The following is a 60,948-nucleotide window of genomic DNA, read 5'->3' on the forward strand; positions in this document are numbered from 1 at the left end:
TCTCATCCTCAGTCGTCCCCTTCTCCTCCTGCCCCCAATCCCTCCCAGGATCAGAGTCTTTTCCGATGAGTCAACCCTTTGCATGAGGTGGCCAAAGTATTGGAGTTTCAGCTTCAGCATCAGTCCTTCCAAAGAACACCCAGGACTGATCTCCTTTAGGATGGACTGGTTGGATCTCCTTGCAGTCCAAGGGACTCTCAAGAGTCTTCTCCAACACCACAGCTCAAAAGCATCCATTCTTCGGAACTCAGCTTTCTTCACAGTCCAACTCTCACATCCATACATGACCACTGGAAAAACCATAGCCTTGGCTAGACAGACCTTTGTTGGCAAAGTAATCTCTCTGCTTTTGTCTGCTTTTGCAGGACCTTACTTCCCCTCAAACTCTCTCCCAGCGATTTCTAGGGGGCTTCAGGGGTACTTCTCTTGGCATTCTAGAAATTGTCCACTCACATTCTCCTGCTCTGAGCCCTGTGTGGACATCCCCAGCCACAGGCCATTTAATTTCCCAGGTACTTCCTCCACTCTCTCAGAGGTTACACATCGGCAGTCTGCACTTCCTTTGTGGTTCCCAAGACATATTTGGATGGATAGCATGATGTTTCAAAACAATTTGAGCCAACTTCTATAAGCCAGGAGATTTCCTCTAGAAACAAAACATATTTTCAGATATTTGATATTTTCAAAAACAAAAAGGAAACCCTAGCACATCGTCCAGAAACGGGTCTGCATTTCTGGTTGGCAGTGAAAGTGAGTAGCTGCCAACGTGTTTGGGGGATGGGGGGAGACAGAGTATCCATTTGTCTCCAGTCCCCAAGGCTGCCTCTACTAACACCAGCCCCACCAGTTCCTGTGACCAGCCTGGCCTCGGCAAGCATTCCTCTCCCCTGATCCATTCCTTTCTGGCCCTGCTGAATGGATCAGGGCTGAGCCCACTGCCCTCTCCCCATGAATTCACCGCCCTGGAGGTCAGCTCTGAAGACCTCATGCTCAGGCTTTCCTGGCAGTCCAGTGGCTAAGACGCTGAGCTTTCAATGCAGGGGGCACCAGTTGGATCTCTGGTCAGGAATCTGAGATCCTGAGTGCCGTGAGGCATGGCCAAAAAAAAAAAAAAAAAAGTGACTCCTGCTTTGGAGCCATAGCAATACAGGGAAAAAAAAAAGACCCCTTGTTCCAACTTCCACCCTATACCTCGCCCTTGGAATACCGACTGCAAAACAGGCACAATTGATTTGCCAAGGACAGGGGACTAATCAGAAACGAAGGCTCGCAGCAGGAGAGCCTCTGAGGCCGTTTTGATCTCCGAAGCCCCTTGAATTTCTCTTTGTTCTGGCCGCAGATGGGGGACTCCACAGGCAGTGAGGCGCTGCTGCTGTCCAGATGGTTTGGTCTTTATGACAACCGTCCACTCATCACCCCGTCTCCATCCGCTTCCCTTCTCTTTCTTCCTGGGATCTCCCTCACACTCCAGGGATGTGTGTGGGGTGGCGCTTGGAGGAGTTTTGCGGTCTGGGGGACCCAGATCCACACCTAACAGGTGGTGAGGGGGCACTTCGTTCCTTCTCTGCGGTTTGTTCTCACCTCCAGATGATGCTCAGGACTGTCCGTGGTGGAGAAATAGGGGGGAGAAGCTGAGGGCTGAGAGGTTCCCTTCAGAACCTTGGCCCCCACCTCTGTTCTCAGTCCTGCAGTGACACAAGGAGCGCTTTAGAAAGATAGGCTCTTGGGCCCCAGCCCAGACGTGCTGCATCGGAATCTGAGTTTTAATCAGATCCCCCAGGCAACTCGTGTGACCAGAGCACCTTTCATCGGTACCTGGGCTCTGTGCTTCCCTAGTGTTTCTTTATATATTCATATACTTGATCTTCCCGACCCAGGGATCAAACCCGCATCTTCCGTGGCTCCTATATTGCAGGCATATTGTTTACTGCTGAGTCACCGGGGAGCACTAGGGGTCAGCTCCAAAGACCTCTTGCTCAGGCTTTCCACTTGCTCAGTCTTGTCCACTCACACTCTCCCGCGCTGAGCCCCCTGTGGACATCCCCAGCTGCAGGACATTTAATTTCCCAGGTAGTTCCTCCAGCAGTAGAGAATATGCCTGCAATGCAGGAGCTGCAGGAGCTGCAGGTTTGATCCCTGGGTCGGGAAGAGCCCTTGGAGAAGGAAATGGCAACCCGCTCCAGTATTCTTGCCTGGAGAATCCCATGGACAGAGGAGCCTGGTGGGCTGCAGTCCATAGAGTTGCAAAGAGCTGAACGTGACTGAAGTGACTCGGCGCACACGCATGCATATATTTATTTATTTGTTTTTGGCTGGGCTGGGTCTTTGTTTTCTCTAGTTGCAGGGAGCGGGGGCCACTCTCCCTTGCAGTGCCTGAGCTTCTCACTGCAGTGACCTCTCTTGTTGCAGAGCACGGGCTCTAGGGCGCCCAGACTTTGGTAGTCGTGAAATGTGGGCTCAACAGCTGCTGTCCCTGGGCTCCTGAGCACAGGCTCAATAGTTGTGGAGCATGGGTTTAGTTGCTCCACAGCATGTGGGATCTTCCTGGACTGGGGATCGAACCTGTGTCTCCTGCATTGGTGTAAAAATTCTTTACCACTGAACCACAAGGGAAGCCCCGTTAGTGATTCTTAAATGATCTGATTCTCATCACCTTCCACCCTGCTCATTGCCTGGCCTGTAGTAGGTACTTAGTAAATTTTTCTCATCACCTTCCACCCTGCTCATTGCCTGGCCTGTAGTAGGTACTTAGTAAATTTTTCTAGGTTTGAATCCTCCATAGGACTGGGTTTCCTCAGTGGTTCTCCACCTTGGCCACATATTGGACTCCTCTGGGGAGCTTCCCAGGTAGCACAGTGGTGAAGAACCCACCTGCCAATGCAGGAGAAGTGAGAGATGCAGGTTCAATCCCTGGGTCAGGAAAATCCCCTGAAGGAGGAAATGGCAACTCGCTCCAGTATTTTTGCCTGGAAAATCCCATGGACAGAGGAGCCTGGTGGGCTACAGTCCAGAGGGTCCCAAAGAGTTGGACAGGATTGAGCATGCACGCATATACACGCAGGGGAGATTTAAATTTTACTGGGCACCAGACCCCCCACCCGCCCACCCCTACCCAGGGAGTCTAACTTAATGGACTGGGCATAACTTGATTGTGCCTGGGTGTCTCCTGGGCTTGCACATTTGAAAACTTCCCAGAGTTCCAAGAGCAGCCCTGACTGCGATCCACTATGTTGGTGCCTACAGTAAAAGTTCTCTGTGGTCAAAATCACTCTTTCAAATCCCACAGGGAGGCTGGCGTTGGAGACCCTCTCAGCATCTGTCCGTTTCTCCTCAATGTTGGGGTTGAATGGCTGTTTCCCCACTGAAGAACAGATGCCCTTGCTGGCTTGCATTTAGGCTTGAGACACGAAACACGTATCTCTGAATCCAAGGATCACACTTGGGCGGTGGCACTGGGGTGAGATACTCACTTTGGGAGGGGTATGTGGGCACGAAAGCTCATTCATGTACATGGACACAGCTGCCCTTTCACCCCTCTCTTCTCCCACCTCCTTTAATTTCTGTTCCATCTTTAGATTGCAATGTGATGGTCACTTCCTCCAGGAAACCTTCCTTGACCACTTACAGGATAGGCAAGTTCCTTCTGTTACTTGCTTTCAAAGGATGGTGCTCTCTTCTGAGCCCATTTGGCAATTACGCACTCCAGCAAGTGAGGCTGGGCTTCACGTCTGTCGCCCCCTCCTGGACTGGAGGCTCGCTGCAGTCCTCGGTATTTCCAGGGCATATCGCAGAGGCTGGGTAAACACTGCAAAAGATGGTTGAATAAATGAGGGAGTGAATGAATAAATGCAATTCCACATACCCAGACGGTTGAGGAGCCATAGTTGGGGGAAGGGTTCTTCCTTTCTACACAGCTTCTATGAATACAGGGCTTCTCCAATTACCATGAGGTATTCGGTCCAACCTGTGGTGTGCAGTGAGGCATAGCTGTGTTTCTTAGGTCTATAATTTTCCAATAATTAGACTTTCAGGCACATAGGTCTAGTGGTTTGAATATGATTCACTTATATCTCTGTTGCTACAGAAACTGCATACGTAAGCCCTCAAAAAACCTGCTTTAATCGTGTTGGGCTACTGTGAATGTGTGCTATTTAGGTAACTTGCAATATACTTTCAGGACAATATAATTACATGGCTGGGTTATTTTTAATTTCATGGGGCAGTGTTTCTCAAGCCTCAATCGTTTCAATGCCATCTTTTTTATTTTTGTCCTGGTTGTATACCACCTCTATGGTGTCATGAATTTAGTATTTTTCTTTAAATTTACTCGTTTAAAAGTGTGATTAAAGGTACTCATTTAAGAAAATCAGTAAATGTAGCTCAAAAGGAAAATTTATATGAGCACAGTAAACAGAAAACCAGTTATCACTTTCCTCAAATGGCAGGTAAGCATAAAATACCCCCAACCCCCCCATAAGCAATAAAACAGTTATTACATGTTAACTGGATACTGTTGCCTGCAGGCTCTGAGCCTGAAGCCTGCACTTTCTTTGTTATGGAAGGAAATTAGCAAGTTTGGGAGAAGATGTTAAAGACAGGTGGACAGCATCAGATGGACATTTTCTCCTGGGTGTAATTAGAAGGGTTGAAAGAGACTTGGAAAGAATAGTTTTCTCATGTTGTGATTCCACACATATTTAGCATCTCATTCAAATTATAGGGTATTGTTTTATCATGTAGATTCATTTGTACAAATTCATAGCTTGCTCTTATAAAGTCAATAGCTTCAGCATCAAGTTTGTTATAACTGATTTTCTCCAGGTTTCTCTTACAATCTTACCAAGGTTGAGACTGGGTGGATCTTAAGGTGTTTTGTTCTGCCTGAACAGTAAAGTTAAGAATCACTGACAGATATAGAGAGGAGACTTATGGTTGCCAAGTCTCGGGGGCAGGGTGGAGGAGGGATGAACTGGGATTAGCAGATGCAAGCTATTATGTATAGAATGGATAAATGACACGGTCCTACTATATAGCAGAAAGAGCTACATTCAACATCCTATGATAAACCATAATGGAAAGGAATATTAAAAAGGTATACATATGCATAACTAAATCACTTTGCTGTACAGCAGAATTGAACATAACATTGCAAACCAAATATACTTCAATTAAAAAAAAAAACACTGATAAATCACAAGTACCTTGGAGGTATAACTGACCAGGGTTGGAACCTTACCGCTTGTTTGCTCTTTTACCTTTGGCAAAACACTTCACTTCTCTGGGCTTCAGTTTTCTTAGCTGTGAAATGTAAATGATGGTATCAGCCTCTAAGTGTTGGTGTGAAAGCTTATAAAACAGTAGTGTGTGTGAACCCACCTCTGGAGCAGGAGAGGGGTCTGTCGCTGGTAGTTATGGTTGATCCCGTATGCCCGAGAGAGCAGGACAGTACCTGTTTTACTCACTGGCACAGCACCAACGCCTGGCACCTGGCTGATGATCAGGAAATAGCCTCATGCTTGACCGGATTCAGAGGTGCAGAGGGTGGAGATGCAATGCTCTGGAAAGCCTCTTCCATTAGACAAGTGTCACTCAACGTAGAGATTGCCTTGGGGGGGCAGAATGGCCCTTGAGATTCCTGGGGCAGGGGCTGTGCTGGGCAGTCAATAGGAAGAGCTCCCACCTGTTTGTTACAAGGACAGTGCAAAGAAAAGACTTCAGATGTGTGACCACAGAATCACAAATCATCCGGACTAGGACCCAGGGGCCTCATTTTACAGAGGGGGAAACTGAGGCCTGGAGCGAGATGGTCACTTGTTTGACTGAGGTCATCCAGACTGTTGGAAGCAGGGTGGGAGCCGCAGCTCACATCTGTCTCCTGAGGTCCACCCGGCTCAGAGCTCTGTCCCTGACATCCCGTCTTGTCCTTAAGCTGTCACCACGTAATGATGATCTTGCTTGTCTGCATTCCCGGAGCTTTGCAAAGCCTCTGGTCTCTTCGCTCCTTTGGGAGGAAACCCACATTCTCCACTGGCACCTGCAGAAAGCAAGGCATGCTGGGAGCCTCCACGAGTGCACATGTCATTCTGCTCGGCCCAGCTGTGGTCCAGGGGTGTCAGCGAGCTCCCACGAGAGGAATGGTCGGGCCAAGGTATCTCCAGAAAAACACTGCCTGTTGTCTTCCTGCCCGGGTCTCATTGTTGGACTTAAAAAATGTTTATTCTTTAATATTATGCAACATCTACTGTGAATATGGGAAAGGAAAAAAGATGTCAGGAAGCTAAAGAAGGTTGCAATTCCATGACCCAGAGATGAAGAAGTGAAGTGAAGTTGCTCAGTTGTGTTCGACTCTTTGCGACCCCATGGATTGTAGCCTACCAGGGTCCTCTGTCTATGGGATTTTCCAGGCAAGAATACTGGAGTGGGGTGCCATTTCCTTCTCCAGGAGATCTTCCCGACCCAGAGATAACCACTGCTAATATGTTGGCTTTGCTGGCAAAGGTCCATATAGTCAAAACTATGGTTTTTCCAGGAGTCATGTACGGATGTGAGAGTTGGACCAAAAGAAGGCTGAGCACTGAAGACGCTTTCGAATTGTGGTGCTGGAGAAGACTCTAAAGAGTCCCTTGGACTGCAAGGAGATCAAACCAGTCAATTCTAAAAGAAATCAACCCTGAATATTCATTGGAAGGACTGATTCTGAAGCTGAAGCTCTGATATTTGACCATCGGATGCAAAGAACTGACTCATTGGAAAAGACCCTGATACTGGGAAAGACTGAAGGCAGGAGGAGAAGGGGATGACAGAGGATGAGATGGTGGGATGGCATCACCGACTCAATGGACGTGAGTTTGAGCCAGCTCGGGGAGTTGGTGATAGACAAGGAGGCCTGGTGTGCTGCAGTCCATGGGGTCGCAAAGAGTTGGACTCGACTTAGTGACTGATCAACAATGCACAGAGCTTTATATCTGCTTTTTCTCACTTATCATTATGTTATCACCATTTTCATATGTTACTACATATTTTTCTTCCTTCCTAGAGCATCGATTTTATTCATGAATGTGGAGAAAATAATTTTTATATTAAAATTAACATGGGCATATTTTGAAGTGGAAGGCAAAATGTGCTGGAATTTTGTAACTAAGCCATGAGGCTTTGTGGCTTAACCTCTACCTTAGACCCTCAGAGCTATGCATTAACTCTTCTTTGCCGTTTGGTGGGTAGGTCTGAGAAGTAACAGTCTACCATTTTTATATAATATTCACCAAGCATCATTTACCTAATAAATATTTACATATTATATAAAATATATCCTTAATCTATACTTACATATATTTATATTATATATTTATATGCAATATACTCAAAATGCCCTGGTGGCTCAGACAGTAAAGAATCTTCCTGCAATGTAGGAGACCCAAGTTTGATCCCTGGGTTGGGAAGATCCCCTGGAAGAGGGATTGACTACCTACTATAGTATTCTCGCCTGGAGAATTCCAGTGGACAGAGGAGCCTGGCAGGCTACAGTCCACGGGGTCACAAAGAGTCAGACATGACTGAACGACTAACCCTTTCACTACTTTTTCAGTACATATAAAATAGTTTTGTTGAGATATAATTCATACACCACACAATTCACCCGAAGTGTTTATTTCCGTAATTTTTTCAATGTGTTCACAAAATTTTGCAACTATTACTAGAGTCAATTCTAGAACACATTCATTGCCTCCAAAAGACGTATCCTATGCATTTGCTTTCATTTTCCATCTCACCCCGGTTCCTGACAGCCAGTGATCTACTTCCTGTCTCTAGATTTGCCTTTTGGTTTCCTATCAGTGGAATCATTCATGACGCAGCGCTTTGTATACGGCTTTCACTCAGCATAATGCTCCCAAGGTTCATCCTCATTGTGGCAGGTGTTATCAGCACTTCATTTTCTCTTTATGACTGAACGATTGCTCACTGTATGGAGAGACCACATTTTGTTGATTCTCCTTTTTGGATGACAAGTGCTGCTGTGAACATTTGTGTCTAAATTTTTGTGTGGACATAACATTTTCATTTCTCTTGGATGCATACCTAGGAGTGGAATTGCTGGCTCCTCTGGTAACCCTGCTTTTCCTTTTTAGGACCTGAAGAATATTTTTCCAAAGCAGTTGCATCATTTTATGGTCCCATCAGCAGGGTGTGAAGGTTCCTTTTTCTCCACATCCTTTGCAACACCCTAGTGGGTGTGAAGTGGTATTTCACTGTGGTTTTGGTTTGTGTTTCCCGAATGACTAATGTTGATCATCTTCTTCTGTGCTTATTGGCCATTTCTATGCCTTCTTTGGAGACATGTCTATTTAAACCACTTGCCCATCTTTAAATTAGGTGATTTGTCCTTTTATATTGAGTTATAAAAGTTCTTTTAATATTCTAGATACAAGTCTCTTATCAGATACATGATTTGCAAATATTTTCTTCCATTCTGTAGGCTGTCTTCACTTTCTTGATGATATCCTTTGAAGAACGAAAGTGTTTAAATTTTTATGAAGCTTTGAGAAGATTTTCTAGACATGATTTTATTTGATTTACTGTTTTATATGAGTATGCTACAATTTGTTTAACTAACACTGACTGTTGAAGTCTCGCACTGCTGCTGTTCATGTCCATCAGGCTGGTGATGCCATCCAACCATCTCGTCCTCTCTTGTCCCTTCTCTTTGAAGGCAGGAGGAGAAGGGCACGACAGAGGATGAGATGGGTGGATGGCATCACCAACTCAATGGACATGAGTTTGAACAAGCTCTGGGAGTTGGTGATGGACTGGCAGGGGAGCCTTGCGTGCTGTAGTTCATGGGGTTATAGAGTCAGACACCACTGAGCGACTGAACTGAACTGAACACTGACTGCTGAAGTCTTGAATTGTTTTCCATTTCTTCGCCGTTCTTAATCATGTTTAGCTGTATGTGTCTGTATGTATCTTAGGACAAAGCCCCGGAAGGGCAACTACTCTGCCAGAGATTAAGAATGCTCTTACGCCTCTTACCAGCTTGCTTTCCAAAAAAGTCACGGAACCCATGTACCTTTCTCTGCTCGCCACTCATCCCTATGGTGCATGTAAGTGCCCAGTCAATGCATCCTCTGGTAATATTATTCACAAAGTAAACTTCGTTAGTGAATTCACTGAATTTTAAGATGTGTGTTTTTTTAGCTGGTCTGAGGAAAAAAATGTTGAGGTTGATCAGAGGCAAGTAAGAAATGGCTAATTAGATTCCCAGACTCTTTCAAGTGATGTAGCTTCATTACTTTTGTTGTCCGACCACACCTGTCTGGGATGAGAAAGCATCTTCTTTGTGAAGTTCTTTGGAAAGGCCGCTTCAGGGCTGGGAGCAAGAAATGGCAGCTCTGAGAAAACCGTGCTGGCCGGCAGTGGGCACCCTTCTTTGCCACTCATTGCACATTCTTCTTTGCGTCATTGTTAATGTACTTCTCCCTTCCTGGAGACAGAAAAAGAATCCGTTCAAGTTAGTCCCAAGTTCCAGTTCGGTGGGGTTTGACCATCCAGGAAATCTGATTATCCGGCAGTTTGGCAGCCTGTGGTTTTAAACAGTCTTTCAATGATTGATTCATCCAGCAAACATTTCTGGAGCTCCTGTCGTGCACAGCTATTGTACTAGACATTAGGGACAGAGCTATGCATCAGACTTGTGATCTCATGTTTATAACCACTCGAAGTTCTGGAACTCTTTCAAAAATCTGATGAAAATGTAGGACCCCGTCCCCCTCTAAATAAACCTGTGTACCCACGCATAGGATATTATGTGCTAACGGCCTCCTCAGAGACCATCAGTGGATTTCCTGGCAGGGGCGGGGGGTGCTGGGCATGGAGCCAAATTCAGATTCATAGTCATATTCCAGTAAATGAGAGAAAAAAAATGATGCCGTGTCATATCTGTGTCATTATCATTACGTAACACCTTGAAGCCTGAGTCCTGAGCAAGGCTCTCCTTCCTCATACAGCAGGATTTGGTAGTCTTGGCCATCTGAACACTGGTTCCTAGGTGCTATGCTGGGGCTGTTTGAGGTGCTGCAGTTTAGCAGAAAGTTAGACAGACATGATCCTGGGTTTCATGGAGCCTGCAGTCTGGGGAGGCACTTCTGTCCTCCCCTGACCTGGGTTACCCTGGGGATGTTTGCTGGATCTCAGCAGGGTGTTTGTCCTCCGGCTGTCACTGATAGTGTGTCAGGAAGAAACAAGAGCGACAGAGCTGAGGACAGGACACGCAGGTGGCGGTGGTGTCAGGATGTTTGACTATCATGACGCTTGATGACTTCCGGTCAAGGCAGGGACTGCCGATTGCTGAGTCCAGCCAGGTTCTTTTAGGTGATATCAGAGCCCATTTAGGGTTTTGGGAACCACCGTGCCTCAAATAGTGGAAATCGAAGCCTTTTATCTGTGGGCATGAAACAAAGCCAAGAAGCGTGGGCAGCAAGGTCCTCCAGATCGGAGAGGTCTGCGGGCTACTTGGCGTGCAGTCTTTGTACCACACCACCACACCACCCAAATCCTGTTAGACCGATGAGGAACGGCAGGTCCCGCTGCCTGCCTCCCAAAGGAGCGAAGGCAATCGGACATGGGAAGACATCTTTCTGGGCTGAATTAATCACAGGTTTCCCTTGTTGAATTCTAGATGAGCTCTTGGGCCCCCTTTCTTTCACCCCACCATCGCACAAAAGGAGCACAGAAGATCTCTGAAGCAGGAGGCAGGCAACTGCTTCAGAACAGGCAATAGAGCAACACAGAGAGAAATCCTAGCTACGAAGCCTTGATGTCCCGCTGTCCTAAGTGGGACTGTCTGAGAGACAGGTGAACCCGGGAAATTGAAGGAGGGTGTTGACTTAGACCTGGGCCAGTTCCTCAAATGCTCGTGATCCTGTGATTGTGTTCTTCTCCTGGGTCGCAGGCTTTGAGCAACCAATGAAAGCTATGGACCCTCTCCCATTCGTTATTACTGTGAATAACTTGATGAGGTTTTTGGACCATGGAAACCCAACCATGGGTTGCTAGGTGATTCCTGGAAAGCAAATCTTATGTACAGTCCACTGAGGGAGATGAAATGTACGTGTATGATAATTATTGCTATTAAAGAAGAGAAGAATGATACAAATCAGGCAAACTTTTTCTGAAAGGGTAAGATAGTAAATACTGTAGCCTTTGTGAGCCATTCAGTATCTTGCTGCAACTGCTCAGCCCTGTGGCTGTAGCATTAAACCAGCCAGGGATGATTTGTAAATGAATAGGCATGGGTGTGTTCCAATAAAACTTTATTTACAAAAATAGGCAGTGGCCATATTTGGCTATGGGTTATAGTTTTCTGACTTCTGATGATAGTGACAGCCAGTGTTTAGGAACACTCACCATAAGCCAAAATCTGAGTATGTTTTATTATATTATTATTGTTGATCAGTCGCTCAGGTGTGTCCGACTCAGCGACCCCACGGACTGCAGCACGCCAAGCTTCCCTGTCCTTCACCATCTCCCGAAGTTTGCTCAAAGTCATGTCCATTGAGTCAGTGATGCCATCCAACCATCTCTTCCTCTGCCACCCCCTTCTCCTCCTGCCCTCAATCTCTCCCATCATCAATAATAGAATAATTATGGGGCTATTATTATCCCTATTTTACAGATGAGAAATCCGTGTTGTAAGATGCCCAAGGTCACTTGGCTGATAATTGATGGAGCTAGACTCTGACTTTATTGCTTTGTTCCTAAGATATGGTCACAAAAATTTTTATGAAGGATAAGAAGTAGGAGATGATGCTAATAGTAGTAATAAGAATAATAATAATTTACTGAGAGTCTGCTAGGTGTCAGGTGCTATGCTAACTTTATTTGGGTTAAGGTAAGTCATCCCTACCACAACTCTCTGCCACTATCATTACCTCTGAGAGGAAACTGAGCCACAGAGAGGTCAAACCACTTGCTTTAGGTCACACAGCTCATAAATGGTAGGGCAGAAATCACATTCAGGCTATGCTCCCAATCTTCAGTTGCTGTCTCGAAGCCCTCAGTCTGCAGGAATACCCTCTTTCTCATCTGCGAGGATGTGGGCTCTGACCAATTAGGAAGCAGCCCTGAGTCAAGATTCTGGGTCCCACAGCCCGCCCCCTCCAGGCCCACCCACTAGTCTGTTGCTACCACGTTAGTTCTTGGATCAGAGGTGTTCCTTGGAGAGGGTCCAGGGTAGCTGGGTTTTCCCAACTGGCCAGGACGCATTTTGATATTTACAGATCCAGCTCTGTCGTCCAGCTGCGTTCCTACAAGGTGAGCTGTCTGAAGATGCGGGCCTCGGCCGGAGTATGCGGATGCGCACGGAGCAGGAGCCCGAGTGGTGAGCAGCAACGCCAGGGGCGTCTGGGTGCCCGGAGGCTGTGCCGGCTGAAGCGGACCTGCGGCCTGGGGCTCTGGGCATCCCCAGGACCCTCACCCCTCCCTTAGTGGCAGCGGACTGAGTTCTGGGCTTGTCTCTGAGTCAGAGGCCTCTGCAGGAAAATAAACTTTCTGTCCTAAGAGGAGGAGGGAACAGCTCACTTTTTAAAAATAGGAGAGGCAGCCCCGTTGCTATGACGAATTTCTCATGTTTCTCCGTGTTTTTAAAAAAATTTTATTTTTTTTTATGACCCACATAAAAAGGTACATACAGCCTTCCTGTAAAATTATATGAAAAAATCTTCATCTTATGCCCAGTTCGAGTAAGATTCAAGGGGCTATGGGTCAAGAGAGCTTGTGTTAAGGCCTTTGAAGGTTCTTGGATCTTTGACATTTTGGGGACCCACCTCACACCACTGCTAACCTCAACATGTCCCTACAGATGCCATTGTACATATGTGTTTTTAATTAAGAAAAAAATTCCCGAAAAGGTGTTAAAAAAGTAATTCATATATATGGGGCTTAGGAAAAATAAATTATTTTTTGTGTTCTTGTGATCTATGCTTTTCTATTTCTAAACACAAGTGTGGTTGGATAGCAGTTGACTCACTAATGTATTATAGACATTGAATCAGACACATTAATTTTGAGTTTGCAGTTGTCTTTTGATGTTCTGGGGTCAATCTGCTTGTGAGTTCAGGTTTCAGATATCTCTGTAGGCCCTCCCCAAGTTTGTAGATCTCAGGTTCTGGGCCTCTAGTGTGAGACCACGGAGGTAGGTGCCAGAAGCAACTCTGAGGCCTCAGTTTCCCCATAAGCAAAATGGGCGCGTTTCAGGAAAAGAAGTGCAGAGAGATAGAGGGAGAGAATGATAAAGCAAATTGGGCAAAATATAAATAATTGGAGACCCTGGGTGAAGGTTTTAGGGAGTTTCCACTTTCCTGCATTTTAAAATGATACCTTGAGCATATATTCAGAACAGACAAAAACTGTAGCCGCAAAACATACATGCACCCCAATGTTCCAAGGTTCACTGCAGTGCTACATACAGTAGCTAAGTCAAGGAAGCAACCTAAATGCCCATCGGCAGATGAGTGGATAAAGAAGATGTGGTGCACATACACAACGGAGTATTACCCAGCCATGAAAAGAAGGAAACAATGCCATTTGCAGCAACGTGGATGGACCCAGAGATTGTCATAGTAAGCGAAGGAAGTCAGGAAGAGATAGACAAGCCCCCTATGATAGCACTTACATATTGAATCTAAAACTTGACACAAATGAGCTTCTCTACGAAACAGAAACAGACTCACAGACGTAGGAAACAGACTTGTGGTCACCAAGGGTGGGAGGTGTGGGGGAGGGATGGACTGGGGGTTTGCGATTAGCAGGTACAAACTATTATACAGAGAATGAATAAGCAGCAAGGTCCTACTGTATAACACAGTTCCCCATGTTTAATATACTGCGATAAGCCATAGTGAAAAGGAATATATATATATATATATTACTGAATCACTGTTGTACTGAAAAAATTAATACAACTTACTTCAATAAAATAAAGGGCACTTCCCTAGTGGTCCAGGGGCTAGGACTCTGTTCTCCTAATGCAGGGGCCCTGGGTTTGATTCCTGGTCAGGGAACTAAATCCCACCTGTCTCAACTAAAGAGTTCACATTCGGCAACGAACACTATAGATCCTGAGTGCTGCAATTAATACGTGGGGCAGCCAAATAAATGAATACATAAATTCTTTAAATGAAATAAAAAAAGAGAGAGATGAAGCCTAATCTGCCACCTTGTAACAACAGTTTCTATGGGAATAAACAAAGTGTCTTTTCAGGCCATGAAGGGTATCAAGTCTCTCGGTACTAGTATTCCTGTATCAGGCCTTGGACTTCAGAATCCTATTTAAGAAAAAAAACAACAAAAGTTAAAAACCTCAACAAAAGCCTTTTCACTCCAAGGAAGGGGAAAAAACCTTTTCTGCCATGTTCAGAATGGTGGCCCAACACTAGAGCTTCTGACGGGGGCAGGGGCAGCTCGATTCTGCCTGTTTCTCACCGGAGGGGTGGGGGGCACCCCGACCTCCACCTCGAATCTGAGGCCTGGCCGGCTGGGAGCCCTGGTCCTCTCTCAGCCTCCCTGATGTGTCTCCCAGCTGATCACAGCGAAGCTCGTTAAAGCTTGGCTTTGGAGGCCTGGGGCCTGGGACAGCCCGTGCCTGTAGTGGTAGCACCTGAGGAAGGAGGAAGAGGCAATTTCCCCAAATCCGCCCAGAGGCCAGGTTCTCCCAGCTGCTCTTCCAGGCTCCCTCCACAGCCCCGCCCCAGTGTGCTTCGTCCCCCTGGAAAGCTGCTTCCTCATCCCCTCCTTCTCCCACCCTCCTCCACTTCCTCCCCTCTGCTCACCCCCTCCTCCCCCCTCCAGCCTCTGCAGATGAGCAGACTGAGGCTCAGAGAGGTGAAAGGACTTGCCCATCCAGCTCCCAGTGGTGGAGACAGGGATTTCATCATATCGGGCTAAGTCGCTTTAGCCGTGTCCAACTCTGTGCGACCCCGTGGACTGTCGCCCGCCAGGCTCCTCTGTCCGTGGGATTCTCCAGGCAAGACTACTGGAGTGGGTGGTCATTCCCTCCTCCAAGGGGATCTACCCCACCCAGGGATGGAACCCGCGTCTCTTACGTCTCCTGCATTGGCAAACAGGTTTTTTAACACTAGCGCCACCTGGAAACCCCATCATCAGATTGGGTCTGTCTAATCCCAAGGGCTCTGTTCTTAACCACAATTCTGTGGATGGAGAAGGTGACAAGTCCTGGGAGCCAGAATGTATTCTTAATTGAAATGTTTGAGTCAGTGGGGTTTTTATTATTATTATTTAGTTAGTTAGTTTAAATATAAATTTATTTATTTTAATTGGAGGTTAATTACTTTACAATATTGTATTGGTTTTGCCATACATCCACATGAATCTGCCACAGATATACACATGTTCCCCGTCCTGAACCCCCCTCCTTCCTCCTTTCCTGTACCATCCCTCTGGGTTGTCTCAGTGCACCAACCCCAAGCATCCTGTACCACGCATCGAACCTGGACTGAGTCAGTGGTTTTTAAATTTGAGCCAGCCTCAGCATCCCCTGGTGGCTTGTTAAGAGCCTGCATTTCAAACAAGTTCCCAGGTGAGGCTGCAGCTGCTGGTCCGGAATCCACGCTTTGAGAACCACTGGTCTCAGTGACAAAGCTTTAGATGGTGATGTACGGGGTCCCCCTCATGGGGTGGAAACATCCTCTCCTTTGGACCAGGAGCTGCTGCTCTACTGCTAACTGGTGGGTGACCTTGGACCAGTACCTTGCTATCTCTGGATCCAGTGTCCCCCATCTGTACAGTAAAGATTTGGATGAGCAACCCTAGTAGAGGGTGGAAGAGGGAGGTTTGGAGTCAGTCTGGGTCTGACTTCTGACTCTAAAAAGCTGTGTGACCTTGGGCAAGTGACTTAATCTCTCTGTGCTTCCAACTATTATCTGTGATGTAAAATCGTTAAACCAGATCGTTTCTAAGTGTAAATATCACTGATTTAAGGGCTGAGGATGGTGGGGAGAGAAGATAAGGTTCTCAGCCTGGTCAGATGGTGAATGGCATTCTTCCCTACCTGCACAAGCTTTTGGAGGCCTGAGAAGAGGCAGGTGTCCCTTCTTCCTGCCCTCTCCCTCCTTTGCTCGTTCCCCCTTCTTTCTTTTTTCTCTCCCATCTGTCTTTCTTTCCTATGCCTCCTCCTTCCCTTTTTCTCTGTTATCTTTTCCCTTCCCCTCCCCTCCCCACCCTCCCTTTCTCTTTACCTTTGTTCACAGGTTATTTCCAGCATCAGCTTCTAATTAGAGTCAGTCCTGTCTCTGTGGTGTGACCTAGGCGCCCTTGGCATATGGACTTTCCTTCTGTGGGCCTAGAATCCTCGCCTGTAAAATGGGCGTGCGTCACCCCCTGCAGTGTTGTCGGAGGTTCCTGGCTTAGCCCCGAGGCAGCACCCAGCACAAGCCCTTCAGTTAGTTCTTTAGCTTGGAGGCTAAGGGTGGGGTTCTGGAGCCAGGAGGCCTGGCTGGAAGCCCAGCTTTGCCACCTACTAGCTGTGTGGCCTTGGGCAAGTGACTTGACCTCTCTGTGTCCCAATATTCTCATCGGAAAATGGGGGCAGAAATAGTGCTCACTTCGGTCCTTCATGAGGTTTAAGTACCATGTGCCTAGCACACTGCTTGGCTGTCAGCTATTTTGATTATTCACAGCTGATGGTGATGTTGCAGGGCACTGTGCTAAGTGCTGGGAATAGAACAGGAGATGAAACAGACCCATCCCCAAGAAAATCCCAGTGTAAGTGAGAGACATACTCTCACAAACCAGAACAACACTGCATCAGTGCTGTCCTGGGGGGAGCCCAGAGCAGCCCCCCAAGGGGCAGGGAAGTCTTCCAGGAGGTGGCCCCAAGCTGAGACATGACGAGGGAGCGGGCGACTCAATAATAAACATGTTCATAGGAATTTTGTATAATAAAGTAATTGGACAAGTGTGCAACGATGTGTTAAAACAACCTAATCACCCAGTTCCAAATACTAATGGTTGAATAAACTATGGTACATTGAATGAATGGAATCATTAGCAACTGTTAAAATATGGTAAGGTATATAAACATAAGCACAAATATATATAATCATTAAATGCAAAAGCAGATTGCAATATGATACTTAGAGATTGACTGAGTCACTTTACATTTATATAAAAAATGCATGTGTGTTCAAATCAACGTTTTAAAGATACTTATCTCTGGGGAGCTGGGTTTAGGATGAAAATAGAATTTATGTTTAAACAACACGAGGTCTGAACGTAGTTAAAAGTTTGATGTCATTTGTTAGCTTTCTAGAAACGGTACATGAATCTACATTCAATGATCAGGTTTTTGCTTCCCAAATGAACAGAGTTCCAGAAAAACATCTATTTCTGCTTTATTGACTATGCCAAAGCCTTTGACTGTGTGGATCACAATAAACTGTGGAAAATTCTGAAAGAGATGGGAATACCAGATCACCTGACCTGCCTCTTGAGAAATCTCTATGCAGGTCAAGAAGCAACACTTAGAACCGGACATGGAACAACAGACTGGTTCCAAATAGGAAAAGGAGTACATCAAGGCTGTATATTGTCACCCTGCTTATTTAACTTACATGCAGAGTACATCATGAGAAACGCTGGGCTGGAAGAAACACAAGCTGGAATCAAGATTGCTGGGAGAAATATCAATAACCTCAGATATGCAAATGATACCACCCTTATGGTAGAAAGTGAGGAGGAGCTAAAAAGCCTCTTGATGAAAGTGAAAGAGGAGAGTGAAAAAGTTGGCTTAAAGCTCAACATTCAGAAAACTAAGATCATGGCATCTGGTCCCATCACTTCATGGGAAATGGATGGGGAAATAGTGGAAAGAGTGGCTGACTTTATTTTTTTGGGCTCCAAAATCACTGCAGATGGTGATTGCAGCCATGAAATTAAAAGAAGCTTACTCCTTGGAAGGAAAGTTATGACCAACCTAGATAGCATATTGAAAAGCAGAGACATTACTTTGCCAACAAAGGTCCATCTAGTCAAGGCTATGGTTTTTCCTGTGGTCATGTATGGATGTGAAAGTTGGACTGTGAAGAAAGCTGAGCGCCGAAGAATTGATGCTTTTGAACTGTGGTGTTGGAGAAGACTCTTGAGAGTCCCTTGGACTGCAAGGAGATCCAACCAGTCCATCCTAAAGAAGATCAGTCCTGGGATTTCTTTGGAAGGACTGATGCTAAAGCTGAAACTCCAATACTTTGGCCACCTCATGTGAAGAGTTGACTCATTGGAAAAGATTGATGCTGGGTGGGATTGGGGGCAGGAGGAGAAGGGGACGGCAGAGGATGAGATGGCTGGATGGCATCACCGACTCGATGGACATGAGTTTGAACTCCAGGAATTGGTGTTGGACAAGGAGGCCTGGTGTGCTGCAATTCATGGGGCCGCAAAGAGTCGGACACAACTGAGCAACTGAACTGAACTGAACATTTGCTAAAGGACTTCCCCTGGTGACTTAGTGGTAAAGAATCCGCCTGCTGAGGCAGGAGATGCTGGTTTGATCTCTGGGTCAGGAAGATCTGCTGGAGGAGGAAATGGCAACCCACTCCTGTATTCTCGCCTGGAAAATTCCAAGGACAGAGGAGCCTGGCGAGCTACAGTCCATGGGGTTGCAAACAGTCGGACCCAACTTAGCAAGTCAACCACTACAACAACATTTGCTAAAATCCAATATTATAGGACATTTAAATTTTTGTTCATTAGATACTGCAAAAAACCTCATTGCTATTTTAATTTACCAAAAAAAAAATAAAAAATAAAAAAGGAAACAGAAGGTCGTGAGGCCACGAATAGGGGCAGGAAGCAGGAAGGGCATCCAGGTGGAAGGAGTCGCATGCACAAAGGCCTGGGGTGGGGGTGACGGGCAGTGGGACGCCAGGCAGCTGCGCTCGTGCTCGTGCTCCTGCGTAGTCTGTCTGGAGCTCCGGAGGCTCTTGCTGGGAGCAGACGCGCTTCCCACAGCTGCCCTGGGGCCTGCATGTGCTCCTGGTTTGTGCTCAGACGGTGGGCACCGCTCCCAGCTCCCAGAAGGGCGGCTCGTCCCGGGCAGACCTCGCCACCAGCCGCCGCCCGCCTGCCCGCCACAGGCAGCCTCCCCAGAAGGCCCCCACTCCGTGCAGCTGGCCGCCCCCGCCCTCGGTCAGCCCCGTTTCCTGCCCCTCCCTCTCTCCTCCCTCCAGCTGTTTCTCTGGCAGAGTCCTGTCCCATTCAGCCCCCAGTGAGCAAAGAGGGCAGGACAGACCGGGGGTCTCCCTGGGAGCCTCCGGGGGATGAGGATGTTCGGGGGGTGCTGTGCTCTGGGGTCTCTGGGGGGCCCATGAATGAGGGGGTGAACTGGTTTCTTGGGCAAACGGCCCCAGGCAAAGAACAGTGTGACTTCGAGGAAGAAGTTGGGGATCACGCGTCTCCTGCACAACCTCGAGTGACCTGAAGTCAGAGAAGACCTGGGCAAGACCAGCCACAAAGGTATCAAGCTTGGCTCTGACATTGATTGCCCAGAGGAGTCGGGTTGCAGGGGTGGGGGGCGTGGGAAACAGTAATAGAGAAGCTCTTTGGCTCTTGGTAAAATGTAATTTTTGTCAAAATGGAAATGGCTCTATTATGATTTTCAGATTTCCAAAGTGATGCATGCCAATTGGAAAAAGCCAGCGAGGTCACCATAGTTATAAAAAGCAGCGAACTCTATGTTTCTTTTCTGTTAATGCTCCCGACAAGCCTACAAGGGAGGTACTTTCATTGTGCACGTCTTACAGGTGAAGAAACCGAGATTCAGATTGGGGAAGGCACCAGCTCAGCGCTGTGGAGTCGGGTAGTGGGGTGCGGAGCTCAAAGTCTGTATAACCCACCTTTTTAGCTGCTGGAATGCCCTACCTCTCAGCTACAGAGAAGAAAGAGGGGTTCTGAGCCCAGAGGTGAACCTTCAGGTGCCTCTCTGTGTCACTCACTGACTCACTGACCAACCTGTGATGTTTGTGGAGTGCCTACAATGTACCACCACGTAGGAGCATCTGAATGTGGATACATACACCCTTTTCTGACAGCTTGTGTGGTACCCTATGGTGACAGTGTTGGTCTCCCAGTCCCACTCTTTGTGATCCCATGGACCATAGCCCCCCAGTCTCCTCTGTCCAAGGAATTCTCCAGGCGAGAATACTGGAGTGGGTAGCCATTCCATTCTCCAGGGGGTCTTCCCAACCCAGGGATCAAACTTGGGTCTCCTGCATTACAGGCAGATTCTTTACGGTCTGTGCCATCAGGGAAGGCCATGTTTGGTACCCTACCTTGTCCTTAACCAGGGATCATGAACCTTCGTCTGTATTATCTGCGTCCCTCCAATATGCATTTTAAAGGCTGCATGGAGAAGATGGCTTGGGATTTATTAATCATCCCTCCATGTGGTTGCTTCCTTTTTTTTTCATTATTATAAACAGAGCTGCAGCGGCCACTCCTAGTACATCATCTTTGCCTGTGTGTCCTGTGGACAACTTTCCCAAGGTGAAATTGCTGGCTCAAAGGTTTGTGTGTTTTTAAGGCTTTCGAGGCTTTTAGCCACATTGCCCTAGAAGGTTGTGCTGGCTTGCACTCTCCTGGCCCAGTATTGGGGTGTGATATTCTCACAGCCTCATCTACACTGGTTGTCACCTGTCTCCTAAAATTTCCCTGATGGCAAAGGGGAGAATAGCATCTGGCTGCTTGAGTTTTCATTTGTTCCTTCATGCTGAATATCCTCTACAATCTTGTTATTCACTTTTGTGACTATCCTGTTCAAGTCCATCCCCATTTTTTTTTTTTTTCTTTTGCTGGCATGTTTGTCTTTTTTCTCATTGATGTTTAGGAGCTCTTTGTATATGAAGGATATGAATCCTTTGCCAGTGCTAGCTATTGAAAATCCCAGTCCCCCCTCTGCTTTCAGATGAGCATGTTTTAAGTAGGTGAGCCATTTGGACCAGCGTTTGGCAAAATTACAGGCAAATAGCACATCATTATACTCAAGTACCTGCTCCTTGCTGTCAGTCTGATCACTCAGACCTATGTAGTTCAGAGAGGCTAGAGAACAAGTGGATGAGTCTCGGGTCTGTCTTCTCTCTCTGTTCAAGTGCCCGGCTCCCAGCTTCCTTTTTGCCACCCCTGACCTCCTCTTCAAGATCAGCCTTCCCTGTGGTTCTTGCTGTTGATTTAGACTGAGTTGAATTAGACTCAGGACTTCTCAAAGGGCCATCCTGGGACCATGAGCATCAGTTTTTTTGAGTTAGAATCCCTGAGGATGGAGTGTGGGAGTCTGCATTTTGAACCAGCACCCCTGACAATCTTGAGAACCACCGAGCTGGAATCCTTGATCATCCCCTTTGCCCAGGTTTCTGGGTTCTTTGCTGCACGCACACTGAGCTTCTTTTTTTCATTCCTAAGCAAATATCTATGCACTTCTGCGAGTCTTTATCTCCTGTGTCAGCAGGAAAAGCCAGGAGGCAATGGTGGAGAAGAAACGAAACTCAGTCTCACACCACAGAAAGTCAGATCACATTAGCAGTCATCCAGCCTGCGGGCTTCGACATTATTTTAAGCCACAGAACGCTTTCCTCCGATGAAAATACATGGAGAAGTGCACTTTAAAGACAGATAAAAGTGATGTTATTCTAGTGGAGGACTCCAGACGGCAGCTCATTGAACCTCCCTGTCACTGCTGAAGGGCCTTTAGGAACGTTCATGGCTCCGGGGGGCAGATTGAAAACTAGAAAATGTACTCCAGATTGTTAAAACACCGTCGTTTTTAACCACTGTTGAATTTGCTACGTGACCTTAGGCAAGGTACGCCCATTCTCTGGCCCTAAGCATCTTATTTGAAAAAAAGGAGGTTGAATGTTGTATTAGTCAGGGTCACAGTTGCAGTAACAAATAGACCCAGTGTGTACAATGGCTCCAGGCAAACAGACATTTGTTAGAAGTCAGGCATTTGTGAGTGGAGCCTGGTCCTCTTCCACAGTGAGTCAGTGAGCCACCGCACCTGGCTACTATCCCTTAGACATCATCCCCGAGGAAGGAGTGCATGGGGGAGGGATGTTTGCTTCTTAACTGTTTCCTGCCACACGTGGGAACTGGTCGGGGAACCAGTCTAGGTGCAAAGGAGGCTGTGAAATATGGCTCATGGTTAAGGTGGTTCTTTCCCACCTAGGGCTGTGTACTGTGGAAGGGAGAACGAGTTTCTGTGGATGGCTCACTGTCTCCCCCACAAATACGGTGACCTCTTGGGTCCCTTCCAGTCTCTGGTTCTAAATTCTGAATTTTTGTCAGTTGATCTTAGAGTTAACGCAGTGATGTTGGGCCCAGAAATACTTTCCTATCCTCAAGATAATCCCCATCAAATAAACCAAGTAAATGTCTACATTCCAGGCCCCTAAACATGGACTTTCCTGGAACATGGGCAACTGCCATTCTCTTTCACTCCTGGAAAAAGGAAACAAAAATAACAATGTTATTGAGCTAAGCACTTTTACTGAACCAAAGGTTTTTGTATCCACTATCCCATTAAATCCCTCTACAACCCTCATGGAGAAGCTTCATGATTAGCATTCCCATTTATTTTATTCTTACTTATTTTTGTGTGTGTCACTTGTGTTTATGTTTTTTTATTTTTATTAAAAAATTTTTTTTGGCTGCGCTGCATGGCTTTGGGGGTCTTAGTTCCCTGACCAAGGATCGCGCTTATGCCCCCAACAGTAAAGTGCAGCGTTTCAACCACTGGACTGCCAGGGAAGTCACAGCAATGTTTTTTTTTTTTTTTTTCACATGAAGGAAGTGAGGCTCAGGAGGTAAAGGACTTGCCCAGGGTCACACAGCTCAGAAGCAAAAGAACTGAGATTTGAACTCAGAATATCTCACTCCTGTCCTAGGGTCCCACTGCACACTGGAGTGCATGTGTACAAGGCTGAGTGTGTGTGAGCGCATGTGTGCGATAAAGGTCAGAGTTTACCTCGGGCTGTATTTCCCCAGGGTGGGGTATAAGAAAGTGGAAGTGCAGGAATCATGGTCCAAATCCCCAGAATGGGCCAAGCTTGCTTATTAGAAGGCAGCTGGGTGGGTGTCTCGGGCCAAGGAAGCCCAGCACGACTAAGTACTATAGTCACCAGCCGGAGAAAAGAGAAGGGGGCGCGCGAGCACACAGCCTGAGGCCGTCTGTGGGTCCTAGATGTCACTGAGGCCTTGACCTGGCCAGGCACGGAGTAGGTGCTTGTGGATGATTTCCTGTGAATAAACTCCAGGAGTTGGTGATGGACAGGGAAGCCTGGTGTGCTGCAGTCCATGGTGTCGCATAGTCAGACACGACTGAACGGAACCGAACTGAAAACCCACTGGGAGTAAAAGCTGCACCTTTGCGAGAACTCAAGCTGGGTCAGGCTCAGTCCCTGTTCTGAAGGTCTTGGGGGAAAGAAGGCAAGCTGGTCACAAAGACTGTTCTTCAGTCACTCAGGCAAAATTTATGAGCCCCTGCTCTTTATCTGGCACTCCCCAAAGCACTTCCTGCTTTTGCGGAACTTTGGAGGGGCCGGGGGTCGTAGTTATGTTTGCCCCCGTATTAGATCTGAGGAAAGCGAGGTCCCAACTGGTTGAGTGACATCCCCAAGGTCCCTTGGTGATATTAGGGACCTGGTGTTGATCTGGCCCCCAGGCCAGAATTCCCTATGTGGCCCTGGCTGAGGTCTTGGGCCTGGGGTGCAGGTTGGCAGTCACTTTGTGCTGCTTCTGAGTCCCAGGACATGGCGTTTTTCAGGCAAAATTAGGAGACAGGTTAATTTACTCTTTTGGAATCTCTATATTTTTGCCACGTTGGCACAAGCATGATAGAGAGTAGCATTTCTTGCCCCGCTGGGTGGAAGCCAGAGGCCTTGCTAATCCTGTTGCTGCTGTCTGGCTGGCACAGACTCTGCAGCCTCAGACTCTAGAATTCACATCTGTCTCTGCCTTTCTACCTCTTGCCGCCTCTGTGCCCTTATCTCTAAGGGAGGGGATACTCTTAGGGCTGTTGGGGGTTAAACACACACGAATATACAGGAGCACTTCCTGGTGGCTCAGACGGTAAAGAATCTGCCTGCAATGCAGGAGACCCGGGTTCGATGCCTGGGTGGGGAAGATCCCCTGGAGAAGGAAATGGCTACCCATTCTAGTATCCTTGCCCGGAGAATCCCATACACAGGGGAGCTTGGTGGGCAACAATCTATGGGGTCCCGAAGAGTCGAACATGACTGAGCAGCTAACACACTTTCAGACAGGAGCACAGAGCACACGGCCAGCTTGATGGAGGCACTTCTATTTTTATTCTTGGGGAAGTGGGTATTGATATTCGCCTTTAAATGTCAGGGTTGATGTGGGCATCTTGTGCCTTGTGACCCCAGGTTGCCAGGGCAGGGAAGGTCATTTTGGCTAGGCTCCAGGCTTCGCGCCTTGCCCTATGGGCTCTGGTGGGTGGGAAGGGGAGCGCTTCACCCACCGTAGACACTCTGGCAACCGTGGAAGTGTCAGCAGCTGAGTCAGCGGGGGGTTGGGGGGGTGGTCAGCTGCTCTTCAGGCACACTGTCAGAATCGGTTCTGCTTTTCTTGGGGGACATGTCTCGGATCCTCTGATCTTAGCCCTGGGATCCCGCTGAGGGCAGCTCTTGTGCAAGGAGGTGGGGGCGTAGGGTGATTGGATGCTCAGTTTTCCCTGCTGGGGGTCATGGGTCAGAGAGACTGGAGGGCTGGTGGGGTGCAGCCAGGTAGACCCGGGCTCTGCTCCTGGGAACCAGTTACCTCCGGGAGCTGGGGCAAGTCACATGACCTCTCTGAGTCTCAGTTTCCTTTTGTCTCAGAATTTTTTTAAAAGATTTTTTTTGATGTGGACCATTTTTAAAGTCTGTATAGAATTTGTGACAATATTGCTTCTGCTTTATTAGCCACCAGGGAAGTCCTTTATGGCTCCAAGGCATGTGAGACCTTAGTTTCCCGGTCAGGGAGCGAACCGGCAACTCCCGCATTAGAAGGCACAGTCTTAACCACTGGACCACCAGAGGACGCCCCATCTGAGTTGTTGAGAGAACATCTGCCATGCTCAGTCAGTGATCTGGGGTGGTGTTTAGGGACAGGGGACATTCAAAACATCCCCATCCCTTGTTACTGGGATTTGTTCGATCATTTGTCAGAATCTATGATTTCCTGGGTGGGGAATGAATGAAGAGCTCAGATAGTCAGTGTGTGAGGCTGCTGCTGCTATACCAACCACTGCAGACTTTGTGGCTTCAAACAATATACATTTATGATCTCGGCTTTCTGGAGCTCAGAAGTCTCCAAAGAGTTTCACCCACACCTTTGCAACCTAGAGCTTATTGCTAAAGTCACTCCCATCAGTCATTCAGTGTGCAGACTCCCACAGGAGCAAAGAGGGCGTAGCTTTGATTGGGGAAATCAGGAAACAGTGTCTGGTGATGGGAGCATATATTTGATCTGGTTCCAAGGATGAGTTGGCCTTGAGTGCCTGGAGGAAAAATTGGCCAGAAATGAAAGATATTTCTGGCTGGGAGAGTGCCATGAGCAGAGGTTTGGAGGTTTGACGTGTGTGGGGTATCTGGTGTGGCGGGTGGAAGCAGGGAGCGACCGGAGGCAGTCTGGATGTTCTGGAGGGCCTCAAAGGTCCCATCCAACTTTCTGGGTGGTCCAGTATCCTCCATTTCACCGGAACAGCATCTTATTGTCCCCTGACCTTGCCCTCCCCAAACTCGGCGCTTAAACTCAAACATTTGGACCATCGAAGATTCCAGACGATCCCAAGATAATTGAGTTTGAAATTCCAACTTGGCAGAAGGGTATGTTGGTTTGTGGATTTATCTCCTGGATTGTCTGGCCCAGAAAGCAGTTCAAAGGGGAGAATATTTCTCTGCATTGGTGGCTTTCTGGACTGGATGTTGGGTCTCATCCCCTAGTCTGCCCAGGACTTGCTGATACCTGTGGGCATCGAGCTTGGGACAAACAAGGGCCTTCCTTCAGGGTTAAAGAGAGTGATTTAGGATGACAGCTGTGACTGGCACGGGATGTGTTTCCTGGGGGAGAGGGCCACTGCCCACTGGTGCCAGATGAACAGGCTGGGCATTGAAGGGTCTGCTGCGTCCCCGTTGCCAGGGGTAGAGCTGACTGACGTCAGAGCGGGTCTTCTGGGAGCATCGGCAATCCTCAGTTTCTGTTATAACAGATGTGGCTCACGGGGGCCTCTTCAGCCATCAGGGATTTGGGCCAGGAAGAAAAAGGACGTCCCTTGATTGAGAAAAGAGTGGCCACCCAGGGTAGAAGCAGGACTCTGCCAGCTCACGGACCTGTCCTGAAACCTGTTCCTGCCCTCGCTGGCTGTGAGACCTCAGAAAGGACATTTAACTTCTCTGAGCCTCAGTTTCCACCACGGTAAACTGGGGGTGATAAAAGGACTTTCCTCATGGTGGGGGTGGGCATTGGATGCTTTGTGTGAGATGCTGAGTGGTACAGAGTTGGGGCTGAAAACCAAATACGGCTCGAACATAAGGGGCCTGGCTCAGATGTCGGGGGGAGCTGTTGGGAACCAGAAGTCCTGAGCCAGGAGAGGCTAGAAATGCCAGGGATGGAGGGTGCCAGGGTCAGAGCCTCACCCCGGCTTCCCTTCCCCCACTTGCTGGTGTGGCCTGAAAACACGGCAGGGTCTGGGAGGAGACCTCAGATCACCATCCCCCCTTTCCTGGGGGGCGGTGGGGCCTGGCCGGCTTACATGGGCCTCTCTTTCTCTGTGTTTCCTCATCTCCTGTGAAAAATCCCAGACATGAAGGGAAGTCAGAAGCAGGGTTCTGGGGAAGGGCAGGGCGGCTTCCCAGAGCCTGACTGGGCGACGCCCTTTATCTGCCCATCACGGATTCCCGGTGGGCCTGGGATCCATCAGCCTGGGGCCTGGAGTCTCCTCCCTGTCTCTGGGCCGGCCTCTGCTCCATGCATCCTGTCTGCTCCATATTCTCGGCCTCTCCCCGTTCTGGCAGCTCACATTTTCCGGGGGGCTGGGAAGCCAGCAGCACCCCAAAGTTCCTCTTTCTAAGAGTTTTTTAAAACAAGTTTATTATCTTCGGCTATGCTGGGTCTTCATTGCTGCGGGCTTTCCTCTAGTTGCGGTGGGTGGGGGTTGCTCTCTAATTGAGGTGTGCAGGCTTCTCACTGAGGCGGCTTTAGGTGCTAGGGCTTCTGTAGTTACGGCACGTGGGCTCAGTAGTTGAGGGGCACAGGCCTAGTTGTTCCTCGGCATGTGAGATCTTCCTGGATCTGGGATCGAACCTGTGTCTCCTGCATTGGTAGTCAGATTCTTTACCACTGAGCCGCCAGGGAAGCCCTCCAAGAGCTTTACGTGTCGTTTCCACTGCCTGAAGGGATTGGTAGTTTTCACTCAACAAGGCTTGGCTGGACTTTTTCCCAGTCCTGCTTCCTGCTGCCAAGATCCTCTTTGGGGACCAGTCGTTCCTCTCTTGGTATCATGCACACTCATCACAAAAGTTGGAGACGGGGCAAAGGGCCCTATTTTACAGCCGAGGAAACAGAGGCCCAGAGGGCTATCGGTGCTCACCCCTCCCTTCCATTCCCCAATTCACAGCTTCCCTCTCTGCTTTGGGAACACCTCCCAACCCTCAGTGAAAGTGAAAGTTGCTCAGTTGTGTCCGACTCTTCATGACCCCATGGACTGTAGCCCAGCAGACTCCTCTGTCCGTGGGATTTTCCAGGCAAGAAGACTGAAGTGGGAAGCTGTTCCCTTCTCCAGGGGATCTTCCCAACCCAGGGATCGAACCCAGGTCTCCCGAATTGCAGGCGGATTCTTGAGTGCCACTGAGGCATGCACTGGTTGCGCAAAAAGCCAGTGCAAGCCTCAGCGGCCCTGGCCTTCTGTCCTTGAGTGGGGCTCACAGAGTATCGATTCAGTTTGGCGTTAGGCAGACCTGGGTTCGCATCCTGAGTCACTTGAGGACCAGCTGGGTGACCTCGGGTCGGCTCCTGTCTCTCACCTGTAAACAAGACTGACGGCAGGTCCTTCCCTGAGTCATGGGGGTGAGAATGAAAGGAGATGATCCATGTAGAGCGCTTAGCAGTGGGCCATGCACTTAGTGGGTCCCTGCAAAGACTTCTGGGCCCTAAAGATGAGGTGCCTGGCGGGTCCTCTGTAAATAATTTCTGAAATGAGATTGACTTATTTAATCACCCTCTTCTGCTCCAATCCCCAGTCTGTTAGCAGCTATTTTTTTTTTTCTTTTCTTCCTGTAAAGGATGAGGCTCAGTTAGAGACTGAGATCAGAGAGGTTAATTGGCTTCCTAAGGCCACACAGCTCATAACGAAGGGAGTCAGGCTGCCGATGCCTGTGTTGGACTGGACACCTCAAGAGCTGTTCCTATCTTCCTGGTCCTCTGTCCAGAGCCCACCCGCCCTCCTCCTCTGTGATTTCCAGTTCTTTCCACTGATGTCACACTCTCCCTACACCAATTAGGGTTAGCTCATGTATCTTCCCTGGTGGCTCAGCGGTAGAGAATCTGCCTTCAGTGCAGGAGCCGCAGGACACTTGGGTTTGATCCCTGGATCGGGAAGATCATGGCACCCCACTCCAGTATTCTTGCCTGGAGAATCCCCGTGTACAGAGGAGCCTGGTGGGCTACAGTCCATGGGGTTGCAAAGAGTCAGACACCACTGAAGCAACTTAGCAGGCACATGTCTTCCGTAGCTCGATCGAAACATGAATGAATCTCACGTGCCATTCCTCAGAAGCCTGTTCTCATCCAGACATTACACGGAAAACGAAAGGGATCTACTCTTTCACCTTGAGGCATCAGCAGCTGATGACAGCTGGCAGGAGAGGGGTTGGTGAGCCGGCTGCCTCCAGCCAGCACGGAGCATCCTCCAGGGTGGACCCCTAGGCTCTGCACACAGGTGAAGGGAAGGGGAGGCTCTGGGCAGGGATGCTGCAGGGGGTCAGTAAGGGGCAGCCTCCCCGGCTTCAAGGACGCGAGGACAGGCGGGGACTGAGTTAGCTCTGTGGACGTCTGTGTGACGACTTCCTCACTCCTCCACTGGGACCTCTCTGCTCCTTCCTTTTCTTGTAGAGTCGCAGTGACTTTTATTTTTTTAAATGTGACAAAGCTGCATATCAGCAGAGCTGAGAAACCGAGCGAGCCTGGGAGGCCATGGGGGTAAGTGTTGCAGTCTTGGCAACCCCTCGTCTACACTGCCTGCCTGCCTGCTGGCCTGCGGCTTTCTGTCAGAGCCTGCGGGCTGCTGTGGTTAAAGCGTGGTCAAGGCTGCGTCCTGTGACGTGAATGAGGAGCCTGGGGTCCCGTCCCCTTCTGCTGAACTGGTAAAACTGTCCTCTGACTCGGGGAGCCTTCCTTCCCTGCGTGTGTGTTGGAACCGGTGCCGGGAGACCAGGGGGAGAAGCCCGTCCTGTCCAGGTGTGTTTGGAGAGGCAGGATGGCATGGTGGTCGGGGCTTCTGGAATCCGACCGCTTGGCTTCAAGTTTCTTGTCTTCCTAGCTCTGCAGCCTCGGTTTCCTCACCTGTGAAGTGCGGGTGATGCTGCCTTGAAGGCCTTGTAGAGGGAGAGCTGGGGGAACATGGGCTTCCCAGGTGGTGCTGGGGATAAAGGATCTGCTTGCCAATACAGGAGATGCAAGCAACCCGGCTTCGATCCCTGGGTCAGGAAGATCCGTTGGAGGAGGGAATGGCAACCCACTCCAGTACTCTTGCCTGAAGAATCACCATGGACAGGGGAGCCTGGCGGGCCACAGTCCATGAGGTCGCGCAGAGTCGGACACAACTGAGCGCCTAACACTTTGCAGGAACACAGACCTAGGGAGGGAATATTTTAATTTTTATTATTTTGGTACTGCCTGCCACTGGTTGTTTAAAGGAAAGAACCTGTGGTTGGGGAAGTTGGACACGTGAGGGACACGCTTAGCTTGGGGCCCAGAGTTCGGTACACGCGTGGCATTTGCGACTTGGTCACGAGCTGTCTGTGGCCCCGGGGCAAATTTAGTGACAAGCTCAGCGCCTTTCTGCTTTCTTGCTGCGGGGCTTTGGCAGGTTGCTGCGCCTTGCTGAGAGCCGTGTTCTAGAAAACTGGGGCTCTGTCAGCTCCATCCCTGGTGGTTGCATGGATGTGGGGGTGACCTCGGAGGGGGTCCTGGCCTCAGGGCAGCAAGCAGTTCTGGAAGTACCTGAAAGGCCTCTCTGGGAATCATCCTTGCCCCTGGGGTGAAGGTGGAGGTGGTGGTGACCGGCTGGTTTCTCTCCTAGAATGTCACAGGCAAAGGTCGGGGGCACCCCCAGACACTCGGTTCCTTAGGCGGCTTGGAAGCGTATGGGGTGCAGAGCAAGGCCACTGTGGGGAGCCGAGCTGAAGGCGGGCTGCCTCGTCCCTGCCTTTTTCCTTCCTCCTTTCTTTAGCGGCCCGGGCTCTGAGCCAGCCGACATCTTCCAGAACTTGAGTGGATGGATCTTTGGGCAAAACCAAGCACTTTCCCGTCCCGGGCAAAAGGGTCCTCAAGGCCAGATGCTGGCTGCATGCTGGGTGGTTCTCTGCTCTGGGAGCTGGCTGTGGTCAGAGGAAGCGTGCCCCAGCTGACCAAGAAACATACCCTGGGCGCCCACCCTGCACCCAGCACACCATGGCCCCTTATTAACCGTCTGCAGGGAATGAACACAGGAGCCCAGTGAGCAGCGGGCCACTCCCGGATACTTTGGGGACCTTCACTTGAAGCCCCCTCTTTCCCTTAGGAAAAACCAATCCTCACTAGAGTTATTCTGAGGTTGTGTGCCTTGTTTTTAAAAGACACAAAATTATTTTGAGGCCATACACTGTGAAAGGGACTTCCTTAGTAGCTCAGATGGTAAAGAATCTGCTTGCAGTGTGGGAGACCCAGGTCCGATTCCTGGGTCAGGAAGATCCCCTGGAGAAGGAAATGGCAACCCACTCCTGTATTCTTGCCTGGGAAAATCCCATGGACAGAGGAGCCTGACAGGCTACAGTCCATGGGGTTGCAAAGAATCTGACATGACTAAGCAACTTCACTCACTTCACACTGTTTAAAAAAAAAGGCATGGGAATTTTGTGTTCAGCACCATAATATTCCTGGCCATTTAAAGACCAGAATTGTGTCCCTTGGAAATCTTTGGTCCAGCCCACAGAGAGGCCCCATCCAGATGAGCTATGGCTCATCCAGAGAAACCTGGGGTAGGGAATGCCTGGGTCGTCAGGTCGGAGGGGTGCTCTCATAGACTGTTCCCTTGCCTTTCCACTGTATAGAAGAAGGCACAGAGAGGTTAAGTGACTTGCCCAAGGTCACACAGCTGGTAAGGGCAGAGCCAGAGTTTGGACCCGGAGGGCTCTAACTGCAGCGCTTGCAATCCCAGAAGAGGAAACTGAGGCCCAAATGTGACGTCAGAGGAAGAGGCCTGGTGTCCAGCCCGTTTCTCCAGCCATGCTGGCTCCTGAGCTTGGCCCAGCAGTGTCTGGGCCCCGCATCCTCAATGCTGGACCAGAGGGCACCTTCCAGCTCAGGGTCCTTTGGAGGATTCGTGGGCTCGTGGCTCAGAGAGGGGAAGAGAATTGTGCAGATTCTCTGAATTTAGGAGCGGAGTTGAGCCTGGAACCCAGACCTCTTATTTCTTGGTTTCCCTCGGGGGCAAGATCAAAGGTTTGGGCCGAGAACACAGCTGTGATGCAGGTCTCAGCTTCCTTGGGTGTCAAATGATGGCGTTGACAACCCCAGCCTACTGGAACCTGTTATCTGGCCCTGTTTTTCAAACCAGCCTGCAGAGAAATGAAAAAACAGACAACAGAGTGAGTTTTTCTTGTAAAGTGTTTACATCTTATAAAGGTGAGGCCCCGTGCCATCGATTTTTATCGGTCTTAGGTACCATTTGTTTCCTGAAATGGTGAGGATGGTCAAGGACAGTTTTGTTTGCCATGTCCTTGCTGGGCCAACATGAAAAGCTGGCAACTCCGGGACAGTCCCAGAAGCGTTTGGGAAATGTGACTGGGTCGAGAGATGCCACAGTTTGGAGTTCGCTTGAGCTGAGATGGTCTCTTGGGCTCCTTCAAAGTGAGGCTGAGGGGGGGACGCCCAGAAGGGACGGAGAAACTGTGCGTGGAGGTGAAGGCTCCGGCTGCCAGCGGGGATTGCAGAGGGAAGGAGGAACCTGGCATGCCGTGAGTGCCTGATGAGGGCGACAGGATGCGACGGTTGCCATGTGAGGGCTCCGTTCATGACTCAGAGTCTGGGCAGCAGGCGAGGGGAGAGGGAACTAGGGAAGAGGAGATGACAGGGGGAGATGCTGGTCATGGACCAGAAGACGCAAGACGGGGAGGAGAAGCAGAACCCAGAGAAGGGGGCCAGGAGCCTGATCCGGCTGGGAGCGAGGGGGGCTGAGTGCGGAGGAGTTGAGGGGCTCTCCAGAGCCTCTTTTGAAGTAGAGGAAACCCAGGAGAGAACGAATGAAAGACAGAGACTTGTCTTGGCTTCTGAGCTACGCATCTTTCATTAAAAACAAAAAAACAAACTTTTTATTTTGTATTGGGGTGTAGCTGATTAACAAACGATGTCATGTTAGTTTCAGGTGGATAGCCAAGGGACTCAGCCACACTTATACATGTATCCCATTCTCACCCAAACTCCCCTCCCATCCAGGCTGCTATGGAACATTGAGCAAAGTTCCCTCTGCTCTCCAGTAGGTCCTTGTTGGTTTAGATGTCTGTCTTGGGTGGAGGAGCCCCAGAAGCAGAGCCCGAGGGTTCAGTGAATAGGAGGTGTCCAAGGCGTGTCTCAGGCAGGGCCGGGACCTGGGGGAGCAGAGGGAGGCAGGGCCAGCCCTGTTCCGGTTGGCGCTCATCGTGACTGCACATTCTGACATTTTGCTCATCAAGCAGGTTACGTATTAGTTTTGATTTTTAAATATTGCCACGAAAGTATTATTTATCCTGATGAGTGAGCTTGGCGAGGCATACCCTTGCATTTGTACTCAAAGATCTGTCAGGGGGAGAAGCTCAGCAAGAATCTGGTCTTGAGTGGAGACCAGCCTCAGCCTGATCCCAACAGGGGACCCTGGACCCTGAATCATACCTCACGGCAGCTCACTGCTTAGTTGGGGGCATTTCTCGGGAGAAGGGGACAGCTGTGAGTTGTGATATTTAGCACTCTGTGCAGCTGTGAGCTGGGCACCCCCCTCTAGCCCGTAAAGGTGATCTGGGCTTACACCATCAATACCTATTATAATATTCTTTGTGGTTCTTTGAGAGATGGCAGTAAAATTTTGAATTAATTATAAGTGCTTATGTCTATCAGCTTATTTTTTGAGTATGACTAAGATAGAGCTTCTGGGCCCCGCTTCTATTCCTGCTGTAGAAGGGTTGAATGAATGGATGCTTCGCAGCAAGGAGGGTGTCCTGGCTGGAGGGGAGGGAGCAGGATGGTCAGTGGAGCTAGTGTGTGTGGCCCCACCTGAGGGGTGGGCTCATTTCAAGTTGATTCATTTCCTTGGAAGGTGGGAGCTGGGGAGAGGACGGCCAAGTGGAGTAAGGAGCTGTGACTCTGGCCTTGGAAAGAGGAGCAGAGAGAGGAGGAATCTGGCTTTGGGTTTCTTAGGAGGGGGAGTTACTTCCTCGCTGCTTGCCTGGTACCTGGCAGATAGTATGTGCGCATTGAGGTTTCCTGAATGTATAAATGAGAAATATGTAATCTGTCATCAGTGTGAAAGAAGCTCCGAGAAGAGGTTTTGTAGAGTCACGCTCTCTGATGACTGGACCACATTCACGTCTGGGACAAGCCATACCACCGTAAGAACTGTAATCACACTTGACAACCGTAATAGTAGAAACAGTGGTGGGTAATTTACTGAGAACTTAACGTGGTCCAGGCCTTGTTCTGGGTGCTTTATATTCCTTCTCTTATTTCGTTTTAATACCAACTTTGAGGAGTATGTACTATTTCTGTTCCATTTTATAGATCTAGAAACTGAGGCATGGAGAATTTAAGTGACAAAGACGCCTCATAGGTCATAAGTGGCAGAACTGGGATTTGAACTGGAATGGTCTGGCTCTAGAACCCGCCCACTTCACTATCTCCTGTTGACCATGGCTTTGGGATCAAGTTCTGGCTCCTCTCTTTTCTAGCTGTGTGACCTTGGGCAAGTTTCTTGACCCCTCTGAGCTTCAGTTTCTGCAGTTGTGAGGTGAAGGTAGTATCAGGGCTCTTGGGAGTCTGGAGCAAAGTGAGGGATGGGAAGGATCCTGAGGGCTGATGGTGGTGGTTCCCATGACTCAGCATCACGGCAGTTTCAAGGGTCCCCACTTGTGGCTACAAACTGCGGAGGCCCTTGGAAACCTACGCCAGTAAGTCATCGCCAGGGTTCTTGGCAGGAGGGTGGGGAAAAGGGAGGGGGGAGACAAAGCCTCCTCTGTCAGCCCTTTGGGGCCCGCCCCAAGTTGGGAAGATGTGAATGCTACAAAGAGAGAGATGAGGAGTGCCTGGGCGTGGGGTGGGCACCCTGTTGCCCGCCAAGATTCGTTCTTCATGAGAAATAGGTGGAAAATTACTTTGGATCCTTTCCTGAGAGGCTGGGAAGGCAAGGGCCAATTCATGGAGGGGAGAGGGTTCTCCACACCCCAGGCATGTGATCCTGGCTTTATTTTGAAACAGAATGAAACCTGAAAACACCTTCAAGTTGGCAGCTGCTGAGGGCTGTCAAGGTTGCCAAACCAGCTCCAGAAAATGACTTCCCTTGGGTTTAGGAACCAGGCTCTGAGCTCCGGGTCAACACCAGGAATCTGGCTGGTCCGTCACGACCCTGTTGTCTGTGCAGCCTGGTTCCTCCAGCTTAAGTGCCTTCTTCTCTGAGAAACTGCAGGGTCTGGCTCTACCCTTCGGTGTTGTTGAGGGGCCCTCGGGGCTAAATCCGTCTCCCTCACTCTGCAGACAGTTTCATACACCACAGAATTCTTTTCTGATCCCAGCCTACATGGCTCTGAATCTTTTTTTTTTTTCCGGATAGATTAAAGCACAGAACAGCCAGTGAAAAGCAAGGGCTTAAAACTTGCTTGCTCATCATAAAAGGATTTCAGAGCCCCAGACACTATGAAGAACAAGCGAGGAATGACATGGGCACACACACAATGATTTCTTATAATTATTGTAACACATACATGATGGTGAGCTCTAACATTAAAAGACTGGAAACAAGCCAAGTGCTCATCCTTGGGAGACTGGTTAAGTAAATGATGGCAAATCCAATGATGAAATACGATGCAGCTATGAAGAAGGATGGCTACTTCTTACATACTGATAGAAAATCATCTCCAAGGTGCATTGCTGGGTGAAAAAGACAAGATGACAAATAGTGTGTGTAACAGACCAACCTGCGCAAAACAGGGAAGCACTTAGCATATATGTTTGTTTTTGTTTAAAGATACTCTGAATGGGCTCAGATGGTAAAGAATCTGCCTGCAATGCAGCAGAACGACGTTCAATCACTGGGTCGGGAAGACCCCCTGGAGAAGGGAATGGCAACCCATCTCAATATTCTTGCCTGGAGAATCCCGTGGACAGAGAAGCCTGGCAGCCTATAGTCTATGGGGTCTCAAAGAGTTGGACACGACTGTGCAACTAACGTGCACACAAACACACACACTCTGAAAGGAGACATAAGACACCAATAAAAGGATTTGGGTGCTGTGGGGACTGGGTGGATGGTGGCAGGTAAGGAATGAGGATTTGCATTCTTGTCTTTTTATAATTTTAGATAATTCTGAATGTCATCAATTAGAGGGAGTCATGCCTAGTCAAAAATTTCTATTAGAAAGGCCAAATTAGAATTGTGCATGGATGCCCATTAGGCTAATAGCAAGTGCATTATGAAGTAGGATTATAAACACTAATGTCTGTGGATTTCTCGTAATATTGTACATTAGGTCCTCTACCTGACTCCAGCTTCCTCGATGTTGCAAGGAGAAGGTTCCTTCTGGTCCACTTGAATGTAGCCTGAGAGGGTCCTGTTCAAGGCTGATGTAAGATCCACTCCTCCTTCTAGCACCACCGCATCCTAGGGGCTAAGACGTGCTCCTGGTGGTCCCTCGTGGCCTTGGGTGGTCCCGCCAATGTCTCACAGCGCACTGGCTGTCTCATTCCAAGAGACTCCTTGAATGCCTGACCCCTCGATGAAGTGTTTCCAGGAGGGATAGCCGATACTCAATGGGCCCAGAGTTCCTCTGCAGAAAGTAATGACTGAAAAGCTGTGCTATTAGGGGTTGCGGGTGTCCTTGCCAGAATCCTGTTTCTACACATCAGGGTAACAGACAGGCAAGCCCGGGGCAGTGCACGTCGTGACGTCCCAGGCCTATCCTGGCTGGTGAAGAGCATGGTTGGGTTTAGTCTTTGTCATAGAAAATAATGTCCCGCTGGGCTTCCCTGGTGGTTCAGATGGTAAAGAATCTGCCTGCAGTGAGGGAGACTGGGGTTCGATCCCTGGGTCGGGAAGATCCCCTGGAGAAGGGAATGGCAACCCACTCCAGTATTCTTGCCTGGAGAATCCCATGGACAGAGGAGCCTGGTGGGCTACAGTCCACGGGGTTGCAAAGAGTCAGACACAACTGAGCGACTAACACACTGCCGTGCCAAGAGTATCAAAACATCAGAGAAATGGCATCGGGGAGAATGCCTTCAGGGCCCCATAGTTCAGGCCCTTTCCCAGACATTCTAGAGATTGCTTCCCATGAGGCCGGCAGTGCATAACCCTGGGTGTCTAGACGAAAGCAAATAGTCACTGCTTTCCTGGCACGTCTGGGGAAAGCGGCTCCTGCTAATGGCCTTTGGGGACAGAGCTGCCAGGCTACAGGAAGGGCCGCAGAGTTCAGGCAGCTGGTTTGGAAGCTTCGGGCAGCCTGAACCTCAAGGCTGCATCCACCATCATCTCGTCACCGAGGATGCTGACCTGTGTGCATCCTGCCGTGCCCTCTGGACAAAGTTCCTTCTGCTCCTGGTCCCCGAAGGTTTCGCTTTCCCCCAGCATGCGTTTGTTTTAAAGCAAGGGGCACGTGACTCCTGTAACTGATTTTGCTTTTCCAGGCTAGGAATCTGGTGCGTCTGCTGTGTGGCCCACCCAGACTAAGTATTTAGGACATTACTTACCGTCTGCATTTTTCCTCTCAGCCCTGGCTCCGTTCTCTGTCTCCGCCCACATTTCCCTTCCTCCTTTCACTCCCACTCTTAATTCACGTTCCCTTGGATACGGGAGCCTCTGTGGAGCTTCACCCCTGACCCCCAGCCCTTCTGGACCAAGTACATAAGCCAGGACACAAGCAAACACATAATTTGAAAAAAAAAAAAGAAAAAGCCTGCAAGTCAAAGCAGCCTGTGGAACACCCCTTCTCTCTGGCCCCGGGGGAAACAGCCATTCCAGTTGGTGGGAGTCAGCAGGTAAGGGGTTAAGAATGGTCCAGAGGAAGGTTACAGTGAGGAAGTGGCCACTGCCAGGGGAAGGAGGTGGCTGGCTTATCCTGTGTGACTCTAGGGGGCTGAACCAGGCTTGAGCGGAACGTGGTAGGTTGCTGGAGTTCAGGTTAGTAAAAAAAAAAAAAAAAAAGGAAGAGCTTTCTAATGACTTGGTGGGTTTTTCTAGAAGTTCTGCTGTGGAGCTCAGGGAGGAGAGAGAGAGGAGACCTTCTCTGGAAAGTAGCAGAACCCATCATAAATGGGTTTATGAGCAGAACCCAGGGAGAGATTTCTTTTTTCTGTTGATTTGGTTCTGAGCGATGAACTCAAGGGCCCAGGTGACTCCCGAGGGGAGATCCTAAGGGGAGGGTCCCCCATTTCAAGGTAAAAGCGAGTCTCAGAAATCAAGTGACTCACCAAGAGGGCTCTGCTTCCCGCTGCCTGTGTGATGATGTCTGACGTCTTTCTAAGCTCCACCGGGCACCAGTTTTTGCCCACGTTTCTCTCTATAGCATCCCCACACCTAGCATGGTGCCTGGCAAAGATCTGTGAAATTTAATCGAACAAAAACCTAAAACAAAGTTTGTTTTCTCTTTTTCTTTAATGATGGCAGAGCCAGAATACAAACGCAACATTATCTGACTCCAGAAGTAGTCACTTTCTTTAAACATCACAGACACAGGGTTTGCTTGTTGGAGCCAGGATTTTTATATAGGTAAGGCCGCCTACTCGTCCTGATTTGCCTGGAATGTTCTGGTTTTAGCACTACAAGTCCTGTTTCTCAGGACACCCTCAAATTGGGATGACTGGTCAATCTATACACCCTGCACGTGTGATGCCATGGAAGCTTGGCATTGGCCCACTCTGCAGACGAACAAACTGAGGCATGACCCAAGATGTCAGGGGCCCAGCTGGCCCTGGCACGCTTTGCTGCAGCTCTGTAGGCTTAAGCTCTCCTTGGCTCTGGGCTTCTCTCCTTCGTCTGTAACGTGGGGGTGGCACCCCTTGACGCTCCAGCCTCTCCAGCGATGGCTTATAGGATTCTGGAATTTCCTCTGGACTTCAGCTGTCTGTTTTTTCCTGTTGAGGGTGGGAAGCAATATTCCCAGGGAGACCCTTTCTGGGTTAAGGTTGAGTTTCTCCTTGGGAAGAGGTGACGGCACAGTGATGGGGTCAGGGTCGGGGGCAGCCTGTCCTTCCTCCTCTCCTTCCCTCCCCACCCCCCTCTTTGAGCCTGGGAACAAGATGGGATCGTGTATGTTAAATACTTCACCAAGGCCAGCCCTTCTGTCAGCTGGCTGGGCTGGAGCCAGACCATTCCAAGGGGCCAGAGCCTGCCTGAGTGCCCCAGGGGCCCTGCGGCGGGTGCTGGCAGCCTGGGCTGCTTGGGGGTCCAGGATCTCTCAGGGGTCCTCCCTGCTGGACAGGCTTCTGCAGCCCCCTACCTGCCCTGGAGCATGGTGGGTGGCAACTACATTTGGCTAGACGTGGCTGTGAAGGGTCCCTGAGGGCTCTTTCAGGTGGGGTTGTGGATATGTGAGAGACACTGCTGCCCTGCCTGCCCTGTGCATGGGGCGGGGGTTGGGGGTGGGGGGAGTCAGCAGGTGCAAGAACAAAGCGCCTTGCACACAGCAGAGCCCCCAGCCACCAAGGAGGGTCACAGAGTCACAGTGACTGAAGATGTGGGCCTCGGAACAGCCCAGATCAAATCTCACCTCTTCCTAAGTGTGAGATCTTGGGCGGTGGCATTCCTTTTCTGTGCCTCAGTTTCCACATCTGCCAAATGGGAACGAAAATGCCCACCTTGAAGGTCTGCTCTGAGGAGAGGTACTGGGTATGCAGTTGGCGCCCGACAAGTAAGGGTTAATGTTATCACCACCCCCTACCCCAGCCTCAGGGTGGTTTTGGCTCCTCCCACCCCAGGACATCACCCAAGGACGCCAGAAAGACCCAGGAGAGGAATGGATGCGATGGATGCGATGGATGCGGTGAACACTTGTCACAGCCTTGCAGGCCTGGCAGCCCACCCAGGGTGCTTGGAAGCGCTGTGATAAGGACAGGGGAACATCTTAAACCGCCGTGTGGATTGCAGCTGGAGTGCCCTGGAGCACAGGCTCTGCAGGCCCACAGATCCAAGTTCAAGTCCTGCCTCCACCGGGGCTGCCTGGTGACCCTGATCTGGTTCCTTTCAGAGCCTGAGTTTCAGCACCTGCTGAGTGAGGATAATAAGCCTTCCCTGCCTGGGTGGGGATGATGCTGGGGAGATAAGGTAGGCCGAGTGTCCAGCCAGGCACTGGGTACTGTCAGCACCATCATTCCCTGTCTTCTGACCTCTTTGCCGGCTGCTCTGCCTGCCTTTGTGTAGAGGGGGTACTGAGGCTGGGAGGAGTGAGGGCCCCCAGCAGAGGGACTTGCAAGAGCAAAGGCCCGGAGGCCTTGAACACCACGCTTGGGGCACTGAGCTCCTGGGGCACAGGAAGAAGTTGTCTTGGAAGGATGTGGGTGCTGAGTTCCCCCAGAGGCCCCTCGCAGCTTCCCATGAACCCTGCAGCCCCGTCCTGGGTGGGTTCATGCAGGTCACTGACCTCCCTCTGGCTGCCCAAGGGGAACAGAGTCCAGTGCTCACACCCAGGGACCCTCCCTTCCTCTCTCGGCTGCTTATCTCCACTTGGCCTCCCGATCTGGGCTGCCTTTTCCCCTTGACCTCCCCTCCCTGGAGCCCAGGAACGTCAGGATCACGCACACATGTGCCCCCCAAGTACACGCCTGTGGCCTTGTTTTCTTCAGTAGTGAGATAACAAGAGCCAGGATCTATGCTGAGAACTCTCCAGAAGTCTAGTTATTTAGTCCCAGAATAGTGCAGTGCAAGAGGAGTCACTATTTTCCCCCACTTTGCCGATGGGAAAACCAAGGCCCAAGGCAAGTAAATGATTCTCCTCTGGTCCCCAGCTAAGATTAAACCCAGGCAACCTGACTCCTGAGCTGGGCACTCAGCCCCTCCACCATTAGGCCTCCATGAGAGCCTGAGTTTGATGGGCTGGTTGTCCGGCCTGACCAGAGAGGGAAAATGCTTGCCTAAAATCACACAGCAAGACAGGGACAGGATGGGAGATTTTGTCAGTTTGAGCTCTAAGCTGCGCACTCAGTGTATTCCTCAGGTTTGCTGGAGTGGAAGATGGGGAGGGGGGTCAAGTTGCATCCTTGGGAGGTCTCATTAACCTGTCATTTAGCATAAACCATTTTCTCCCTGCCTCTCTCCACACCCACAACCTAGCCCTGAACCAACCTGAGCCAGTGAATGACAGGGCAGGGGCTGGGGAGTGGGGGAGAGGGGAGGGGTGTCAGCCCCCAGGCCATCATTACTTTTATTGAATTTAATTGTAGGGGAGTTAAAAATAGAATTCCAATAATGGACTTCGAGGCCCAGCAACAGGGTTTACCAGACACCGGTTTTGGGTGGAGGATGCCTTTCTGAATCCAAAAATCAGACCCCAGAGTCTGCTCTTTCATCTACACCCATGCCTCCCACTGGCATCCCAGCATGAGTGTACCTTGTATGCTCTGATCGTCCCTTGGCATTGCCCAAGGATGGGGAATCAGTGTTGTCATGGTGACCAGATTTTATCTGCGGCGTTAGGGATTGGGTGCAAGGGATCCGTGGCATTGGGGGCAAGGGTTGGGTCTCAGCCCCTGGGACTGGCCAGTGTGACCTGGCTTTTCCCATGAAGACTCATCTCAGTGTATCCAGTCCCCACTCTTCTGTTATTCCAAGATTTTTCTTGGAGCATTGGCGGTTGCCATGGAAACGGCTTTTGAGGCAAATGTGCCCATGTGAGTTGAGGAAGAATTCTTTAAGAAAATGGGGAGATTGCCATACTCCCTGACTCTGTGAGGGGGGCCCTTGATTTCTGGAGTCTCCAAAGACTGCTGCTTCTGGGTACACCTGGAGCTGGAGGAGGATTTGCGGTCAGCTCCTCAGGCCCTTTGCTGGCCTCTTGCCTCCAGTCTCTCCTCTTCCAAGGCAGTCCCCATATCAGTCACGTGGGTTAGAGGTGGGGTCATTTTAGAAAAATGGACACCTTTCTGCTTAAAATCCACCCATGTCCCCTATTACCCACGGGATAAATTTGGTGACTTGCAGGAGGTCTTATAATCTGACCCCTCTTCTTTTCTCAGCCATATCTCCTGACCTCCCTGCAAAATCACCGCCCCTCCCCTCCCCCACTCTCTAATCTCACATTACCCAGCCTCTGGACCTTTGCAGTTTCCTCTGCAAATGTGCCTTGTCCCCCCACCACTCCATTAAGAAAAGGCTTCACACCCTCCAAGGCTCAGCTGAAATGGTACCTCCTCCAAGAAGCCCCCCCTGCTTTCTCTGGTCATCTTCTCTTTGCTTTGTACAGAGTCAGGGCAACAAACTCAGCCAGCAACAGGGTCAGGCAGGAGGCATGATTGACTAACTTTGGAACATTCTCTGCTTCCACAAAGAATCCACGCTCTCCCATGAAAGCTGAAAGGGAGAATGACTTGGTTCATCTTTCTCTCCCCAGATTGCTCTTGTTTCAACAACAGAGCCCGGGCAGGCTCTGTGGTGAACTGCAGCTGATTCATTGCCCCAGAGTCAAGGAAACTATAGGGAAGTTGCCAAGAGCCCCATCCGGTCTGTAATGCAGGCCCAGGAGGGCTAGTTTGCTGCCAGACTGGATTTTAGGTGACATCTCAGAGCACTCACTGTGCCGTGCTCCTGCACCCACCTCCTACTGTGGAGCATAGACTCCCACAGCCTCCAATAAGCTGTGTGGCTCTTAGAAGGTACTCACTAGGTGCCTTTTGAATGGATGCTTGAATGAATGGAGCCATGCTCTTTCCTGAACCTCTGAAACCTCAGGCCTGCCTCAGGGCCTTTGCACTGGCCCTTCCCACTATCTGAAGAGCTCTCCCATCAGACAGTGATACCTCTTCCTCTCCCTGTATTCAAGTCGGCTCAAAGGTAAGCTCTATCAGAGCCCTTCTCTGAACACTCTGCCTAAAGTAGCACCCACCCCCATCTCTATGCCCCACTCCTCTTTATATTCTAGTTCACAGCAGATGGCAGCACCTGTTACATTCACTTCATTTTTCCAGCATCTACATAGTGCTTCCAACAAACCAGACAAGCTTCTGAACATGACGAGCGTAAACTCATTTAATCCCTGGAGCAACCCTGTGAGGGAAGAGCTATCACCCCCATTTTTCAGATGAGGAAACCGAGGCACGGAGAGGTGTGGAGACTTGCCCACAGTCACGCAGCTGGTGAGCGTCAGGGCAGGGATTCAAACCCAGGCAGTCTGACTCCAGACTTTTTGTCTCCTTTATTACAATCCACACCTTCGAGAATGTCAGCCCCTCCAGGGAAGCAGCGTATCTGTTTTGTTCCTTGCTGTAGCCCCTGCGCCTGGCACACAATAAGCATTTAATAAATAATTCTTGAAAGGATGGAGGAAGGAAGAAAGGAGGATCAGAGAACTGGAGGGAAGAATCCTTGGGCTTCCAAGGTTTCCGTTAGCCCAACATCAAGGCCATCTTGTCGGAAGTTTCTCAGCCTCCCGGAGGGTTTGAGTCAGCCTGTCTGGAAGGGACCCCGCCCTGCCTCCCCTCCCCCTCCCTCCCTCTCCAATTGGGCTTCTGTTTTCTGACCTCTCCCAGACAAAGGTGCCAAACCGCACTCCTGGAGCCCCTGGGCCCATGCTGCGCACACTTCCTTCTGTGACAGGGCCAGTGGAGGAGAACATTCCAGGCCAGAGGCAGGAAGTCTCTGGAACAAGGTGGCCTGGAGCAAACGGGGCCTTTGGGCAGCCAGCGAGGAGCCTGGGAGGGGCCGCTGACGGCCAGATGTGCCGGGGCCTCAGGGCTGCTCAGGGGACAAGCAGATGGGATATGGGAATAGGCCGGGAGTGGGTCCAGGACCGGATGCTGCAGCCTCTCGGCATCTCCAGTTTACCCAACATTTCCTGACATCCCTGGTGGCTCAGATGGCAAAGAATCTACCTGCAAGGCAGGAGACCCGGGTTTGATCCCTGGGTTGGGAAGATCTTCTGGAGGAGGGCACAGGAACCCACTCCAGTATTCTTGTCTGGAGAATCCCTATGGGCAGAGGAGCCCGGCAGGCTACAGTCCATGAGGTCACAGAGTCAGATAGGACTGAGCGGCTGATACTTTCCCTGACCTCTGATCCTGCCTCCAGGGTCCCAGAGAAGGCCACACCCTGCCCTTGGACTCTAAAATAATGGACCCCACTGAGAGAGTGGAAATGTGTTTTCCAGTTTCATCACTGCGAGGTAAATCCGCTTTCCTATAAAATTAATAACTATTAACATTAATAGTGTTGGCAACCATGATCAGGGCAGGCAGGATGCCAAGCACTTCACCAGCCTGGTTTTATCGAATCCTCACATATCCCAGAGAAAGAGGCTGTGGATGAGGGGCCTGAGACTCAGAGAGGTGAAGCTACCTGTTCAAGGTTACACAGCCTCCAAGTGTTGGAGTTGGAGTTGAAACCTAGTTCTAAGCGACAGAACACGATTCCAGGGACAACCAGGAGAAGAGAATCCTGAAGTCCAGCCTGGAGATCCTGATTATACCACGCTGAAGCTGAAGCTCCAATACCTTGGCCACCTGATGCGGAGAGCCAACTCGTTAGAAAAGACCCTGATGCGGGGAAAGACTGAGGGCAGGAGGAGAAGGGGGCGACAGAGGACGAGATGGTCGTACGGTATGGTTGACTCAATGGACATGACTTTGAGCAAGCTGCAGGAGATGGTGAAGGACAGGGAAGCCTGGCGTGCTGCAGTCCATGGGGTTGCAGAGTCAGACGTGACTGAGGGATGGAACAATTGCTCACTTTCCGGGTAACTTTGGGAAAGACCATGAAACTTGTTTGAATCTCAGTGTTCTCATCTGTTAAATGGGCATTAAGGGAAATCAAGCATCATTTGAGACCCTACAGGGGGCTAGCTGTTTGGCTACATCCTTCGTATCGGTCATTTCCCTTCATCTTCAGTGTCTCTAGGTCCCAGGGTGGAAATGGGAGGTTGGAGAATGGGCCACATAGCTCGGGCCATCTCCTTGTTATCCTTAGCTTCCGGGTCGACCGAGGGACTACACTCAAGCTGAGAAATGCTTTTCAGAGGCTCTGGTGGAGGATGTGGGTATGCCGGGAAGGGAGATGGGGCTAAGAGGGGGAGAGCCTGGCGGGAGCCATGGTCTCCTCATCCGGCCCTAGGCGGCATCTGGTCTGGGTGGAGAAGCCTGGGAGCGACCGCTGGCTGGCTCCCAGCCCTCCTCGGCTTCCAGACCCCATCCAGGCTCACGTTCGAGCTCCGTGGGTTTCCTGGAAAACACAGCTCTTTCCTTTGGTTCCGAATCTGGATATTCAGCCTGGCTTTCTCCCCTCCACGGAACAGCGAGGCTGCTGGCTCTCACAGACTTGTCACCATCTGATTTCTCTATACAAACATTTGCTGAGCACCTGCTGTGTGCCGGGTACCATTCATATCATCATTTCATTTCACAGTAACCTTAGGAAGGAGGTGGTAATATCAGCCCCGCTTTACTGATGAAGACACTGAGACTCGATGTGGTCTCAGTGTGGTCTGAGACCACATCATCACAGTCTGCAAGAACCCCAGACTCGAGGTCTCGATGGTGCAGAAGCTTGTAACTTCACCTTGAACTTCTAGCCCAGAGATCTTAGGTCTGCAAGGGGGTCCCCAGAGATTGCTTCATCCCTTGGATTTTCTGAAAAGGAAATTTTTACTGGGAACCTTACTATAGCTCAGAGAGGTAAAGCAACTTGTCTGAGGTCACACAGCACGGAGCCAAGCCATGCTATCTTTTTACTGGCACAAGGCTGGGGACAGGCCCTTGGCCCATTCAACCACGGCATATTTTAAAGCTGGAAGAGAGATTTTGACACGATCAACTCCAACCTCCTTGTTTCATAGTTGGGGAAACCAAGGCCCCAAAGGGTCAAGGATTTATCTAAAGACATTTGCCAAGTAGATCTTGTAAGGTATAGTAGAGAGAGCCCTGGGGTTCTTAATCTGGGTTCAAATCCTACTTCTGCCTCTTGCTAGCCACGTGACCTTGAGTAAGACTCTTAACCTCTCTGGCCTCAGCTTCCGCAGCTCTAACATGGCCATGACTACCACCTCCATCGCCCAGGGTTTGTGTGAGATGATGCACGTAAGGTGCTTCTCAGTGTCCTGGCACACACAGTAGCAGCGTCAGTCGCTCAGTCGTGTCCGATTCTTTGCGACCCCACGAAATTTAGCCCACCAGGCTCTCCTGTCCATGGGATTCTCCAATGCTGGAGTGAACTGCCATTCCCTTCTCCAGAGGATCTTCCTGACCCAGAGGCTGAACCAGAGCTCCTGCATTGTAGGCAGATCTTTACCATCTGAGCTACAGGGAAGATTCACATAGTAGGTGCTCAATAAAATATTGATACTTTGGTGACTATTATGAATAATATTTAACCCTGGCATTTGAGGGTCCAAGACTTCACCAGCACATCCAGGTGGGACTCTGGGGTGACTTCCAAGGGCCTGGTGAGGCTTTTGAAGCAGCAGAGGGAGGACTGTGGGGGCAGATGAGGCTGACGCCCAGCTTCCTTGCCCTTCTCCCTCACAGTAGGTGGGGGCACTGTTGATGGGGACCAGGCCTTTGCCTGCCTCCTTCCGCGTGTCTCAAGGTACTCGGAGAAGAAGTCTTGCTCTGGAGCTGTGTTAGATGCAGGACCAAAGGTGGCCTTTGCTGGCTTGGATCTAGCAGGGACAGGGGCAGGAACTATGACAACTCAGAGCACCCAGGGCTACTCAGTGTCTGGGCTCCCAGCCCACGCTGTGAGCAGGACACCGAGGGTATTGCCATGGCCAGCTCCTGGCTCGGGCAGAAGGCGACCACCGCTGGCAGCCTCCTCCAACCACATCCTGCTCTGTTCACGTAAACACCCCTGCGCCTGCTGCCTTCCAGATACGTTGTGTACACAGCTCGGGGATTATTTGCTTGAATGGACTCAAGGCTTCAGGGGATTAAGCGAATGCAGTGCCGGGTCTCCCAGTCCAGGGGGTTACAAACATGGGAGAAAGCTTGTGTATAGGCCACCTCCAGGGGCTGGGGCAGTGTTTACGGGGGAGAGACCCAGGCTATTTCCCCAACAGCTTTGGATGGAAGCTGAGTGTCCCGGAGAACACACTGTGTTTGTGCACGGGACCCATAGTCGGGGCCAGAGTGGCTTTCTGGCCTGGAAGGAGAGACATACATCCACACACTCTTGCTGGGGGCCTTGTGTGACTGAAATAGCTGTTAGGTCTGCAGAAAAAAATAGCGCTTCCCAGGTAGCGCTAGTGGTAAAGAATCTGCTTGCCAGTGCAGGAGACCCAAGAGATGCAGGTTGGATCCCTCGGTGGGGAAGACCCCCTGGAGGAAGGAAATGGAAACCCACTTCAGTACTCTTGCCTGGGAAGTCTCACGGACAGAGGAGAGAGGCGGACTACGTACGGTCCATGGGGTGGCAAAGAGCTTGACGTGACTTAGCGACTAAAGAATGACGACAAAGAGCAAAGCGGGGGCCGCCAAGGGCTTTCAAGTGGGGGAGAGCTGGGATGTGGTTTGCGTTTTGACATGATCTCTCCAGCTACGAGGTAGAAAATGAAATCAGTGGAAACGGCATGCTGGTTAGGGGGTCTCTAGCAGTCGGCCAGGTGGGCAGAAACGATGGGCGGATTTGTGAGCTGTTTAGGAAACAGACATGGGGATGTCTTGAGGGGGCGTGCTGAGAGTCTGGACTCTGGGTCAGAGTCTCAGAGGGAAATGGATGACCCACTCGAACGGGGTCTGTTTTAAAGGGGACTTAAAACAAATGATTTGTTTGACTGCATCAGGTCTTAATTGTATCATACAACATCTTTGTTGTGGCCCACGGGCCCTCTAGTTGTGGCCCACGGACCCTCTGGCTGTGGCCCACGGACCCTCTGGCTGTGGCCCACGGGCCCTCTGGTTGTGGCCCATGGGCCCTCAACCCTCTAGTTGAGTCCCATGGGCTCAGTAGTTGTGACGAGCGAGCTTAGTCTCTCCTGGCCACGTGGATCTTAATTCCCTGACCAGGGATCAGACCCACGTCCCCTGTATTGCAAGGCAGATTCTTCACTGCTGGACCATGAGGGAAGTCCCTCACATGGGGTCTCGATGAGCCTTTTGCTGTCTACCCTTTCTAAGTCCTTCCTAGCCTAAATGATCATCAGAAGCATAAAGGATGGGCAGGACTTCAGGTCTGAGAATACAAGGAGACCCTCCTGCCCTTTAAGCCAGGCGGTCGGGGAGGAACTGGTTACTGGGACCCAGGCTGTGTAGTCAGGACTGACTCATGGAGACCCTGCAGGGAGGCCGCTGGGACCATAGACACCTGACTTGCCCTCTTCCTGTCCTGTAGCCCCTGCTGGGCCTTCAAGGATAAACCCAACTAGGGGTCAGAGGGCAAGGAGTCTAGTGATGGTGTTTCTGGGGGCACAGAGCAAGGGGCAGTGATCAGGGGCACAGAGCACACTGCGGAGAAGGGATGGGTCATTCTAACAAGGGTGATGCTGTGTGGTGCAGTGGACGTTTGCAGGGTCTCCCGCTTCTGTGCTCTCATCAGCCATTGGAGGTTTCCTGGGGCCTCTGGCCTCTGGGCAAGTGGACTGCTCACGTCCAAGGGCATAAGCTTTTGCCTTGCTCGTTGCTTTTGCTCACTGCTGCAGAGTGTCCCCATCCAAACACAGCCCCATCCAAACTCAAAGAAAATGGGGCCGCCTGTTAGCGGGCCAGCTCCTTCCATCTCGCTGCAGTGACTCAGCCAGAGCTCCCGCGTGTGGGCGTGGGACCGGGGAGGAAACTTTCCCCTGACACAGGGCTAATTCTGTCCGGGCGCTGGCAGCCAGTCCTGCGGCTGGAATGGGCATGGCTTCTATGTGCTTTCATGGTTCCTGCATCTCTCAGACTCGTGGATCCAGGGATGGGAACCCCGAGGTATCTCTAAGAGCTGTCTGTGGGGGCTGGGAGGCCCCCTCGCTCTGCCCTGGAGGATGAGGCCAGCCAGGGGGCTGTGGCAGCAGGCCAAGATAACAGGACCAAAGTCGGCGGGCCCGGCCTGGGTGGTGGCGGGTGGATACTGCCGAGGAGAGACATTTGTGATAGGAGAGTCATGCCTGCAAGGTCCCATTATGGTTCAAACCTGCTCGCTGAGGCTGTGGTCTTGGCAAGTAGAAACGGCCAAGGTTAGGGGGTCAGAGAGTCCTTGGTTCAAACCCTGGGATGATGCATCAAGGCTGTGTGAGCCTGGGAGAGTCACTTCACCTCTCTGAGCGAGGCTTCATTTGCAAATCTGTGCAGTAAGTGGGGACGGACGTGGAGCGGTGAAGATGTACGGGGCGCCAGGTGGACTTCTAGGCTCTGGGATACATCACACACAAGACAGGCTGAGGCCCTCTTCTTTGAGGCTTAGGGAGGGTCAGTTCCTCTCCCGGACCTCCGTTTTTCCCAGCTACAAAACAGGATGCCTCTGGGGGCCCTCTTAGCTCCTAAAAGCCTTTGGGAGGCTGAGAAGGCTGGAGGAGAGGCCTCCAGGGCCGCCCAGCCCAGACTGTAGGGGTGGGCCATGGGGGAGGTGGGAGAGGGGACAGGAGTCCGGCCAAACGCGGAGGGAAGGATTTCCAGTTTCCCCGCTGGGCTCCCACGCCCACGGGCCCTGATCAAGCCCCTGCATTCGGCCTGGGGCCGGGGGCTGCCGGAGGAAGCTTAGACTGGGCTGGAGAGGCAGCAGGCTGGGAGAGGGGCAGCTGTCGGTTTAGGTGTTCCAGGCACCCAGGTGAGTGATGCTAGCAGGTGAGGGGTGGCTGGGCCTCTGCAGGGACCGGTGGAGGGAAGATGAGGGGAGAGGGAGGGGACAGGGAGACAGAGATAAGGCAGGGAGGCTGCACTGAGAAGCGAGAGCAGGGAGAAGGAGAGACAGAGACAGGGACAGACAGAGTCGGAAAAGCACAAGGCGAGACAGAAGGAGCGAGACCAGGACGGGGTGACTGAGGAACCAGCAGGGAGCGACCCAGACTCGGACAGAAAGGGGGCGAGCCTCTGCAGACTCTAGCAGGGCATGGAGATGAAGCAGAAGGCCACACCTGCTGCCCAAATGCCTCTCAGCCCTGCTGTCCCCCGAGCCCAGGGCACCCAGGCCAGCAGGTGGCAGCTGGAGGAGCTGGGGGGACTCCTAAGGACCAGGGTTCACCTCCCTGCCCCGCCACTAACCGGGTGTGTGACTGCAGGCAAGTCCCCCTTCGCCCACTGGTGCCTGGCCTCGGGCGTCCCCTCGGTAAACCTGGACAGGTGACAGTGGCTGTGCAGGCTTCAGGGGTGGCGGGGGTTCCAGGTGAGAAGAGCTGTGCCCACAGCCACCCCAGCCTCCTCTCCAGGGCCAGGGAGCAGCAGATTCCACAGGCCCCTGAAGGATGGGTGGATGCATGAGCCCCGCCTCCAAAGGGCTTTTCCTGCGGCGCGCAGGATGTGACCCTTGGGATGTGACGCGCTCCCATTAGGCAGATGGGCTCGGAGGACACCCCTGGGGGCCTGGAGTCTCGTCTTGCTCCATGAACAGAATGCACACCCCGAATCTGTGGGGGTTCTTGAGCGATCCCGCCAGGGCAACCCCCAGAGGATTCTGGAATGTTCCGAGGAGGCGAGGCAGTGGACAAAGAAAGAGAGTGGGGGTTGGGAGGTCAGCAGGCTTGGAGCTTCCTCTCCAGGAATTGGACCTACCTTGCTGAGCTGAGCCAGCTGTGTGATGTTGGGCACCTTACTGACCTCTCTGGGCCAGTTTCCCCATCTGTAACAGTGCTTAGAACTATGCCTGGAAATTGGTGAGGACTCTACACGTGTTTGTTTAAGAAAAACGAAGCCAGAAACATCTGCCTGAGGTTTTTGCTCTCTGTGGTGGGAGGAACTAGATACGGCCTAACACCCTGCCCCCTCACGCCACCACAGCCACTTCCCCAACAAGGGTCTGGCCCAGCCGGTGGGGAGAGCAGGACCAAACATGCAGAACCTCCTGCCTGGTCCGTCCGGTCCCAGCTCGGACTGGGCTGACGCTATTCCTCTCATGCGCTGGTCTGGGTTCATTCCCGGCCTGCGGGAGGCGGCTGGCATGGAGGGGCTCTCAGGGCCCCAGGCAGGGCCAAAGCCGCTTGCTGGGCCGCTCCCTGCCCAGTGTGGCTTCATGAGGGCTTCAGTGACCTAGGCATGGGCGGCTCACTGCCCCGGGCAGGGATCTGGGGTGTTTTGCTCGTTTCCTGTGTGTTTTCCTGGACCTCAGGAGAGGAGAGAAGTCTGCCATAATGATACCCTTCCACCCCACCTTCATCTGGCCTCCGGAAACCCCCGCACTTGTCTAATGTTCCTTCATTCCCTTTATCCCCAGTTCCTTCTCGCTGTGCCTTCCCAGCGAGGCACTCTAATCTGTTCACAGTGTATCTTGTTGTTCAGCCCTGTTCTTTTGTGTTACTGTGCGGCTGCTTTTAGATGTGTGCTTTCACTGTACTTACGCGCTATCTGGGTAGGTGGTTTTAAGATGCAGGGCGTTCCTTTGCTGTATGTACACTTGCTAATCTGCGGCCTCTAACAGCTGTCTAGCTCTGGGGCTTTCACACGTTGCCTCTTCGCACGTAGCCTCTCCCACAACAGCTGGACGTCAGCCGCCTCCAGCTCCTAGCCATCAGCAGATGCCTGTGTGCGCTGCCCAGACCCCTGGATCCCTGAGTGTCACAGCGCACAAAGCTCTTGCTTCCTGACGGCTTGCACCTGTGGCTCGGCCAGCGGACTGCCCTCAGTGGGCAGGCAGCGCCTGGGACGGTGCCCCTCCCAGGACAGGATGGAGGGATATAAACAGCTTCCTGGAATGTGACCTCCATTGTTTCCTGACCCTGCCCTGAACCAAGGCCACCTTCCTTGGGCCTCTGCCTGGTGCTGCCCCCTTGACCGACCTCTTCCCTTTCCCAATCTTACTTCTCCAGTCACTTACTGGGGTTTCCTGGAACACTTCCTTAATAATCACGTTTGCAGGAAGGCTGATGTGAGGTTTGCTCCTGAAGAATCCAAGATAAGGCATGCCTTCCCCACCCGCCTACCAATCCTGCACACGGGCACCTCGAAGCATGATTCTTCCTGGGGCGTGGCCTGAAGCCTTTGCCAGCCCGAGGGCTCCATCCCAGCTTTCTAGTCCTCTTGGTGGTTCTCATTTGCACCTCCTTGTTTATCAGTTTGTCTAACGCCTCCTGTAAGGTTTCCCTCCTGAACATTATCTGTTTAGATCATTAGCCCATTTTTTCTGCCGGGGTTGCAGTCTCTCTGGATTTTCAGGAAGGTGCTCTCTGTACATTCTAGGTGGCAGTCCCAGTGCGGAGGAAGCAAACTGGAAGAACAGCAAAGAGCAAGGTTAAGTTCTAACAGTAAATGACAACTGTGGAGGTGTTGTGGGCTGGAACCGCATCTCCTCCCCTAAATTCCTAAGTTGCTGTCCTAACCCCCAGTACTTTGGGAGCATGACTGTATTTGGAGACAGGGTTAAAATTTTTTATTTTTAAAAAATATATTTTTATATTGGAGTATAGTTACTTTACAATGCTGTGTTAGTTTCTGCTGCACAGAGAAGGGATGAATACATACATCCCTCCCTCTGAAGCCTCCCTCCCACCCCTCTGGGTCATCACAGAGCACTGAGCTGAGCTCCCCGTGCTATGCAGCTGCTTCCCGCGAGCTATTTCACACCCAGCAGTGTATATATGTCTGTTTTGCTCTCCCAGTTCATCCTACTCTCTTCTTCTCCCTCTGTGTTCACATGTCCGGCCTCTACAGGAGACAGGGCTTTTAAAGTGGCGATTAGCATAAAGTGAGGTCTCTGGGGGGATGCTTAATCCAACCTGCCTGATGCCCTTCTATGAAGAGGTGATTAGGACGCTGACCCACACAGGGGGAGACCGTGAGGACGTCGTAATATCCTGAGGACCTGCTTGGTGCCCACCTTCTTCCCTGACCTGGACACAGAGCTGAATAAGACCAGTCCTCACCCTCAGGTAGCTTGCAGTCCAGTCAGGCGTGTTGTTTTTTGTTCAGTCGCTGAGTCATGTCCGACTGTTTGCGACCCCATGGACTGCTGCACGCCAGGCTTCCCTGTCCTTATCTCTTGGAGTTAGCTCAAAAACACATCCATTGAGTCAGTGAGGCCCTTCAAGCATCTCATCCTCTGTCACTCCCTTCTCCTCTTGCCCCCAGTCTTTCCCAGCATCAGGGTCTTTTCCAATGAGTTGGCTCATCACATCAAGTGGCCAAAGTATTGGAGCTTCAGCTTCAGCATCAGTCCTTCCCATGAATATTCAGGGTTGATTTCCTTTAGGATGGACTGGTTGGATCTCCTCCCAGTCCAAAGGACTCTCAAGAGTCTTCTCCAACACCACAGTTCGAAAGCATCAATTCTTCGGCGCTCAGCTTTCTTTATGGTCCGGCTCTCACATCCATTCTTGACTACTGGGAAAACCATGGCTTTGTCGGAGCTTTGTCAGCAAACTGATAGCTCTGCTTTTTAACATGCTGTGTGTAAAAGCCAGTAATAATCATATGAACACCATGGGGCCCGGAGTAGGGAGCCGGGTGCCCTGGGAGCCTGAACAGGGGGGTGTTAGTATCCTGCACTGCTGTAACAGATTACTGCAGACTGCGTGGCTTAAAATGACTAAAATGCACACTCAGTTGTGCCTCCGGAGGCCAGAAGTCTGCAGGGAGCTGTCGCAAGCTGGGCTTCCTCGGAAGGCTCTGGGGAGGCTCCCTTCTGGGTGCCCCAGTTCTGGGGCTCTGGGCATCCCTCGGCTCCTGGCCACATCCCTCCAGTCTCTGCCTCCCTTTTCACATGGCTTCTCTGTTCCCCTGTCAAATCTCCTTCTGTCATCTCCTCTCACGGGGACACTTGTCTTTGGGGTTAGAGGCCACCTTCTCCCAAGGTGATCTCATCTTGGGATCCTTATGTCAACTATATCGGCAAAGATCCTTTTTCCAAATAAGGTCACATTCACAGGTTCTGGTAGATGTATCTTTTTTTTTTTTTTTTTTTTTAAGGGAAGATTTAACCTACCCCAGGGGGTGGGGGTTGTCGTGGCAGTCTGGAAAAGAATTTCCAGACATAGAGCATTTCATCAGGGAGTGAGTTTATTAAGAACAAAGAGCAGAGAGAACGTGGGTGCTGCGAGCACAGCGGGCTGACCTCCTGACAGAGCAGGGGGAGCTGACCGTGAGAACAGCGGGCCAGCTCAAGCGAGAGCTGACGCTTTTGGTGGGTTAGTAGCCAATTTTTATAGCCTCAAGACAAAGGAAATTCCTGCTGGAAAGGTGGCATTAGGTGATTGCTCAGGGTGCTCTAGGGTGAGTACAGGGGTGGGCATTTTTGCCTAATATGGGGTTAGGAAATCTGCTGGTGATGGTCAGGGGGGCTTCTGGCAATGGTTACAAAGGGGGCTCGATCAGTTTCAGAGGTGACCTTGGTTCTGGGCTCCACTTCTGTGACCGTGGTGCAAGGCCTCATACTGGTGGTCTTGGGGTGGGAACGCCACGAGGGTGGGGGTACACCAAGAGAAACCTTCCTGGAGAGAGGAGCCTGGTTTCAGGGCTGAGTCTGAAGCTGTAGAGGAAATTAGAGAGAGTGATTTTGATTTTTGGCAGGTGCCGAGTAGCAAATATGTTGGTCAAAAAGGTTTTAGGGGATTCCCTCATGGTCCAGTGGTTAGGACTCTGTGCTCCTAATACCAAGGGCCCAGGTTTGATCCCTGATTAGGGAACTAAGATCCTGTAAGTTGCGGTGCGGCCAAAAAAAAAGGTTTTAGTTGCTTCACTTCAGGACGCTTTGTCTCTTCACAAAACAGAGCTCTCAGACCTCCCAGGACCTTGACCTCGATTTGCCTGGGTCTTTCCCTGTCGTCCTCGCCGAGCCTGGGACAAGCTGGAGGGCCTTAACTCATCCTCCCAGTGGTCCTGAGAAGTCGGTAGGGCAGGGGTTTCTATCAGTCCCATTTTGCAGATGGCACAACTGAGGCTCAGATGGGGAGGCGACTTGGTCGGGTGACACAGGGAGTCTCCCCGCCATGCCACCCCCTCCTCCGTGGTCCCAAAAGGGCACAAGTTGGAGATGACAGGAGGAATCTGGGAGTGGAGCCAGGACAGCTTGTCTGTCCCCTGGGCTCCTGGGGAGCCTAGGGCAGAAAGAGGGATAGTCTGGCGAGACTCACCTGCCCACCTGGACTGTGATAGACAACGTCAGCTTGGCAAACGATTCCCAGCTGTGCCATAGACCTCAGATCATCCTGAAAACTGGGAACATAGGTTCCTCGAGGAGCCAAGAAAGGTCAGCAAAGAGGAGGTGTCCTGGGAGGGTGGAGCTGGGGTCCCTGGGGCATCAGCAAGGGTGCGAACAGACACAGGAAGGAGTGCTCACTTCCTGGAAAGCAAGGCGGTGAAGAGCAGGCTGAGTCAGAGCAGCCTGGGTGTGAGGGTGCGTGTGTGCCTGCTCAGTCCCTTCAGTCGTGTCCAGCTCTTTGTCACCCCATGGACTGCAGCCCTCCAGGCTGCTCTGTCCATGGGATTCTCCAGGCAAGGATATTGGAGTGGGTTCAGTTCAGTCCAGTTCAGTCACTCAGTCGTGTCCGACTCTTTGGGACCCCATGAATCGCAGCACGCCAGGCCTCCCTGTCCATCACCAACTCCCAGAGTTTACCCAAACTCATGTCCATCGAGTCGGTGATGCCATCCAGCCATCTCATCCTCTGTCGTCCCCTTCTCCTCCTGCCCCCAATCCCTCCCAGCATCAGAGTCTTTTCCAATGAGTCAACTCTTCGCATGAGGTGGCCAAAGTATTGGAGTTTCAGCTTCAGCATCAGTCCTTCCCATGAACACCCAGGACTGATCTCCTTTAGGATGGACTGGTTGGATCTCCTTGCAGTTCAAGGGACTCTCAAGAGTCTTCTCCAACACCACAGTTCAAAAGCATCAATTCTTCAGCACTCAGCACCCACTTCCAGTACTCTTGCCTGGAAAATCCCATGGATGGAGGAGTCTGGTGGGCTGCAGTCCATGGGGTAGCTAAGAGTCAGACATGACTGAGCGACTTCACTTTTCACTTTCATGCATTGGAGAAGGGGATGGCAACCCATTCCCGTGTTCTGGCCTGGAGAATCCCAGTGACGGGGGAGCCTGGTGGGCTGCCGTCTATGGGGTTGCACAGAGTCGGACATGACTGAAGCGACTTAGCAGCAGCAGCAGCAGCAGCAGCAGCAGCAACTTTCTTCACAGTCCAACTCTCACATCCATACATGACCATTGGAAAAACCAGAGCCTTGACTAGACGGACCTTTGTTGGCAAAGTAATATCTCTGCTTTTTAATATGCTGTCTAGGTTGGTCATAACTTTCCTTCCAAGGAGTAAACGTCTTTTAATTTCATGGCTGCAGTCACCATCTGCAGTGATTTTGGAGCCCCCCAAAATAAAGTCAGCCACTGTTTCCACTGTTTCCCCATCTATTTCCCATGAGGTGATGGGACCAGATGCCATGATCTTAGTTTTCTGAATCTTGAGCTTTAAGCCAAATTTTTCACTCTCCTCTTTCACTTTCATCAAGAGGCTTTTTAGTTCCTCTTCACTTTCTGCCATAAGGGTGGTGTCATCTGCTTATCTGAGGTTATTGATATTTCTCCCGGCAATCTTGATTCCAGCTTGTGTTTCTTCCAGCCCAGCGTTTCTCATGATGTACTCTGCATGTAAGTTAAATAAGCAGGGTGACAATATACAGCCTTGACGGACTCCTTTTCCTATTTGGAGCCAGTCTGTTGTTCTAACTGTTGCTTCCTGACCTGCATACAGATTTCTCAAGAGGCAGGTAGTTAGGGCTCCTTATATGCCACTGTGCTCTGCAACAGCTTTACAAGGATATCAGTAGCTTCCAGGTAAGAAAATCGAGGTTCAGAGAGGTGAAGCATCTTGCCCAAGGCCACACAGCTGGGAAATCTGACTCCAGAGCCTGACTTCCAAGGATCCTGAGTGAAAACTCTCTTGGGTTCCCGCTGCTTGAATGAGGAATTCAGAGTCCCAGTACCACCTCTCTGAGCTCTCCAAGCCTTCACTTTGAATCCCGAGAGCCCAGACTGTCATCACGTTCTTGATCTTCCCACGGAGCTGTCCACCCCATTTCTGTTTCCCTTGCCCTCAAGGCCCCCCGCAAGCAGCTACCAGTGGGAAATCACCCCTGGGATGCTGTATCGGCCCTGGACAGTGATGCTACCCACTGCTTCTGTCACGTGCCTTTCAGCGAAGCCCCTGCCCAGTGAGACATGCCCAGGAGAATCCAGGGTTAGGGAACAACATTACTCCCTAAGCTGCTTCCTCCATCTCCATACATGAAGTCCTACCACGGATCACATTACCCTTTCTGATGCGGCCACAAGGAAGCTCAGAGTTGCAGGTCAGAGGCCTCAAGCCCATTGATTCTGCTGTTTGCAGTTTCTGCCCTGGTTTGGGTTGGCTCTGATGTCTCCATCTAGTTAAACGTTTTGTTGGTTATAGTCCCTTGTGATAGACAAATCGGTGCACACATTAACCCAAACACTTCACCTAGCATTTTAGGGGTGCAGTGTTTTTTTTTTTCTGTTTGTTGTTTGCACCTCCCCAACAAATGCCAGTAGTGATAACGCTATTACTTCCAAGGTAAAGGTAAGGGTTAGGGGAAGGTCACACAGCAGGCTGACCAGATGTGCTGCGGTGGCGGGGGTGGGTCGGGGGAGATGGGGGTTGGGATGAAGGGTTTAGCTGTTGATCTGAGTTCATGAGACTCCACCACTTGCCAGCTGGGTAACCCTGGGCCCGCCTCTCAGCGTCTCTGAGCCTCTGCTTCCTCCTCTGTAAAGCGGGAGTAACTGGTACGTTCTGTGTCTGGCACTGAGTCCACCCAGACCCCTGGTTCTTAGATCGAGAGCCAATTGCCGCGCCTTGTTCTGCCCTGCAGGTATTTCCAGCTGTGTTTGGGGGCTGACCGGCCAGGGACCACCACTGGAGAGCTGTGGATGTAACAGTGAAACGGTGAGGGGCTCTTGTGGTCTGAAATCCTCTCTCCAAAGGGCAGCAGTGGGAGGCCAGGACGAGGCAGGGGCGCTGGTGGCGCAGCTGTCCCCTGGGTTTTGGGAATCTGGTCAGAGTCAGGTTCAAAGCACTGTGCACCTCTCCTTCATTGCGCTTAGCTTCACTGCAATTTTTCCACGATTGGAGGGTGGTTTGTTTGGTTTTTTTTTTTGGATGAGTGTTTGTCTCCCACTAGACTATAAAGGAAAAAGAGAGTCCCAGAGAGGCAGCAAAAACACGGTGGCCCAGAAGGTAAGCGTCCGAGGCTGCCCTGACTCATGGACTGCCCCTTCCCAGCTTTGTGCTCTTGGGCACATAACTTAAGCTCTCTGTGCCTCAATTTCCTCATCTGTAAAGTGGGGTTTGTAACCACTTCATTGAGTTGTTATGAGGATGAAAGGACTTTGCATACATCCACCCTTTAGAATAGTACCCGGTATATAGTAGGTGCCTGCGAGCTGTTTGTCAAATAAATAAAATAGCAAAGCCACCCAGCTGGTCTTGGTCACAGCCAGGGAGGACACTGTTGGGCTCGCTGGTGGTAATCAACCTCTTAAATCCAGTTATACATTTTGTTGGTTATAGTTCCTCGTGATAGATAAATCAGTGCACACGTCAGCCCACACACTTCAGCCAGTGTTTTAAAGGTGCAGCGTTTTTGTTTGTTTGTTCACTCCTCCCCAGCCAACGCCAGGAGCTCTTTGTTTTCCTGAGTGTATTCATTTTGGCTGCGCTGGGTCTTTGCTGCCGTGTGGGCTCTTCTCTGGTTGTGGCAAGCGGGAGCTACTCTCTGGTCTGGTGCACAGGCTTCTCACTGTGGTGGCTTCTCACAGGCTCGAGGGCGCCCGGGCTTCAGTAACTGGGCCTTGCAGGCTCGGCAGTGGCAGCTCTCGGCTTCTAGAGCACAGGCTCAGTGGCTGTGGTGGATGGGCTCAGGTGCTCCTCCGCAGGTGTAATCTTCGCCAGTCAGGGATCGAGCCCACGCCTCGGGCATCGGCAGGCAGGTTCATGACCACTGGGCCACCAGGGAAGCCCTTTAAAGCCAGTTCTAATCCAAGTTCCCCTCACGCCCCCTGTCTCCCCTGGCAGAGAATGGAGGCTGAGGATTACAACGCCTCCTACGAGGACTACCCCGACGACTTGGACCCCATCGTGGTTCTGGAGGAGTTGTCTCCCCTGGAAGGCAGAGTGGTCAGGATCTTCCTGGTGGTGGTCTACAGCATCATCTGCCTCCTCGGGATCCTGGGCAACGGCTTGGTGATCGTCATCACCACCTGCAAGATGAAGAGGACGGTGAACACCGTCTGGTTCCTCAACCTGGCCGTGGCCGACTTCCTGTTCAACATCTTCCTCCCCATGCACATCGCCTACGCCGCCCTGGACTACCACTGGGTGTTCGGGACGGCCATGTGCAAGATCAGCAACTTCCTGCTCATCCACAACATGTTCACCAGCGTCTTCCTGCTGACCGTCATCAGCTTCGACCGCTGCGTCTCCGTGCTCCTCCCGGTCTGGTCCCAGAACCACCGCAGTGTCCGGCTCGCTTACACGGCCTGCCTGGTCATCTGGGTCCTGGCTTTTTTCTTGAGTTCCCCGTCCCTCGTCTTCCGGGACACGGCCCACCTGCACGGGAAGATATCCTGCTTTAACAACTTCAGCCTGTCGGCCACCGGCTCTTCGCCGTGGCCGGCTCACCCCCAGGCGGACCCGGCGGGCTCCAGCCGGCACATGGTGGTGACCGTCACCCGCTTCCTCTGCGGCTTCCTGGTGCCGGGCCTCATCACCACCGCCTGCTACTTCACCATCGCCTACAAGCTACAGCGCAGCCGCCTGGCCAAGACCAAGAAGCCCTTCAAGATCATCCTGACCATCATCGTCACCTTCTTCCTCTGCTGGTGCCCCTACCACGCCTTCTACCTCCTGGAGCTCCGGCGTGGCTCCGTGCCTCCCTCCGTCTTCAGCCTGGGCGTGCCCCTGGCCACCGCCATCGCCATCGCCAACAGCTGCATGAACCCCATCCTGTACGTCTTCATGGGTCAGGACTTCAAGAAGTTCAGGGTGGCCCTCTTCTCCCGTCTGGTCAATGCCCTGAGTGAGGACACAGGGCATTCCTCCTACCCCAGCCACAGGAGCTTTACCAAGATGTCATCCGTGAACGAGAGGGAGACTGGCATGCTCTGAGCCTCGCCCGGAAATCCCCCCAGTGGATGCTCCCAACCTTGGAGGAGGCTCAAAGCTACACCTTCTGGAGACCATGGCAGGAACCCTCCCCACCCCCCAACAGTGGACACTCCCAACCTTGGAGACTCAGAGCTATGCCTTCTGGACACCACAACAGGAGCCTCCTGGGCAACCCACAGACGCCCACTGTATTTTACGTGGGGCTGAGCAGTGTTTTTGAGCTGGGAATCCAGGGTTTGGAACACCTTTCCTGCGGTGCTGCGGTGCCTAGGCTTGGACCAGTATTCTGCACATCTTCGGAGACTTGCCTTGACCAACGCAAAGCAAAAAAGGGAGAATTTTCTAAAGCACTGCCATGAACTGGGCTGGGCATAAGACAGAGGGATTCAGTTACCTACCTGAGCACTTCCCAGGCACGACACAGACAGTTTGCAAGGTCCGTTTCTGGTGTAAGGAGAGGAGGTCAGAGCCAAGCCAGTGTGATGTAGATCGCGCCTCGCCACGGAGCCCTATATTAATAGCTGGCCAGAAATCCTGCTCTTAGGCCATTCTTCAGGTCTCGGGCGTGGTGGAATGCACACACCTTTTCCAGGCCACTTGGGAAGAGAAGGTGACATATGAGCACAGAAACTCCTGGGACCATACATTTGACTTTCAGATCAGCTGGAAAGATAGACAACAGGTCCTGAGTGGGGCATGGGGCTTTTTAATGGGGGCAAGAGAAGGGCTGCAGGGCTACAGGGCTACAGCGAAGACTTGGGTCTTGTGGGGGAAGGAGTGGAGAAAGGAAAGATCTTTCAGAGGGCATGTGACAGGAAACAGCTCACCCTAGAACCCTCCAGGGCAATGGTGCTGTGTTGAGGGTGGGGTCAGGCTGCCACCCCCTCGCCCAAGCCCTGACCTCAATTTGCATTTGTTCCCCTGGGGCTGGTTCGAGGTGGGCAGCCCCCTACTCACTCCATCACGGCAATTCTTCCCTCTTCCCCGACCCACTGACTCTGGCTGTTGAT

At 51.1% G+C, this 60,948-nt stretch overlaps 1 protein-coding gene across 2 annotated transcripts; it reads left to right on the forward strand.

Annotated features, from left to right (window-relative positions):
• The first annotated feature begins 19,413 nt into the window (after positions 1–19,413).
• CMKLR1 (chemerin chemokine-like receptor 1) lies at positions 19,414–60,568 on the forward strand. Of its 2 annotated transcripts, none has more exons than XM_068990237.1 (2): positions 19,414–19,521; positions 58,847–60,568. In XM_068990237.1, exon 2 carries the CDS (start codon positions 58,850–58,852, stop codon positions 59,936–59,938), a length of 1,089 nt encoding a protein of 362 aa, XP_068846338.1. In that variant the 5' UTR covers positions 19,414–19,521; positions 58,847–58,849; the 3' UTR covers positions 59,939–60,568. The 2 variants fall into 2 exon arrangements, with proteins under 2 accessions (XP_068846338.1, XP_068846339.1); XM_068990238.1 differs by lacking the exon at positions 19,414–19,521 and adding an exon at positions 57,710–57,718.
• The last annotated feature ends 380 nt before the right edge of the window (positions 60,569–60,948 follow it).

The sequence above is a fragment of the Capricornis sumatraensis genome, chromosome 17, assembly GCF_032405125.1.
Source record: "Capricornis sumatraensis isolate serow.1 chromosome 17, serow.2, whole genome shotgun sequence".
In the NCBI taxonomy this organism is placed as follows: Eukaryota; Metazoa; Chordata; class Mammalia; order Artiodactyla; family Bovidae; genus Capricornis; species Capricornis sumatraensis.

Bases quoted from the DNA above. Each gene is read 5' to 3' on its own strand.
- CMKLR1 (XM_068990237.1), top strand. From the start codon at position 58,850: ATGGAGGCTGAGGATTACAACGCCTCCTACGAGGACTACCCCGACGAC.